Here is a 72,089-nt window from a genome sequence, read left to right as displayed (position 1 = left end):
TTTTTTTGCATTGGTGTCATTTGTGACTGTAATAACTGTTAGGGCAGTTAGGGTTAGCCCCCTTTAGCTCTAGGGTGCCCCTCTAACCCCCCCAATAAAGGTTTAACCCCGTTATCCCCCCCCCCCGTCGCCAGTGTCACTAATAAGCGATCGTTTTTCTGATCGCTGTATTAGTGTCATAGGTGACGCTAGTTAGGCAGGTAAGTATTTAGGTTCGCCGCAGCTTTTTATAGCGTCAGGGACCCCCATATACTACCGCATAGCCCCCTGATTGCCCCCAGTTAACCCTTTCACCAGTGATCACCATATAACTGTTACAGGTGACGCTGGTTGGTTAGTTATTTTTTTTTTGTTTCAGGGCACCCGCCATTTATTACCTAATAAAGGTTTAACCCCCTGATCACCCGGCGGGTGATATAAGTTTGAGGGTCAGATAAGGTCTGCGTCGCCCCAGCGTCAGGTTAGTGCCAGTACCGCTAACACCCACGCGCAAAGCATACACCTCCCTTAGTAATATAGTATCTGATCAGATCTATATTAGCGTTGCCAGCATTTTAGGTTTCCCAAAACGCATTGTTAGCGGGATCAGCCCAGATACCTGCTAGCATCTGCGTTTAGCCCCTCCGCCAAGCCCAGCCCAGCCCACCCAAGTGCAGTATCGATCGATCACTGTCACTTACAAAACACAACACACATAACTGCAGAGTTCGCAGAGTCAGGCTTGATCCCTGCGATCGCTAACAGTTTTTTTTTGTAGCGTTTTGAAACAGTCGCTGACAGGCTAGGTGCTTTTTTACCTGTGAGTCTCACTAGTGTACCCCTAAATTTAGAGCCCAAAATGGCAAAGCGAAGGTACACTAGTGAAGAGGCCTACACGTTTCTGAGCATGACAGATAGTGAAGAGGACGTCACTCATCTGTCAGATTCAGGCTCAGAATACGATCCTGTAGAGGACAGCGGCTCCATGACAGATAGCTCTGACGACGGAGATGAGGCCGCTGTTAAGAACAGGTGTGCCCAATCCCGAATGTATTCTGTTGTTCAGGTGCAGAAACCGCAGGTCACTCGTATGGAGCAGAGACGCACTAGAGCCGCTCAACCTTCTGGTGAACTGGCAAGCACCAGCGGCCTAGTACACCCTGGACCTACATCCAGCACTGCAGTAACACGTGGTGACGTGGCGAGTCCCATAAGTGCAGTTCAAGCTGGCGAGGTGGCAAGCACAAGTAGTGTCCCGCTGCCACCAAGAAGAAGACAAAGACAGGCCCGTCGTACCCATAGTGCCCTTCCTGCAGAATTCGCCAATCCTATTTGGGTGCCCACATCTTCTGCAGAACCCGTACTTCCCCCATTCACTGGCCAACCTGGCATTAACGTGGAAACAGTTGATTTTACGACACTTGACTTTTACTCACTGTTTTTCACCGAAGATCTCTTTAGATCTATTGTGGACCAAACCAATTTGTACGCTGGTCAACACATCGCCACTATTCCCCAGTCCGCCCTTGCCAAACAATGGAAACCAGTTACGGTTTCCGAATTTAAAATCTTTCTGGGCCTCTCCCTCAACATGGGCATAACCAAAAAGAGTGAGTTGCGGTCATATTGGTCCACTGACCCAATTCACCATATGCGCGTCTTCTCTGCTTCCATGTCCAGGGCACGATACGAGATGATTTTGAGGTTTATGCACTTCAGCGACAATGAACTCTGTCGTCCTCGTGGAGACCCTGAATATGATCGGCTCTACAAAATTCGGCCCCTCATAAACCACTTCAACCAACGTTTTGCAGAATTGTTTACTCCCGATCAAGTTGTCTGCGTTGATGAGTCCCTGATTAAGTTTTCTGGTCGCTTGTCATTCAAACAATACGTCCCCAACAAGCGTTCCAGATACGGGGTCAAGATGTATAAGCTCTGTGACAGGGCCACAGGCTATACACGTAGTTTCATGGTTTATGAGGGTAAAGATAGTCACGTAGAGCCGGAGAACTGCCCTGACTACATAGGAAGCGCTGGCAAGATAGTGTGGGACATGGTGTCACGCTTATTCGGAAAGGGGTACCACTTGCACGTGGACAATTATTACACAAGCGTGCCACTGTTTAGTCACTTGTTTGATCAGCAGATTGGAGCATGTGGCACCGTGCGACCTAATCGCCGGGGCTTTCCCCAGCGTCTTGTAGAGTCCCGTCTTAGGCTGGGGGAGAGAGCCTGCTTGCGCAGTAATAATTTGCTCGCTATGAAGTGGAGGGATAATAAGAATGTTTTCGTTCTTACCTCCCTTCATGCAGACACGACGGTCCAAATTCCTACGGCGACTGGTATTGTGGAGAAACCCCTCTGTGTCCACAAATATAACCTTAACATGGGAGGGGTGGACCTCAATGACCAGTTGTTGGCGCCGTATCTAGTTGCCCGTAAGGCCAGACGCTGGTACAAAAAAGTGTCTGTTTATTTATTCCAATTGGCTATACTGAATGCTTATGTACTACACAAAGCTTCAGGACGGACTGGATCCTTCCTTAAATTCCAGGAGGATATCGTCAGAGCCCTTCTGTATCCAGACGGTGCTCCACCTCACCTTCCCCTACCAGATGCAGTAAGCCGGCTGCATGAGAGGCATTATTCTTATGTCATCCCGAGTACCCCTACCCAACGAGCCCCCCAAAGAAAATGTCGTGTCTGCAGAAAGCGCGGATATAGGCGTGACACCCGTCATTATTGTCCCCGCTGTCCTGACAATCCTGGTCTTTGCATTGGTGAATGTCTTGAACGCTACCATTCACTAGTTGAGTATTAGCGTAGGGTACAGCATTGCACAGGCTAGGCACACGTTCACAGGGTCTCCCAAGATGCCATCGCATTTTGAGAGACCCAAACCGCTGGAACCGTTACAACAGAAGTGTTAAAGTTACATAAAAAAGTGTTTAAAAAAAAAAAATAGTAAAAAAAACAAAAAAACAAAAAAAAATATAAAATAAAAAAACCAAAAATAGTTGTCGTTTTATTGTTCTCTCTCTCTCTATTCTCTCTCTATTGTTCTGCTCCTTTGTACTGTATTCTATTCTGCAATGTTTTATTGTTAACCATTTTTTGTTTTCAGGTACGCCATTCAGCTGTAGCGTGGATTTATTTATCTTGACAGCAACAGCGTTTGCTCCCACGATACGTAAAGCCACGACTCCAGCACTGTCGGAGGTGATTTCACCACCACAGTTAAAAAAGAGCATATATGCCGAAGCATGGGGGCATAAGGGGTGGAGGAGCGATCTGCTCCTACCTTTTGCGGGAGGATGCCCCCATGCTTCGGCATATATATATATTAGGCACAGATTGTGTTAAATGTGTTATTTTTTGCAATTTTTTTTTTTGTATTTGCTTTGCAGGTATGGTACGTCTTACTGTTATACTGTAATGTTACTTTGTTTTATTGTTAACCATCATTTGCTTAGCAGGTACGCCATTCAGTTGCAGCGCGGATTTATTTATCTTGACAGCAACAGCGTTTGCTCCCACGATACATAAAGCCGCGACTCCAGCACTGTCGGGGGTGATTTCACCACCACAGTTAAAAAAGAGCATATATGCCGAAGCATGGGGGCATAAGGGGTGGAGGAGCGATCTGCTCCTACCTTTTGCGGGAGGATGCCCCCATGCTTCGGCATATATAAATGGTGCATGTATGCCCACCATTAAAAGTGGGTGGATGAAGGGTGGTATCTAATGGTGGGCATACCCACCGATCAATATTTTTTTTTCGTTCAGCCCACAGGCTGCATGAAAAAAAAATTACAATATATACATTATTTTTTATTTTTTTTTGCACAAAGTTGTCATTAAATGATATATTGCTCAAACATGCCATGGTTATATGTAAAATTACACCCCAAAATACATTCTGTTGCTTCTCCTGAGTACGGGGATACCACAAGTGTGGGACCTTTTGGGAGCCTAACCGCGTACGGTACCCCAAAATCCAAGCACCACCTTCAGGATTTCTAAGGGTGTAAATTTTTGATTTCATTCCTCACTGCTATCACAGTTTCGGAGGCCATGGAATGCCCAGATAGCACAAAATCCCCCCAAGTGACCCCATTTTGGAAAGGAGACACCCCAAGCTATTTGCCGAGAGGTATGGTTAGTATTTTGCAGACCTTCATTTTTGTCACAAGGTTTTGAAAATTGAAAAAAAGAAAAAAAATATACATTATTTTTTTTTTCTTCATTTTCAAAAACAAATTAAAGCTGCAAAATACTCACCATGCCTCTCGGCAAATAGCTTGGGGTGTCTACTTTCCAAAATGGGGTCATTTTGGGGGGTTTTGTGCTATTTTGGCATTTAATGGCCTTCAAAACTGTGATAGGTAGTGAGGTGTGAAATCAAAAATGTACGCCCTTAGAAAGCCTGAAGGTGGTTCTTGGCTTTCGGGGCCCCGTACGCAGCTAGGCTCCCAAAAAATCCCACACATGTGGTATCCCCGTACTCAGGAGAAGCAGCAGAATTTATTTTGGGGTGTCATTTCACATATGCCCATGGCATGCGTGAGCAATATATCATTTAGTGACAACTTTGTGAAAAAAAAAAAAAAAAAAAAAAGTTTGTAATTTTCCCGCAACTTGTGGCAAAATATAAAATATTCCATGGACTCAACATGCCTCTCAGCAAATAGCTTGGGGTGTCTACTTTCTAAAATGGGGTCATTTGTGGGGGTTTTGTGCCATCTTGGCATTTTATGGCCTTCAAAACTGTAATAGGTTTTGAGGCGTGAAATCAAAAATTTACGCCCTTAGAAAGCCTGAAGGCGGTTCTTGGCTTTCGGGGCCCCGTACGCAGCTAGGCTCCCAAAAAATCCCACACATGTGGTATCCCCGTACTCAGGAGAAGCAGCAGAATTTATTTTGGGGTGTCATTTCACATATGCCCATGGCATGCGTGAGCAATATATCATTTAGTGACAACTTTGTGAAAAAAAAAAAAAAAAACAAAGTTTGTAATTTTCACGCAACTTGTGGCAAAATATAAAATATTCCATGGACTCAACATGCCTCTCAGCAAATAGCTTGGGGTGTCTACTTTCTAAAATGGGGTCATTTGGGGGGGTTTTGTGCGGTCTTGGCATTTTATGGCCTTCAAAACTGTAATAGGTAGTCAGGCGTGAAATGAAAAATTTACGCCCTTAGAAAGCCTGAAGGCGGTGCTTGGTTTTCGGGGCCCCGTACGCGGCTAGGCTCCCAAAAAATCCCACACATGGGGTATCCCCGTACTCAGGAGAAGCAGCAAAATTTATTTTGGGGTGTCATTTCACATATGCCCATGGCATGCGTGAGCAATATATCATTTAGTGACAATTTTGTGGAAAAAAAAAGAGTTTGTAATATTCCCGCAACTTGTGGCAAAATATAAAATATTCCATGGACTCAACATGCCTCTCAGCAAATAGCTTGGGGTGTCTACTTTCTAAAATGGGGTCATTTGTGGGGGTTTTGTGCCATCTTGGCATTTTATGGCCTTCAAAACTGTGATAGGTAGTGAGGAGTAAAATGACATATGTATGCCCTTAGAAATCCTGAAGGCGGTGCTTGGCTTTCGGGGCCCCGTACGCGGCTAGGCTTCCAAAAAGTCGACCACATGTGGTATCCCCGTACTCAGGAGAAGCAGCAGAATGTATTTTGGGGTACAATTCCACATATAACCATGGCATGTGTGAGCAATATATCATTTAGTGACAACTTTGTGTAAAAAAACAAAAAAAAATTTTTTTTTGTCATTATTCAATCGCTTGCGGCAAAAAAATAAAATATTCAATGGGCTCAACATGCCTCTTATCAATTTCCTTAGGGTGTCTACTTTCCAAAATGGGGTCATTTGGGGGGGTTTTGTACTGCCCTGCCATTTTAGCACCTCAAGAAATGAGATAGGCAGTCATAAACTAAAAGCTGCGTAAATTCCAGAAAATGTACCTTAGTTTGTAGATGTGACAACTTTTGCACAAACCAATAAATATACAGTTATTGACTTTTTTTTTACCAAAGACATGTGGCTGAATACATTTTGGCCTAAATGTATGACTAAAATTGAGTTTATTGGATTTTTCTAATAACAAAAACTAGAAAATATAATTTTTTTTCAAAATTTGCGGTCTTTTTACGTTTATATCGCAAAAAATAAAAATCGCAGAGTCAGTCAAATACCTTTAAAAGAAAGCTCTATTTGTGGGAAGAAAAGGACGCAAATTTCGTTTGGGTACAACATTGCATGACTGCGCAATTACCAGTTAAAGCAGCGCAGTGCCAAATTGTAAAAAGACCTCTGGTCATTTACCAGCAAAATGGTCCGGTCTGAAAGTGGTTAAAGATCTAATGAAACAAAAGGTCAACTCAAAGTAAATCTTGTAGTCCAATCAGCTAATTAATTTTGTGTCGGAGGTTGGATTACTGGCAAAATGCATTCCTGAGAACTGAGTTAGAAGGGTGTTGTATTGTATTTGAGCCAAGGAGAAGAGACGTTGTCATTGTGTGTGTTAAAAGATTTAATAAACAAACGACTTTCCAAACTACGAATCATTATCACGAATGTCTATACATACATAAATAGCGAATTTCAACGAATACGAACGAATGAATTAGACACTTATTAACGTAACATAACGAATATAACAGAATGAAATTATGTATTTTACGAATGACAACGAACCGAAACTAAATGAAATTTTCCGCTGTGCACAAGTCTAGTAGGCAGTTACATTTAAAAAAATACAGTGTAAAATTCACAAGGGACACCAACATAGTTGTATCTTTGATCTTAAAAAGTACAGGATAATGGTGTTGTGGTAACTTGCCCCAAAAAATGTAATAAAAAAATTATATTATTCTTGATATCACTAGAAAAAAAAAGTCTTTGAAAAGGAATTTGCAAGAACTCCATCAGTATCTCCAGCAAAGCAGATTCATTATTATCCCATTAAAGAAGAAGAGAATGTGCACTGCATTTCGAGATTTCATAATTTGCCACATCGCGAATGTTAATTCTCCATTACGAACGCTGCTGAGCATGCGTGTTTGTACTTTGGACTTTTGTCCCACAGACTTGTGTACACACGCTCAGAAAATCCGACAACAGACATTTGTCCGCGGAAAACCCGACAATAATTGTCCGATGGAGCATACACATGGTTTGATTTTCAGTTTTTGATTGTTGTCACACATTTCCCGTCAGAAAATCCAATCGTGTGTACAAGACTTAAGACCCTTCATGGTATTTACAGTTTGCATAGAGGAAGTCCTCAACAGCGGGTGAGGACCAAGGGCCTAAAACAGCAGGGTGATTTGATGAATGCAGGGCAACATGCAATGGTTCAATATACTTTAAAACAAGCCCTTGTATATTGTATATTCAAGTAAACTGTAGGAGACAGCAGTGACCCAAAACAGCCTCTTATATATTTTGTGATTCTGAATCTGAATCAGAAATGGCAACGGGGCTACAGACTTGGTTTAACTCATGGGCTACTATTGGGCTTGGTGCTTAGAACCTCCAAGAACAGAATCATCCAGTGGCTGGTCACAAACAGCTAGGAAATCTTTAGACATAGAAGTCCCTGTGGATATGGGGGAAGCTTCTGCCTCGCCCAATGAAGCTAAAACAGAATCAGCAGATGAAGACCCTATAATGATGGGGGTCCCAGGTTACAGATTACAGGTAAATAGGAATACTGGGTAAAGGGGCCAAGAACTATTAATAGGTAGTAGTATAGGCTCTGGTCGCCTGCCTTCTGTGTTTGTTAAGATATATTTTACTGTGTGGTAGTTTGCAACTAGGCTCAATCTCAGGAAGGCCAAACAAACCAGACAGCTGGTACTGATGAAGGATTCATCCATTGGGATGAAAAATATCTATGATGTACTAGATATCTTGATTGATGAAAAAATGAAATTCAAAAGAATAAAGTCTAGCTGTCATTACTTTGGCTGAAGTGATGAGAGGGTTCCCCCTTGTGTCTCTCTCTGGTTTGAGCACACCCCGAGTATGGAGACAGAAGCACAGGGCACAGGTGCTGAGAATCGGGTAGCAGTAGTCTCCAGACTGTAGCCTGCAGCGGTGGAGGCACACCAAAAGAGGACAGAGGATGGCGGTCCACAAAATGACACCTATAAACTGGACCTTGGAAACTATTCAAAGTCTACGAGAGTGCTTAGTCAGAGGCAGGAGAAGGTACCCATCAAGATCAAGGATTTGGTCAGCTGGCATAGCGAGGGTCATCACAGATGGGAAGCAAGGATGTAGTCAGTAGCCAAACCAGCATCATACACAAGGAGCCAGAGTAAACCTAATCAAGCAGCAGGCCAAGGTTGATATCAAGAAGGCAACAGAGTGCAATCAGAGGCAAGCCAGGGTCAGAGTCCAGGATTCACAGAGCAAGGTTAGGAATAGGCCAGGTCAGCAATAGGTCAGACAGCAAGAGCAAAAAAGTAGGAACACAGGTCATGGGAAGCTGAAGAACACCCAGTGATTACCACACATCAGGGCCACCTTTGAATAGGCAGCTTAGCACCATCCCCAGGATTAAGAGTGCGCAGGCATTCACCATTGCACGCGAACGTGTGTCAGTCCCCACACAGATGTGTCAGTGTATGCCAGTTAACAAATAAAGAGAATATCCCTGCGCTACCTGGTTAATAATAAATAATGGAACACCACATATTGATTTTTATATATATTTAAAAAGCGCTTTATCTATCAAGTTTTTCTGGATATCTATGTGCACTGTTGTACTCTATTTCTATATTGTGGCAGCATTAGCACTTAAATCCTATTATTTTTTATGCCATTTTTTACATTTACTGTGCACTTTGAATTCTATGTGATTATGTAGCAATTAGTGTGCAGTTTTTTTTAATGAAATTTTGCACATGGGATGTACACTTTATTTAGCACTTTATTTATGGTAATGAGCCATCATTCACTAGAGCGCAACACCACATATTGATTTTTATATAGTGCATGCCAGTTACTAGCCAGAGTCTGTGTGTGGTAGTACTAGCAAGAAACCAGGACAGGTCAGTTGGATGCAGGGTTATATTGGGGCTGCTTTTTCGTTTGTAAATGTCCGAACCTCCTGAAGGCGGCAGTATAACCCAAACATTTCAGAAATCCTGAATTCCTGTGTACCTCTGTGAACTATAAAGAAATTATTTTCTATTTCTTTCTAAAATATGACATTTGCTTTTGTTTTTCAACATATGTGGAGCAAAATGTCAAACCAAAAATATGTGACACGGTTTGTTTACATGATCTCTTTAGGCTGTTCTTTTACTATTAAATATGTAAACCTGTCCAATATTTTTCTTACATTATCAACACTATTCAATATCTATATATTTAATCTAATCGAATCTAATTCATATGCGTGAAAAAAATGTCATGAAAAAAATGATTGTAACTGAAACAGAATATGATCTCCAGCAAGAGGAACATAGAGGCATATGGGGAGTTAAAGAAGAAATCAGTACTGGGAAAAGATGGTCTGTCATATACAACTGTTATCAGTAGTAGCCAGCCAGATGCATATGCTGATAAGTAATTATTAACATACCAGAGAGGTCATGAGAAACATATCACCTGTTTTCAGCAGACTTTTTTTTTTTCCTCAAGGAAAGAGTTACATCCTCCGGTGGAGAACACTGAACTATGCAAAAGGTAGACTATGTTGATGTTTGGTTGTTAGAAACCAGTTTGCAATATGCATGGATGTATATTTTAGGAAAAATATTATTGCACCATTTTAGCCAATGATAAATATGGTATTCTAAATACACTCCAGTACAAAATAGGTATATACAAAATGCATCATTGTCAAAGCAGTGCAGAGAAAAATATTTACTATAAACATTTCATAATATGTACACATGTCAATTTATAAATAAATGTTTAATACAGGGTGCACCGGTAGCACTGAGGATTTTCTAAAGAGGGAGCACAGAAGCTGTTTGCCTTCTCTCTCTGATTGAAACTGCATAAAGCCTATTCTGAAGATAGCAGTTTGGAGGGAAGGGTGGGGGATTAGTCAGCCCTCTGACTCATTCACTTGGGTGTGCAAACCCGATCTTAAAATGGTTGTAAACCCACTTTTTGGACTTCTACCTATAGGTAAGCCTAGAATAAGGCTTACCTATAGGTAGTGGAAATATCTCCTAAATGTGCACCGTTTAGGAGATATTTCACTTGTAGTCCGCTGAAAATTCCAAAGGCGCATGTGTGGGGAAGAAACAAAACCAAGTGCCGTTTCTTCCCTAGCCTGTGCCGTTAATCACCGCTCCCGTGCGCATGCGTGGAAGTGACGTCACGCGGCTCCGGTGAATCACAGAGCCAGATTCCGCGGCCCGGAAGGAAGAGGGGCCAGTAGATGGATGCTGCCTACACAGAGGACATTGCTGGATTCTTTTGCAGGTAAGTGGCACATAATGGGCTAGTATGTGATGCATACTAGCCCATTATGCTTTTCATTTGCAGGCTTTGCAGCGAGCAAAAGAGGAAGTGAAACCCATCAGGGTCTACTTCCTCTTTAACCACTTAACAACCGCCCATAGCCGATTAACGGCTTCAGGGCGGTTGTTTAACTCTGAGAGGCCGTTAATTAACGGGCGCGCACACGAGAGCATCCGTGACCGCCGGGTCCAGTGGACCCGGTGCATCACGGGTCACTGTAAATGGCCGCTCACCGCGGCCGTTTACCACGTGATCGCTCCGTCAAATGACGGAGTGATCACTTGTAAACAAACCGGCGTCATGTTATGACGCCGGTTCCTCCCTCCCCCTCTCTGTACCGATCGGTACAGCGCAGGGGAAAGAGATCGGTGTCAGCAGCGCTGTGGGCTGCATCTGCAGTGCCCACATCGCTGCTCACCGAATTTAACCCCTCCATACCCTGGCAATACTCTGTAATACCAGCTAATACTCTGCAATACCCACCAATACTCTGCAATACCCACCAATGCTCTGCAATATCCCCCAATACTCTACAATACCCCCCAATACTCTGTAATACCCCCCAATACTCTGCAATACCCCCCAATACTCTGCAATACCTGCCAATACTCTGCAGTACCCCCCAATACTCTTCAATACCCGCCAATACTCTCCAATACCCGCCAATACTCTGCAATACCCGCCAATACTCTGCAATACCCGCCAATACTCTGCAATACCCCCCATTACTCTGCAATACCCCCCAATACTCTGCAATACCCGCCAATACTCTCCAATACTCGCCAATACTCTGCAATACTAGCCAAAACTCTGCAATACCCGCCAATACTCTGCAATACCCACCAATACTCTGCAATACCTGCCAATACTCTGCAATACCCCCCAAAACTCTGCAATACCCCCCAATACTCTGCAATACCCGCCAATACTCTGCAATACCCCCCCAATACTCTGCAATACCCGCCAATACTCTGCAATACCCGCCAATACTCTTCAATACCCGCCAATACTCTGCAATACCCCGCCAATACTCTGCAATACCCTGCCAATACCCTGCCATAAATTGCCATACCCAGCCATACTTGGAGATACCCTGCAATACCCAGCCATACACGGAGATACCCAGCCATACTCGGAGATACCCTGCAATACCCAGCCATAGACGCCCCTCACCGCCCTCCGGCGCTTCTACCAACTCGCAAATACGATCAAAGCCGGAATCTTTTTATTTATTTATTTATTTTTATTTCAGGCTTCCCAGCTTAGAGGTGAGATGTGGGGTCTTATTGACCCCCAGATCTCACTGTAAAGAGGACCTGTCATCCCATATTCCTATTACAAGGGATGTTTACATTCCTTGTAATAGGAATAAAAGTGATCAAAAATTTATTTTTGGGGAAAAAAATGTCAAACTAAAATAAATAAAGTTAAATGAACAATAAAAAAATAAATGAAAATTTAAAGCGCCCCTGTCCCCATGTGCTCGCATACAGAAGCGAATGTATACGTAAGCCCGGCCCACATATGAAAACGGTGTTCAAACCACACATGTGAGGTATCGCTGTGAACATTAGAGCGAGAGCAATAATTCTAGCCCTAGACCTCCTCTGTAACTCAAAACATGTAACCAGTAACAAAAATTTAAAGCGTCGCCTATGGGGATTTTTAAGTAGCGACGTTTGGTGCCATTCCACAGGCATGTGCAATTTTGAAGAGTGACATGTTCAATATCTATTTACTCAGCATAACTTCATCTTTCACTTTATGCAAAAATTGGGATAACTTTACTGTTTTTTTTTTAGCACAAAACTGTTTTTCCCCCCAAAAAAAGGCGTTCGAAAAATTGCTGCGCAAATACCGTGTGAGATAAAAATTTGCAACGACCACCATTGTATTCTCTAGGGTCTTTGCTAAAAAAATATATATAATGTTTTGGGGTTCTATGTAATTTTCTAGCAAATAAATGATGATTTTTACATGTAGGAGAGAAATGTCAGAATTGTCCTGGGTGCTCCAGAACGCCTGATGGCGCTCCGTGCATTTTGGGCCTCTGTATGTGGCCACGCTGTGTAAAAATCTCACACATGTGGTATCGCCGTACTCGGGAGTAATAGCAGAATGTGTTTTGGGGTGTAATTTGTGGTATGCATATGCTGTGTGTGAGAAATAAACTGATAATATGACAATTTTGTGGAAAAAAAAAAGGAAAAAAAATCTTGATATTGCAAAGAATTGTGGGAAAAAATGACAAGTTCAAAAAACTCATCATGCCTCTTATTAAATACCTTGGAATGTCTTCTTTCCAAAAAGGGGTCATTTGGGGGGTATTTGTACTTTTCTGGCATGTTAGGGTCTCAAGAATTGAAATAGGCCATCAGTACTTCAGGTGTGATCAATTTTCAGATATTGGCACCATAGCTTGTGGACTCTATAACTTTCACAAAGACCAAATAATATCCACCAATTTGTACTTATTTTTACCAAAGATATGTAGTAGTATAAATTTTGGCCAAAATTTATGAAGAAAAATTACTAATCTGCTAAATTTTATAACAGAAACAAAGAAAAATTCATTTTTTTACCGAATTTTCTGTCTTTTTTCTTTTATAGCTCAAAAAATAAAAAAACGAGAGGTGATTAAATACCGCCAAAAGAAAGCTCTATTTGTGTGAAAAAAAAGGACAAAAATTTCATATGGGTACAATATTGCATGACTGAGTAATTGTCATTCAAAATGTGAGAGCACCAAAAGCTGAAAATTGGTCTGGTTATTAAGGGTGTTTAAGTGCCCAGTGGTCAAGTGGTTAAGGTACTGAGCTCCATAAACAACAGACTTTTTTTTTTCATCAGAACAGCTAAGAATAGAAAAGTAAACATGAGAAATAATAAGCCAAGAGCTTAACCACCTCCCGCCCGCTCTATAGCCGAATGACGGCCTTAGAGCAGGCGGGTTCCTTCGCCTGGCCGTCCCTGGACGGCCTTCTGTTTACTTACGCAATGCGCGCCGCCGGGGGCGCGCATTGCGGAAGTTTTGTATTCGCCGTGTCTCCCGGAGACAGGCAAATACAGATCGCCGTGAATGGCCAATCAAAGTGGCCGTTCACAGCGCGATCGCAGCTGCCAATGGGAGATGATCTCATATGTAAACATATGAGATCATCTCCCATTGCCGTGTCTCTCCCTCCTCACACAGAGACAGCGTGTGAGGAGGGAGAGCAATCTGTAAGTCAGCCCCAGTGCCATCTGTCAGCCCCAGTGCCAGTGCCATCTGTCAGCCCCAGTGCCAGTGCCATCTGTCAGCCCCAGTGCCATCTGTCAGCCCAGTGCCATCTGCCAGTAGTGCCAGTGCCGCCAGTGCCACCTGCCAGCGCCAGTGCCAGTGCCAGTGCCACCTGCCAGCGCCAGTGTCTGCCGTCAGCCCCAGTGCCGCCAGCGCCAGTGCCGCCAGCGCCAGTGCCACCTGCCAAAGCCAGTGCCACCTGCCAGCGCCAGTGCCACCTGCCAGCGAACAGTGCCATCCGTCAGCCCCAGTGCCGTCAGCCCCAGTGCCACCAGTGCCGTCAGCCCCAGTGCCGCCAGTGCCAGTGCCGCCAGTGCCAGTGCCACCTGCCAGCACCAGTGCCACCTGCCAGCGCCAGTGCCACCTGCCAGCGCCAGTGCCATCCGTCAGCCCCAGTGCCGTAAGCCCCAGTGCCGTCAGCCCCAGTGCCGTCAGTGTCGCCAGTGCCAGTGCCACCTGCCAGCGCCAGTGCCACCTGCCAGCACCAGTGCCATCCGTCAGCCCCAGTGCCGTCAACCCCAGTGCCGCCAGTGCTGCCAGTGCCAGTGCCGCCAGTGCCACCTGCCAGTGCCACCTGCCAGCGCCAGTGCCACCTGCCAGTGCCACCTGCCAGCACCAGTGCCACCTGCCAGCGCCAGTGCCATCCGTCAGCCCCAGTGCCGTCAGCCCCAGTGCCGCCAGCCCCAGTGCCACCAGTGTCACCTGCCAGTGCCACCTGCCAGTGCCACCTGCCAGTGCCACCTGCCAGCGCCAGTGCCAACTGCCAGCGCCAGTGCCACCTGCCAGCCCCAGTGCCACCAGTACCACCTGCCAGTGCCAACTGCCAGTGCCACCTGCCAGCGCCAGTGCCACCTGCCAGTGCCACCTGCCAGCGCCAGTGTCATCTGCCAGCCGCAGTGCCATCTGCCAGCCCCATTTGCCAGAGCAATTAGCCAGAGCAAATAGCCAGCACCATCTGCCAGTGCCATCTGCCAGTGCCAGCCCCAGTGCCATCTGTCAGCGACATCTGTCAGCGACATCTGTCAGCGACATCTGCCAGCGACATCTGTCAGCCCCATCTGTCAGCCCCATCTGCCTCCAGTGCCATCTGCCTCCAGTGCCATCTGCCTCCAGTGCCATCTGCCTCCAGTGCCATCTGTCAGTGCCACGTGTCGTCAGTGCCACGTGTTGTCAGTGCCACGTGGGGTCACTTTGTGGGCATTTCCATTGTCCTGGTGCTCCAGGGCCCAGTGGCGTAACTAGAACCTTCAGGGCCCCGATGCAGGAAACCATGGCGCCCCCCCCCCGACCTCCGGACAGGGCTCTTTTCTCCGAGCCCGATGGTGGAACACCAGGGCCCAGTCCCAAGTGGGTGGTTGCATATAAAGGAACCGATTTAAAAAACATCAATTACAGCCACTGTGCCCATCAAATGCCACCACTGTACCATCTAATGCCACCACTGTACCATCAAATGTCACTACTGTGCCCATCAAACTCTACCGCTGTGCCCAAATGCCACTGCTGTGCCCATCAAATGCCACCGCTGTGCCCATCAAATGCCGCCACTGTGCCCATCAAATGCTACCACTGTGCCCATCAAATGCTGCTACTGTGCCCATCAAATGCTGCTACTGTGCCCATCAAATGCTGCCACTGTGAATCCTCACTGCCCGCTCACTGTCTGCCTGCCACTTACCCTGTCTTGGTGGGGCAGCGGGTAATGGCCATGAGCGGGGTCCTCCATGCAGCTACTGCCATCCTCATCTCCCGTCCTCTCCTCCTGATGGGCGTCCAATAGCTGTGTCTATCGTTTCAGCCAATCAAGTGATGGGTAAAAGACCCGCACACCTGATTGGTGGAGAGGCGGTTCAGTGTTAGGAAAGTGAATATTAATTCACTTTTCTAACACACCTGGCTGGGTAGACTGTGAGCGTTAAGCATGGCGCTCGCAGTTCACCTATTTTAAAGCCTATTATAGCCCATGGCTCTAATCAGGCGCTACAAAAACACCCCCCGCCGCTGTAATTCAGGCACCCGGCACCCCAAAAGGAACCAGACACCTAAATATGGGGGTGGCAGCGGTGGCCATGGATAGATTCATGCTATGCTATGCATGAATCTATCCATTGGTCATAGAGGGGGTGGAACCTGTGCACCCTTTTGGATGCACCGCCACTGATGAACACATGCACACACACATGCATACATACACATACATATATGAACACACACACACATACATACATGCATGCTCTCACACACACATACAAGCATGTTCACACACACACATATAAGCATGCTCACACACACTCACAAACATACAAGCATGCTCACACGCACACACACAAGCATGCTCACACACACAAACATACATTAATGCTCACACACACACACACATACATGCTCACACACACACACACACATACATACAAGCATGCTCACGCACACAGATATAAGCATGCACGCACACAGATACAAGCATGCTCGCACACACACACATACATGCATGCTCACACACACATACATGCATGCTCACACACACACATACATGCATGCTCACACACACACACACATACATGCATGCTCACACACATACATGCATGCTCACACACACACACACACACACATACATGCTCACACACACATACAAGCATGCTCACACACACACACACACACACATACAAGCATGCTCACACACAAGCATGCTCACACACATGCACATACAAGCATGCTCACACACACATACAAGCATGCTCACACACATACATACAAGCATGCTCACACACACGCACATACGAGCATGCTCACACACACATACATAAAAGCATGTTCACACACACACACACACACACACACACACAAGCATGTTCACTCATACAAGCATGCTCACACACACACATAAAAGCATGTTCACTCATACAAGCATGCTCACACACACACAAGCATGTTCACTCATACAAGCATGCTCACACACACACATACAAGCATGTTCACTCATACAAGCATGCTCACACACACACATACAAGCATGTTCACTCATACAAGCATGCTCACACACACACATACAAGCATGTTCACTCATACAAGTATGCTCACACACACACATACAAGCATGTTCACTCATACAAGCATGCTCACACACACACATACAATCACAAATACAGTAGATAGGCTTATTAAAAAAAAAACAGCAGACATTTACCTCTTCCTGGCGGGTACTGCACTCTAGGGGGAGACAAAGAGCACACACTGCTTTCACTAAGCCTAATGTGAGGAGCTGCCGCACAGTGCCGATTTCAGTTCGGCTGATGATTGTGAGCTCCTCTCAGCCTTCCCTCCTATCGCAGAAGTACAGGGGGCCCTCGGGCCCCCTGCAGCAAGGGGCCTGGTCGCCATGGCGATCTTGGCGACCCCTATTATTCCGCCACTGCCAGGGCCTTCAAAAATGTAATAGGTGGTTGAGAAATGAAATGTGTAATTTATGCTCCTAGAACGCCTGATGGTGCTATTTCAATATTGGGCCTCTGTATGTGGCCAGGCTGTGTAAAAGTCTCACACATTTGGTATCGTAATACTCAGAAGGAGTAGCAGAACGTATTTTGGGGTGTCATTTGTGGTATACACATGCCATGTGAGAGAAATAACCTATTACATTGAAAATTTTGTTAGAAAAAAAAAAAATCTTCATTTTGCAAAGAATTGTGGGAAAAAGATGACAACATCAAAAACCTCACCATGCATCTTAGTAAATACCTTGGAATGTCTACTTTCAAAAAAGGGGTCATTTGGGGGGTATTTGTACTTTCCTGACTTGTTCGGGTCGCAAGAAATGAGATAGGCCACCAGTAAATCAGGTGTGATCAGTTTTGTGCGATTCGCACCACAGCTTGTAGACTCTCTAACTTTCACAAAGACCAAATAATATCCACTAATTTGGGTTATTTTTACCAAAGATATGTAGCAGTATAAATTGTGGCCAAAATTTATGAAAAAAAAAATTATAATTTGCAAAATTTTATCACAGAAACAAAGAAATATGCGTTTTTTTTTTCAAAATTTTCGTTCTTTTTTCATTTATAGCGTAAAAAATAAAAACCCCAGAGGTGATCAAATACCACCAAAAGAAAGTTCTATTTGTGGGAAAAAAAGGACACAAAATTCATTTGGGTACAGTGTTGCATGACTGAGTAATTGTCATTCAAAGTGTGAGAGCACCAAAAGCTGAAAATTGGTCTGGTCAGGAAGGGTGTTTAAGTGCCCAGTAAGCAAGTGGTTAAAGATGCATTCAATATAATACTAAATGGATATTCCTTTAGAAAAGAATAGTTAACAGCAATTATATGTATGATACCTAAGCCTCACTCTGACAACACCTCATGCACAAATTATCGCCCCATTTCCCTTCTAAACCAAGATATTCAAATTCTAGCCAAAATTTTAGCAACTCGCCTTAATAAAATCATGGGTAGCCTGATAAATCGAGACCAGGTAGGCTTTATGCCTACATGTTAAGCCAGTGATAACATGCGCCGGGCAGTTCTTTTGGCACATATAGCCAAAAACCTTTTAATAGAACCACTTGCTCAGTTTATTAGACTGGATCCAACAATAACCGGGATAGAACTCGGAGGATATCAACATAAACTCTGCTTATTCACAGATGATATTTTACTATTCCTATCATCCCCTCAAGTTTCAGGCTCCAATATCTTCCCCATCCTCAATAAGTTTGCCAATATCTCTGGACCAATAATTAACCCCAAAAAATGTTTAGCATTAATTATATCCCTCTGTAATATAGAACTTAACTCAGCAAAAGTGGAACTCCCCTTCATTTGGGCTGAAAAATCAACCCCATATCTAGGGATTCACCTTACCGCCTCTATTTCAGATCTTTTTTCGGCCAATTACCCTCCAACCCTGAAATACATCACAAATTTACTGAAACAATGGACGCACCTCCCATTATCATGGTTAGGTAAAAAAAATGTCATAAAAATGTTGATCCTACCAAAGCTATTATATTTGTTCAGAGTTTTACTGATCCCAGTCCCATCCTACTATACACAAGTTATACAAAAAAGGCAACAACATTCGTATGGGACTCCTCCAAATCACAGATACCTATGCAAACACTTTATCTCCCTAAAAATTCAAGAGGCCTTGGCCTGCCAAATTTCACTGCTTACTACAAAGCAGCACACATTGCTAGCCTATCCAAATATCATGCCACACACAAAACTCCTCTTTGGGTAATGATAGAAGCATCAGAATGTGATCCTTTATCGGTTTCCAACTTACTATGGCTTCATCCCAAAAACCGCCCTGACTTACACAACCCTATATCCAAAAGCTTTATATCCCTTTGGAATAGGCTTAAATTTAAACATCAATTACAATCCCCACACAACCCTCTTCTCTCCTTCCTTAAAAATCCTGCTTTCTACACAGCTTGGATCTACCGATTGTCATTCAAAGCATGGTCATCCTTAGATATACTGAGATTACACAAATTCATCACCCCCTCATCCTTTATCCCCTTTCCGACTCTCTGCAAGACTCTAGGATTACCTATATCAGAATTGTTCCGTTATCTCCAAATTAAAAATGTCTTCATGCCCAATATAAACACAGACGTACCCCTTAACCAATTTACTAGTTTTGAATCCATATGCAAAAATGACCCACAGGCTAAAAGTCTAATTTCTTCCCTCTATTCCCAAATTTTAGTAAATTCAATCACAGATAAACCAACTTACACTCAGAAATGGGAGGAGGACCTGGGGCATACGCTTGATATTACAGACTGGTCAGAAATCTGTCTGACAATGAAATCATTCTCTCCTAGCACTATAGCTGTAGAGACCAATTATAAAGTGTTGACCAAGGTGTAGTAATATGACTGAACAGAAGTGACTGCATTTTGTGCGGCCATAGAACCATATAAATTCATATATCTTAACATGTATATTCAGACTCAAGTTAAGATCACTAGTTCTGTTTTTCAACATTTGTAGCAGGTTTTTCTATAAAGCACACATATAAGAAAATATATCTTACAGCAGCATCTTTGCTCTGTACCTTTCTATATAACGCTTTTGTGGTGAAGAGCTGTCTTGGACATTTTCTTGTGTAAAGGGGAACACCAAAGGCATGACTATGAGTCATGGAAGCAGATGGCATGGTTACTATAGTTGCTATGACAGCCATGTTTAAGGGCTTGGGTATTATTAATATGTAGTGATATGAAATGTACACCCCTGTATTGACCACCCCCTTGTTCCCTTTTATGATTGGCTAATAATAACGTATATAAGTTGTATACCCACCCAGAATTAAATCAGATAGCTTTGAACATAGACTCTCTCTCTCATCTCTTTTGTATGCACCAATAAACTCCACAGTACTGAAAGTGTCTTGTGAGTGTGGTAATTGCTGTGATTATACCTAGTTGGTTTTGTCAAGTATATGGAAGTACCCTTTTATCCACTTCAGATGGAGGCACCGCTTGAGATTTTTTAATTTAGGACTTGAGATAAGGCTCACCTGTGGTAAGATTTTTCTTGCCTCAGCTCTCATAAAACCTTAGTTTCTTAAAAAAAAAAAAAAAAAAAAAAGAAACGGGAGATGGACCATGCCTGTTAAGAAGTGGCTTTTGGGAAGCCTCGCTTTAGGTAAGCCTGTAAGACGTTTAAAATGTAGTGTGGCTTTTGGTAAGCCTGACTTTAGGTAAGCCTGTAAGAAGTTTAAAAACATAATATTACACTCCTTTTGGGAAGGAGAATAAGAAATAAGGGTAATAAGGCAATTACTACCAGGACCCACAAACTTTTGCTCTATCTGGCTTTTCTTGTCTATTGCATTTGCATAAAAGTAATAAGATATCTGTTGCCTGGGATACGGGGCTGCATGGTGTAAGGCAGCCCTGTAGCCCTGTTTTCACTGTGTTATATGATATCCCAAGAGGGACAAATTAATTTAGAGTGTTAGCCTAACATCAATAGTAGGTAAAACTATTAGAGGGGATGATAAGGGACTATATCCAATTTGCTGAAAAAAACTGTATCATTAGTAGTAATCAGCATGGGTTTACAAAGGGTCGTTCCTGCCAGACCAGTCTATTAACATTTTAGGAATTCTAGATAGGGGGAGACCTGAGGATGTGGTGTATCTGGATTTTTCAAAAGCATTCGATAAAGTTCCCTACAAATGCTTAATCTACAAGCTGAGATCTGTAGACATGGACCATAAGGTCTGTTCTTGGATAGAAAACTACACTGAGTAAAATTATAAATGCAACACTTTTGTGTAATGGTCACTTGAGTGAAACATGAAGAATGGAATCCTTAAATGTGAAGGGAGATGGAGCTTGAAAGTGACAGGATTAACTTGGCAGAGCATAGTAAAGGGACTAATGAAATTACATGCACATTTCTTTGAGGGTATGCGGAGACTAATATTCTTAGTAGTGACCAAACCTTGTTGTCAGGAAGAAGTTTGGGACTCACACAGCAATGACGATCTTCAGTTAATTTGTACCTGGAAGCTGCTAAATATAAGTTCTTGGAAACATCTGCCCAGATGGAATTGAAGGACCACTAAATCTCTGCAGCCCCTGGCACTACAGGAAACATGAGAATGGGAAATTATACCAAAGAAAGATGGCTATAAACCGTGAAAAAGGAAGACTCCCCAGTGCTGGAATTAGCATGGTTATTCAACCTGATACTTGGTGTCAGCAACTTCAACTGATCTCAAAAACGCATCAACATGGCCATTTTTGGAACCAGGCCGAAAGGTAATGTCAAAGTTAACCTTCAAGCATTGGGTGGATTGCATGAACTGGAAATCTGTATAAATTAGTATAGGGTGTGGAGATCCCTCCAGCAGATTCCACCATTCTTGCAGCACCAGCTTAATAGCCAGAAGTTCCCAATCCCTGATGGTGTAATTTCTTTTGGCATCCAAAGAAGAAGGCACAAGAGCAGGGCTTGTTTTTATGCACTTGGCGAAGAACGGTCCCCACACCCAAGGATGAAGCATCTACCTCCAAGAAGAAAGGCTAGAGAATGTTAGGATGTATAAGAACAGACCAAGAAAAGGCACCTAGGTTTGCTCGTAAAGGCATGTCTCCAGCTTTGTCTATAGATAATGATCCTTAAGAGGCTTAAGAACCATACATATGTGCTGGCAATGAGTGTTCAGATCTGGAGAGAAAATAATTATGTCATCCAGATACACAATGACACAAACGTATAAAAGATCACAGAAAATCTTAATAAAAATGTTCTGAAAAATGGCTGGGGCATTACACAAGCCAAAAGTTATCACAATATACTCATAATGCTCATCTCTGGTGTTGAAAGCTGTCATCCACTCATCACCCTCTCAGATCCTAAAGAAATTGTATGCACCACAAGGGTCTAACTTTATGAATACTGAAGCATCCCGAAGCCTACTAAAAAGTTCAGAAATCAAGGGTAGTGGAAACCAATTCCTAATGGTGATGGCATTGAAGCCTCTATAGTCAATGCAGGGTGAGAGCGTACCTTCCTTTTTCTCTACAAACAAGAAGCCAGCCACAGCAGGAGAAATGGACTTGTGGATGAATCCTTTTTTGTAGACTTTCCCAGACATACTCAGACATGGCTTGAGTCTTTAGAATGGAGAGAGTATAGACTCTGCCCAGATGCAGAACAGACCCAGGTTGAAGATAAATGGGGCAGTCATAGGGACAAAGAGGGGGCAGACAGTCAGCAGCTTTTTTAGAAAAGCATCTTGAAAGGCCTGATAATTTTGAGGGAGCATTGGAGAGGTGGTGACCTCAGCCACAGGTACAGAAAGAGTTGGTAGCTTCTTGGAGGGACAAGTCTAATGGCATTTTGATTCACATGACAACACCTGACCGTAGCTTCAATCTAGATCGGTTGAATGTGTTTGCAACCACAGAAGACCAAGAATGATGGTGTCACATACCCTGTAGCAGAGCCTGACATGTAAAGGGAGGCCTCTCATACAGCCTCATCTCTGAGACCACTGATGTTATGACAGAGGCCACAAAAGCAAGGTATGAGTGCCTGTGAGATGTCTGTCAGCCGTGGCAGTGGGTAGTAGGTGCGTCGCCAAAGTTGGGTCAGATCGCTGGAACAGCAGGTGGCCGCAGAGACAGCAGACCCTGGATTGGGCAGACAGGAGGCGGCAGGTGCTTGACAGGCAGCCGGCAGGTGTCAGGTGCATGACCAGCAGGGACCAGATAGCATGCAGAGCAGGATGGGTGGATAACTCGATTTATGGTCAGACGAACCAGATCAACAACAGATGGTCAGAGACAGGCATATAAGACATGCAGAGATGAGTCAGGATATACGCAGAAGTCAGCAATGTAGAATCAAGCAGATAAGCAGAAGGGAGAGCAAATCCAGAGACAGGCCAAGGTCAAAGCAAATAGCATTCAAGCAAGGTCCGAACAAGCCAGATCAATAACAGAAGTCAGCATAGGAACAGCTATAGGAGCATGGATAATAGCTGTAGATCAGACAGCACTAGCTAATAGCACTTTTTCAGTTTAAATATTCCCATTAGCGCCAACATTAGTGACGGGCATGCGCATATGCATTTGCAAACGGTTAGTCACAGGCAAATGCTCAACTGCCCATTTGCTCCTGCACAAATGTGTATGTCTTAAAGCTTCATCTGTACTATGACTAGTCTCTTCCTCACAGATGGGACTGGAAGACTTGGGAAGGATCAGAAGGAAGATCTACTCATGATGTAGCACACCAAATTGCATAACTACATAGGTGTTTCAGAACCGCAAGGGTCCTAAGGCCAAGGTGGAGCCATTGATTGAAGATACAAACAGGGACATCGCCAAGGGAACAAGAGGAATGCCCAATTCAGCAGCCAGGGGACTGCTCAATGAAATTCCTGGCTGCTCCAGAGTCCACTTATGCAGATATTTGATATGAATTCAGGGCCCAATGAATAGAGGCAGGTATGATGAATCGAGGGAAGGTGGTGAAATTTAAGTTCAAGTTCACCTCCCTCTGAATGACCTAGACCGGAAATGTTTTCTGGGCAAACAGGGCAGGACTTTACTTTGTGACTGTTCACCCCACAGTAAAGGTCTAGGCTTAGTTTCAGGCAACAATATCGCGCTTGTGGTGTAAGGCGTGTTTTTCCTAATTGCATGGGTTCTTCTGATGCCAGGATAGTTGCAGATGGGGGTTGTTCAAGAGCTTTCAGGAACACAGGTGCTAAACAACATACTGGGGGGGGGACATGGATGAGTCTTTTCCAGCTCTCGCTCCTGGAAGCGGACATCATCCAGGGTAGAGGGTATTTTAGTATTTAATATTCTAAAGGAACTATATAGCGCCAACAGTTTACACAGCGCTTTGAAATGTTAGGGCAGACAGTACAGTTACAATACAATTCAATACAGGAGGAATCAGAGGGCCCTGTTCATTACAGCTTACAATCGAAGAGGGAGGGTCAAGTGATACAAAAAGGTAATAACTGTGGGGGTGAGCTGATGAAGAAAATGAAAGTACAGTTGTTAGGTGGAAGCAGGTTAGGCTTCTTTGAAGGTAAACGTTTTCATGGATCGCCGAAAAGTGAGTAGAGTTGGAGATAGTCGGACAGATTGGGGGGAGGGAATTCCAAAGAATGGGAGAGACTTGGGAGAAGTCCTGGAGGCAAGTATGGGAGGAGGTGATGAGGGAGCTAGAGAGCAGGAGGGCTTGGGAGGAACAAAGAGGGCGATTTGGTTGGTATTTTCAGACTAGGTTAATGATGTAGCTGGGGGCAGAATTGTGGATGGCTTTGTAAGTTATTGTTAGTATTCTGAATTTAGTTTGCTGAGTGTGTGGCAGTCAATGAAGTGATTGGCAGATAGGGGTAGCAGACGAGGATTGGTAGAGAGGGGTATGGTTCTGCCAGCTAGTTCATTCTTTATACAATCTGCTAAGCCTTGCCAAAATGTTGCAATAAAGGCCTCATTATTCCATGTTAGTTCTGAGGCCAAGGTGTAAAACTGAACCGTGTCTTAACCAACAGTCCTGCTTGCTTGACAAAGCCAAATAAGTGCTCCAGCAGCAGATTAGGCCCTGCCTGGCACATCAAAGGTCTTACAGAAACCTCACAATAAGACTGATAAGACTGGAAATGATAGGATCTTGACACTCCCACAGTGGCGAGGCCCAGGCCAGAACATCACTGACAAAAAGTGATATGATATATGCCACCTTGGAGCAGTCAGTGGGGAAATGGTGGGCTGTTAATTCAAAATGAATTGAACACTGATTGATAAAGCCCCAGTAAGCATTTGGATCACCAGAAAAGCGAGGCGTGGAGGCAGCTGAAAGTCAGATGGACAGTCTGACATAGGAAGAACCACGGAAGCCAGGAGCAGAAAGAATCTGAGCAGGAATAGGAACAGAAGAGAAGGAGTGGTCTCAACTTGCAGCAGGTCCAAATGGGAGGAATATTCCTGTAAACATTGTATGATCTGCTCTTGACTGGCCTGCTGGACATCAACTCTGTACCAAATGCTGAGATTGTTCATGTAGAACAGGGTGTCAAACTCAATTTCACGGCAAGCTGCATCAGCAGTATTGTTCCCACCAAAGGGCCAGTGGTATCTGGGGTGTGCTACGTACAGAGTGCAAGGTTCAGGAGTGCGTTATGTACACAGTGCAGTTCCAGGGGTGCCCTATGTACAGAGTTCAGAATTCAGGGATGCGCTATGTACAGAGTGTAGGGTTCAGGAGTCCTTCCTCTTATTGCTCTCTCTCCTACCTGGCCTGGCTCTAGTACCTCTCTGAGTAGGCGGTTCAGCCTCTGGCTTCAAAACTGGGTGTGAGGACCACATGAAAATGCCCGGTGGGCCAGATACCGCCCCCGGACCTTGTGTTTGACATATGTGATGTAGAAGCTGCAGTGTCTCCAAAGAGCTCATCGCCTGAGTAAACTGTCAGGTTTCAGTAGCAGTGAGCCCTTCTAGAGCTAACTAAGGATTCTCCAGGGCACAGAGTCTAAGCCCCAGCCTGCTTTTTCACCAGGGTGCCTGATGGTGGAGATGGATTTGCAACAAGCTGGTACCCGATCACGGCACCCAGATATGCCCAGCTGAGGATGCAGAGCCTGCTTACGCATGCAGAGTACAAAAGTAGGAGACAGAAGAAGATCCAGGAAATTAGCTGAGGTCAGAAATGATAGATCTAGCAGAACCACGAGCAGAGGTAATAATTTCACAAACAGAAAGCTGCAGGCTAGACCGTGACAGAGAGAGCTTGCCAGAGACTATCAGACCACTATTTTTTCTTTGCTCCTTAGTCAGGATCCCATTAGTGTAGGGATTAGGGGTAAAGTCGCTGGTCTGCTTGCTATTTACTGAGTAGGATGTTATTTTATAATTGTTTCTGTGTACTTGGTAAACTGTTTATTACTGCTTTTCCATCCTTTGGTTATTGTTTTACTGTGCGTTGTCCAAATAAAGGACATTGCCATCTGGAGTCAGGGGACCCAAACGTCATTGTCTCTTTTGGGGGTAAGCGCTACATATATATTTTGCATATGCCTGAATGCCATACTCCATTTACATCTGGCTGCCCATTAAACTATCATGGATCTCCTGTTGAAAAGAGCAGGGCGGTTTCCTCTGAAAAAGCCCTAACAGCTATAACACACACACTGACAACGGCACCCTTTTTTTATAGGGGCTAGGTTATCTATTCTTTCAAATTATTGACTCTTGTAACTCAACTGATCATAGAAAAGGCTATACACTACATTATAGGTTGTTGCATATCTCTGGCAGTCGACCTGCAAAACTTTCTGCTGAAATTCCATGATTTGCAAATCCAGGGGATTTGAATCCAAATCTCATGCCTCTCCAGAACACTTGAACACTCATCACTTACACAAATTCACAGCGCAAATGAGGATTGTTGCCTAAATTGTCCATATGTATCATCATTCAACCCATGCACCCAGTACAGAAAGTCTTATAGGTGGTTGAGGGACAATGTGGATTTCTGTGTCGGGATTGCAAAGTGTTTGGAGTACAATATCGCCATCTCCTGGTATGTGTAAATACCAAGAAAACTTTTCTATGCAATATATACAGTATATACAACTCAAACAAGTTTTCTATTGATTTATATTTTCTTCTTTCTAATATGCAGAAGAACATTCTTGAAAATGTGCAATAACTTTATCTCCGGACAAATAGCCCTGTTTAATTTAACCAGTATATATTAGTGATGAAATTAATGTGAATGATAAGTACAGACAATGAGCAGTAATTTCAAAATATCTTTATGAAAAATTACACATGTTGGATACACATGCACCCAAAATAGAAAAACGTCAAGCCCCAGAGCAAAACAGTCCCGGGCTCAAAGCCAAAACTTTTTTTTTTTTAGTTTTGAAAATATTTGAATGCCTGTCACAGATTATTGCTGTTGGAGGTTTAGCTAGAGAGATTCATTCACTTTCTTTCTGGTAAGAAAATTGTCCCCAGGACAGGAAATAAGAGGAAATCTCTCTAACAGCAACACAGAAAGAAGTATAAGTGAAGTATGTGGAAGCTAAAACCCCTGCCAACTTGTTTTTGTTGTCTGGTTCCCTATTGAAGATTTTTCCTCCTTTCCTATCTGATAAAATGATTTTCCAGTACAGCAAGTGAGTTGAGTATAAATCTCTCTAACTGAACTTTGTATAGCAGTAAATCTTGACAGGAGATAAAAAGTTGAGAGTCGCACTCCATTTTAAAGTCTCTGTAATGTTTTATTCCATTAAAACCGAATTGAATGCATACGTTCTGTCACCACCTAATGTACCACCCTCTCTGACGCGTTTCACCCCTAAGGGCTTGCTCACAGGGATTAGAGTAGGCTCAAGGAGTGCTAGGAGGTAAAGGATTTAAATATCCCTTCACTGGGATGGCTGTGATTTCCAAGCATCAGCAACAGCTGAGCCGGCACTCATATACTGTATATACTCAATCTGGATCATTAATGGGCTATAAAAAAACAGAAATTAAACTAAGAATATGTAAACTGTAACAAAAAAAAAAGCAGCAAATAAAACATGCCAGCTTCACAAGCAGAGCACAATTCAAAATATATAATAAAGCTGTCAAAGCAATATACTAACATCTCTCAGCATGGCTCCCCAAAGGTAATCCAAAAAAGGATTTTCCTGATAGCAAAACTCCATGTAAAAAAGAGTGCTCCAGCTAAGACACAACAGCACACATTATACGATCATTCCTCAGGTGCCAATCTCAGTTAGGGTGCTCTCGCTGTAATACATCAGCTCCAAACAAAAGCCATTAATATGTATTATATATGTATACATATACTCAGTTATATTACAAAACAACAACAATAAAAAAAAGACACAGATAAAACACTGGTTACAAGTAAAACTGACACTAAATTGTTGAGTTACTAAAAACTGGAGAGTACAAGATCTGATGCAGCTCTGCATAGAAACCAATCAGCTTCCTTTTTTTTTTTTTTTTTCTTTGCCAAAGCTTAATAGAACAAGCTGAAGTTAGAAGCTGATTGGGTACCATGCACAGTAGCACCAGATTTTGCACTCTCCAGTTTTAGTAAAGCAACCTCTAAGGCTCTGTTCACATTATTGTAATTTCTGGATGTGACTTCAGTCGCACAAAGTCGCATTACAATGAAAATCACATTATTTTCAATGGTACCTGTACACATCACTGCAACACAACTGTGATGCAATTTTTAAAAGGTCCCTGCACTATTTTGGTGGGACTGCAACATGGTTTTGGCCCTATAGATTTCAGTGGAGTAGCACCGAAACGCATGTACTTGTGAGTTTTTGCCTGATAGTTGTATATGTTGTTAAGAGCTATCATTCACCCACATCCTGACAACCAGTGATTCAGCCCTGCTGGATGAGTCATTAGTTGCTAAGGAGATGGAACCCGCAGTTGTCCTAAGAACCAGTGAGTCATGCCTGCTTACAGTAGCAGGAATTAGTACTTTTTTATTTTTTTAACTTGCGAGGTAAAGGCATAATGTGTTAGAATGCATCACAGGGGAAGGGGAAGGTGAGGAATGGGGGTGCTTACCTGGGGGGAGAAGGAAGGGGAGGAGAAAGGTAAGGGGTGTTCCCATGTGACCCAACCACAGAAGTATATCAATGATAAACTGTAGGGCTTTTCATATCAAAAGTAGGGTGAAATCTATATTAAGTGGATCATTGTAAGTTATCCAAGGGTCTCAAACCTTCAATAAATATATGGGAGTATCATCAAGTATATAAGTGAGTTTCTCATGCACCCTAGATCCCATGAGCCCTTGTTTAACCTCCTCAAAATTGAGGAAAGGCTGTCACCAGGCTCTGGCTAATGTCTGCAGGGCAGCCAGGACCCTAAATCCCACAAGGCTCCTCTGGTTGTGGGTGAGGGTTGAGATTGGCGTCTGTAGTAAGATTTCCCAAGGGTTATGGACAAGGGAGATGTTTAGGACTTCCCTAATCATAATATATACCTGTATCCAGAATCCGGTTGCTTTAGGGCAGGACTACCTAATGTGAAAAAGGTTGTCCACCTCCCTGAAGCCCTGAATACACATCAGTGATGCAGTGTGGGCAAACTTAGATACAGTAATAAGTCAGGGGCTCATGTACCATCATGAGATCAGTTTGTAGGCATTTTCAAGTTCCATAGCATTTGGAGGAAGCGAGCCAAATCTTATTACATGTGACTTGATCTGGGGTTGTGGCAAGATCCATTTCCTATTTTGCCTCTGTAGGGAAGTTTGCAGGAGCTCATTGAGTCAAGGAGGGGGTTGTAGAGGTCAAGAACTAGCTTTAAGTGGGGGTCTTTCCCACATCGGGCTCTCATACCAAGTTAGGCATTTGAGTAACCCTGTGTGGCGTCTGAGTAGGCTGTGAATGTGGTGGTTTATTTTAACGTACTGAAAGACCTCTTCAGGCGGCATTTGCCAATGCTCCTGTAGCTATCCAAAGGATTCGAGTTTGTAGATGTATTTGATCATTTGCCTGTGCCACCAATGAAAAGGTCTAGGGGTAGTCATAGGCTGCAAAAATTGGGGGGTGTCCATGATACCTGAAAGAGGCAAAATGGCGAACTGTAGGTTGCTGTAGTATTTAGCTGAGTATTGACATAGGGATTGCAGTAGGGAAGGGTCTAAGAATCTAAGCCTGTGGCACAGAGGATCCATATAAGGTTATAGATGGGAAGGGGGGGCCTTCAGCAATTGCCTGGTGGACCCAAATGGGCATTTCAGAGTTTGCACGGAGGGAGTCGAGAGGAGCAATTTGTGCAGCGGTATAATAATGTATGAGGTTTGGTGCTGCCAAGCCTTCTGCCAGCCTCCAATGGTATTGAAAAGGAGCAGGCAGTGTTGTGTTGGCCTGTGACTGTGCCAAGTGAAGCAGAGCAGCTTGCGTTGTTTAATTTTTAGTATATGTTTTGGTATGGAAATTGGTAGGACTCTGAATTAGTAAAGTTTTGTCAGGTAAGTCAAATGGAGTTCATAAATGCTGCCAAACTGGGAGATCTCTAGGGGTGTCCAAGAGGCAAAATCAAGACAAGTTTGGATTGCCAAAACTGATATAAACTATTTGTTCTAGGCCAGCAATTCAGAAATTGCAGAAACCATTAGATTTCCATAAAATTCATCTTGCTAGCATTCCAGAAGAAATCTCCTAGAAGATTTCTTTGACTTAATACCTTTGCGTTGATAAGGACCAAAGGTTTTCAATTATGTGAAAACTTATGTGGATAGCAAGAGTGGATTAGCACCGCTGGAATCTTTTTTTTATTTTTTTATTTTTAATAAAGGAATTTTTCAAAAGTGTGTTTGTCTTATTTAACCATTTTGACACTTTCTTTGTGAAATGGTAGGGGTACTTTTGTACCCCCTTACCATTTCAAACAGGGGGGGGGGGGCCGGGATCTGGGGGTCCCCTTGTTAAAGGGGGCTTCCAGATTCTGATAAGCCCCCCGCCCGCAGACCCTCACAACCACCGGCCAGGGTTGTGAGGATGAGGCCCTTGTCCTCATCAACATGGGGACAAGGTGCTTTGAGGGGTCACAGACCCCCAAAGCATCCTCCCAATGTTGAGGGTATGTGGCCTGGTACGGTTCAGGAGGGAGGGGGAGCCGCTCTCTCGTCCCCCCCTCTTTTCCTGCGGCCTGCCAGGTTGCGTGCTCGGATAAAGGGTCTGGTATGGATTTTTAGGGGGACTCCCACGTCAATTTTTTTTAAATTTGATGCGGGGTTCCCCTTAATATCCATATCAGACCTGAAGGGCCTGGTAATTGAATTTAGGGGAACCCCCACGCTTTTTTTTTTTTTTATCAATGAATGAATGAATTGTCGGCTAATACAGAGAACACTCATTGAATGTTCTCTGTATTACGGGGAGCCGACAATTTAGCCGCAAGTGATTTTAAAAGACTTTTTTTCCTGCACAAATGACACTTTGTGCAGGGACAGTTCTAAGCACCAGAAACATGCGCCCCTTCACAGGCATACTATAGATACCCCCCAGCTACGAAGTTTAAAGGAATATTACACTTTTATTATTTCACTTTAATCATTATTAAAATCACTGCTCCTGAAAAAACGGCCGTTTTTAAAACTTTTTTTTGCATTGATCCATGTCCCCTGGGGCAGGACCCGGGTCCCCAAACACTTTTTAGGACAGTAACCTGCATATTACCCTTTAAAATGAGCACTTTAGATTTCTCCCATAGACTTGTATAGGGTGTTCCGGCTTTTCGAATTTGCTGCGAACAGCCCAAATTGTTCACTGTTCGCTGAACAGGCGAACAGGCAATGTTCGAGTCGAACATGAGTTCGACTCGAACTCGAAGCTCATCCCTAACCAGGAAGAAAAGCATACAAGGAATTGTAGTTCGATGACTCAAGCTTTGCATTGGGATTTCACTGTTTATGGACTACAACTTCCAGACTGCAGAGGAGAGAAAAACAGACTGCTGGGGGAGACTTTAAGAGGGATGGATTGAGGCTTAGATCTCTCTCTTGGTCTGTGTGACAGTGAGCTGCTGTTAAGTTGAGGCCTACACCACCCCAGTCTCACCATCTGATTTAGTGGGGGTAGCAAAAGATGGAATCCCTGTCGAGGAGTTCTATCCGAAGAATACTCCTCTCTCACCTGCGGGGAAGGAAAGGGCCAAGACTCAGCTCCTAAGATGGCAGGCTGCATTCTCCAAGAGCGAGTTTGATGTGGGATGTGCAAAAAAGGGCCCAACACTGGATCCGCCTTCAATAGGATAAGCCATTCAGAGAAAGAGTCAGACGGATTCCTTTAGGGGACTTGGAAGACCTGCGTGAAAAGCTGGCAGAGTTGAATGAAGAAAACAGGTGTCATCCGAGAGTCTTGGGGTCCATACGCTTCCCCGATAGTGGTGGTATGGAAAAAGAATGGGTCGCTGAGGTAGTGTATCGACTAAAGGACGCTAAACCCAAGGACCATTCTGACCAATATACCACCCCAAGGATAGAAGATGCCTTACAAAGCCTGTCAGGGGCAAAATGCTTTAGCGTGCTGGATTTGAAATGTGGGAACAGCCAAATCCCCATGCACTCTGAGGATCGGGATAAGACCACTTTCATTACCCGGTGGGGTTCTTTGAATTTGATTGCATGCCTCAAGGCCTATCTGGCACCCTCGGCCACCTTCCAAAGGCTGATGGAGAAGACTGTGGGTGACATGAGCCTGCTCGAGGTGTTGGTGTACTTACATGACATAATAGTGTTTGGTAGAACTCTGGAGGAGCATTAAGAGCATCTGGAGAAGGTCCTGAAGAGACTCTATGACGAAGGCTTGAAACTCTCTCTGGAGAAGTGCCAGTTTTATCAACCTTTGGTCAACTACCTTGGCCACATCGTGTCTATCGATGGAGTGGCCACAGACCCCCAGAAGCTGGAAGCCGTCACCTCCTGGCCGAGACCCACTAATGTCACCGAGCTTAGGTCGGTTATGGGATTCTGCTCATATTACCGGAGATTCATCAAGGGTTGTGCTAAATTGCAATGAGTTTTTGCTCAATGAGCTACTAAAAAGTAAAGAGGAAGACAATACAGATTCAGTTAAGCCTGTCAGACCAGCTGAAGGGCCCAGGAAGCCCAAAGAGTCCATTCAGGAACAGTGGACCACCCAGTGTGAAGAGGCTTTTAGGCAGCCGAAGTGGGGCCTCACAACTGCTCCAGTCCTGGTTTACGCAGATCCAGCTAAGCCATACGAACTACATGTGGATTCCAGCCAAGAAGGGTTAGGCGGGTTGCTGTATCAAGAGCATGACAGTCGCCTACGACCTGTTGCCTATGTGAATCGAAGTCAAGCACACGCCGAGAAGAACTGCCCCATGCACAAACTCAAATTTCTGGCCTTAAAGTGGACAGTAGTGGATAAGTGGAGGGATTATCTGTATGGAGCAGAATTTGTGATTAAAACTGACAATTATCCCCTCACATACCTACTCACTACTGCCATGTTTGACGCCATGGGTCACAGATGGTTGGCTGCCCTATAAGGGTTTACCTTAAGTCTGAAGTACCAGTAACAAGGATGCAGATGTTTTGTCAAGAAGGCCCCACTGTCCCTGAGACTCACCAGACGAATGAACCCAGCTGACCCCTGAAGGGGTGAAGGCCCTATGTGAAGAACAGCAAGCTGGAGGTGGAGCCAGGGCTGAGGACATTGGAGTGTCAGCCTCTGGGGTCCCCAGGTGTTATTGCAACATCACCCAAGAAAAACTTTGTGAAGAGACCAGTTGGGGGACCCTCTCTGTAGCTTGGCATTGAAGGCCTTGGAGAGCCAGCACCCTGACTTTACTCCTCACTGGCTCCCTGAAGGAAGCCCGCTTGCTGCACAGGGAATGGGATTGGTTGCAGTGGCAACAGGAGGTGGTCTACCAAAGGGGCCCCTCTGATGATCCTGAAGAAAAATGGCAGTTATTCCTAACGGAAAAGCATAGGGAGACAGTGTTAACTGCTTTACATGACCATCATGGCCATTTAGGGTCAGAGGACTTTCCAACTGGTGAGGGACCAATTCTATTGGCCCTGCATGCAGGCTTAAGTAGAGGGCTATTCCCACTCCTGCCTTAGATGTATTCAAAGGAAGACTTTGCCTCACTGAGCTGCCCCAATGGGCTATCTTCAGAGCCAGGGACCACTGGAGCTGGTGTGCATTGACTTTCTGTGCTTGGAGCCTGATCTGAGTGGACAGGGATATAACCTGGTAATAACTGACCACTTCACTTGCTATGTCCAGGCATTTACCACAAAGGATCAACAGGCATCCACGGTGGCCAAGATCTTAGTAGAGAAGTTTTTTGTGCACCATGGTCTGCCTCAACATATTCACTCCGATCAAGGAAGAGACTTTGACAGCAGTCTTATTAAGAGACTTTTAGAACTGCTGGGCATTAAGAAGTCTAGAACCACCCTGTATCATTATCAAGGAGATCCTCAGCCAGAGAGATTCAACCAAACTCTCCTGAATATGCTCGGGACTCTAACATCAGAGTAAAAGCAACACTGAAGCAAGCACATAGCGGCCATTGTGCATGCCACAGGGTACTCTCCTTATCGTTTGTTTGGGTGGGAGGCCGGGCTACCAGTAGATTTGGCTTTCCACACATCTCTGGATCATACCTCAGCAACATCCCACAGAGGTTATGTGGACCACCTACGGAGAAGCCTGAAGACTGCCTATGATAAGGCTCAAGCTGCCTTAGATGCCCAAGGACAGAGCAAAAAGAGAAACTTCAACCTCAAGGTACGAGTGCAGGACTTGCAACCAGGCGACAGAGTGCTGCTGAGGAATCTAGGTGTCCCTGGGAAGCATAAATTGGCTGATCGCTGGAAGTCACAGCCCTATGTCATATGCAAGCCACTCCTAGGACTCCCAGTGTACCATATCCGGCCAGAGGGAAGCACAGGCCCGCTAAAGACTTGGCATCACAATCATCGGAGGCAGTTTGACCGCAGCCAGGTTCATAGCCCCCATCCATGGCCTCTATGAGATCCCGACCAGTGACTAGATCTCAGTCTGTACCTCTTGCTGTAGACGATGAGGACAGCAAATATTAAGAGATGGGAATAGACTGGTTGTGGCTATCTTACATGCCAGAGACTGTTTCCTTCCAAGGTGACTGACATTGGGATTCTCAGACCAGAGGCTCCTGCATTTGTGACTCAGAATAAACCTCTGGAAGACCCCCAATCTTCCTTACTGGCAGCAGATTCTGAGGACTTTTCTTCTTTCATTGAAGCAGATGTGCAGGAGGAAGAAGTGGCCGTGGATGAAGATGATACCAATGTGCCTGTAGCACCAAAACCTAAAGAACAGAGAGAGTGGAGGGTTATTCACCCACCCAAGAGACTAACCTGTGACGCTCTGGGTAAAAGCTCTGAGGAGGTCGTTTTCACTTCAAAAAGGACTCTTGAAGTGCCTGGTCCTTCCACCACTGATTTGGTGGAGGACAACCCCAACTCACCCCCTGGCACATCTATACAGGACACTCCAGTGTCAGTGGCATGTGGATAGAACAGCCTCCCTTCCTATGACAATTGGTGGGAGGTTCCGCTGTCTACTCTGTGTCATGATATGAGTTGTTTGAGTTTGGGCTCTTTTTATGAAAATGCTAATTGTTTGTTGTCATGTGTGCATTAACCTATTTCCTCCCTACTGTTGACAAAAGCATGTAACAGGTCAAGGACTGTTTTTTTTCTTTTGGCGGACCAAAGGTTCTTTAGTGAGGGGAGGATGTAGCAGGAAGCTGGATATAGATATATCCCTGCAATAAGAAGACACTCTGTAATATTGCTACGATGAAATTGTTTCCTCTAGTGGTAGCAAAGACTGTGTCATCACATCCTGCAAGCAGACTGAATACCAAGAAGCAAAACTGTAGTTCCAGGACTCAAGTTTTACATTGGGATTTCACTGTTTATGGACCGCAACTTCCAGACTGCAGAGGAGAGAAGAACACACTGCTGGGGGTGACTATAAGAAAATACGGTAGGCGGTGGCATTTAAACAATGCTCAGTTGGTACTAAGGGGCCCAAAATGTGCCAAGAAAATATCCCCCACACCATTATACCACCACCACCAGCCTAAACTGTTGATACAAGGCAGGGTGGATCAATGCTTTCATTTTGTTTACGCCAAATTCTGACCCTACTATCTGAATGTATCAGCTGAAATCGAGGCTCATCAGACCAGGCAACATTTTTGCAATTTTCAATTGCCTGATTTTGGTGAGCCTGTGTGAATTATAGCCTCACATTCCTGTTCTTAGCTGACAGGAATGGCTTCCAGCGTGGTCTTTTGCTTCAAGGTTCAGTGTGTTGTGCATTCAGAGATGGTATTCTGCATACTTTGGTTGTAACGAGTAGTTATTTGAGTTACTGTTGCCTTTCTATCATCTCAAACCAGTCTGCTCATTCGCCTCTGACATCAACAAGATATTTTTTTATCTACACAACTGGCTGCTTACTGGATATTTTCTCTTTTTTAGACCATTCTCTGTAAACTCTAGAGATGGTTGTGTGTGAAAATCCCAGAAGATCAGCAGTTTTTGAAATACCAGCCCGTCTTTCTTCCCCATTCTGATGATTGGTTTGAACTTCAGCAAGTTTTCTTCACCATGTCTAGATGCCTAAATGCATTGAGTTACTGCCATGGGATTGGCTGATTAGCAATTTGTGTTACCAAGCAATTGTTGAACAGGTAATAAAGTGGGCAGTGAGTGTGTATATATACTGTATGTAATATATGTGTGTGTGTGTGTGTGTGTGTGTGTGTATGTGTATATATATATATATATATATATATATATATATATATATATATGTAGCACTGACCCCCGAAGGAGCTGCTGGTTTGATTGGGCTTACCGTTAACCTTCTTCTCCTCGATTTGTGTCTAGGGGGTTCCTGTGATAGATGGCCCAGTAACGTTAGAGACCGACGACTGATCCACATAAAGGGATTTTTATTGCAAAAACGTAGACAACGAACAGTCTCTTAAAACAGGATCAGAGGGTTAGGAAGGAAGTTCAAGTACTCTTAGTGTCAAAGTCAATAATGAAGGACTTCCTTACTTTGACTAAATCCAGAGAATAGCCATTCACAACTGGATGTTCACTCAAGTTGGATAGTCCCTCTCTCACAAGGCCAAGCAGCCAACAAGGTGCTTCACTCAGGAATAAGGATGGCCGAACTGTTCGCCCAGCAGTGGTTTCGCGGCGAATTTTGCGTGTTTGCAATTCGCCCGATCGGCGGACTATCGCCACTGTTCGCCCGGCGGACATATGTGTTTACAGTGTGAAACAACTTTGACCCATGATGACACATCCATCATGGGGTACAGGACAGCCAATTGAGACATTTCAGCACATGGACAATTGGACATTCCTCCTACCTTTTAAATAGACCTGATCTGGTGGCCTTTTTACATTCTGTCTTATTTCAGTGTAGGGACAGGACGCTGTGTGGAGCAGGGAGAGACTGTAGTCACACAAATCGCTAGCTATTAGGTCCACAAAAGTCCTTTTAAGGACAGGTATGGTATAGGTGTAGTACAGTATATAGGGTTGAGTGCACTGCTGTGCTGGTGATTGCAGCAGCCTGTCTTTTGTCAGTGCAGGGAGGGACAGGACGCTGTGTGCAGCAGGGACAGTCAGTTTAATCACTAGCTATTACTATTAGATCCACTAGATCCACAAAGGTCCTTTTAAGGACTGGTATAGGTGTACAGTATATAGGGTTCAGTGCACTGCTGTGCTTGTGATTGCAGCAGCCTGTCTTTTGTCAGTGCAGGGAGGGAAAGGACGCTGTGTGCAGCAGGGACAGTCAGTTTAATCACTAGCTATTACTACTAGGTCCACAAAGGTCCTTTTAAGGACTGGAATAGGTGTACAGTATATAGGGTTGTACACGTATAATATACTTTCTTCCAAATATAGAAAGAATATTATACTTGACTGCTGCCCTATTCTGCAGCAGTCCTTTATCAGTGTAGGGACTGAGGTACAGTCTGCAAATCACTAGCTACTTGGTCCACAAAGGTCCTTGTAAGGACTGGTATAGGCGTACAATATATAGGTTGCTGGTGCACTGCTGCAGGTTACTGCCCGATTCTGCAGTAGTCCTTTATCAGTGTAGGGACTGAGGTGCAGTCTGCAAATCACTAGCTACTAGGTCCACAAAGGTCCTTGTAAGGACTGGTATAGGTGTACAATATATAGGGTGCTGGTGCACTGCTGCTGACTGCTGCCCTATTCTGCAGCAGTCCTTTATCAGTGTAGGGACTGAGGTACAGTCTACAAATAACTAGCTACTAGGTCCACAAAGTTCCTTGTAAGGACTGGTATAGGTGTACTATTTGGTGTGCAGTATATAGGTGTGTAATACACGTACAAAATACTTGCACATATAGAAAGCATAGTATAGTGCATTTCCACTGTGCAGCATTGTGACTGCTGAGCGGTTCTGCAGCGATACTACAAAGAGTGACAAACGCAATAAAAAAAAAGTATTATAACTGGTGTGATAGACCAGTGGCCCCCAAAAACAACAGATTGAAGCGGGGTGTCATATACCTTCTTCCACATACATACTGCACTTCTCTAGAGACTTTTGTCACAGGGTCATTGAAAATATGACAGGCAGAGGAAGAGGCAGGCCCTTCCGCAGGGGTGGTAGGGGTAGGGCAGCAGCAACAGACTTGAGCCAAAGTGGCAAATTGCAGAAGGTGCGTGCTATTACGTCAAAGGACGCACCAGACTTGGTTGAGTGGCTCACTCAGCCTTACTCTTCTGCACCTTTCTCATCCTCTCGATCTGCACCCTCTTCTTCACTCTCTGCTATGTGCACCCCCAAAGACACTACCACCAACACCACCACCACCATATACCCTCCGCTTGAGTCACAGGAATTATTTTCTGATCCATATCAAGACATTTCCGATGCGCAGCCACTCTTGGCATTGGATCAGGAAAAGGAGGTAGCAACAACCGCCGCTCAGCAGTCTGACAGCAGTACCCAGATCAGCCCAAGGAGGAGGTTTGTCCCCGCTGTTGCTGCCTACTCCGAGATCTCTAATTATAGCGGTGGGGAAGGTGACGTAGATGATGACGTGTCTAGTGATGCCACGTGGGTGCCCACAAGAGAGGAAGAGGAGGGGAGTTTGTGGACCAGCAGATAGAGAAGAGAAGCAGGAAGAACTTAGATTGCACAGGAGGGACAAAGCAGAATGCGAATGTATCAGGAGCAAGGCATCAACCATGTATGGTCACATCTGGTGCTCCCAGGACCCCAACACATGGCTCTGCAGTGTGGGCTTTTTTTAACGTGTCCGCTAATGACAATAGTGTTGCCATCTGCAATCTTTGCAGTCTATGCATAAGTCGCGGTAAGCCCAACACTCACCTAGGGACGACCGCCTTAAGAAGGCACATGAGCTGCCATCACCGAGCCCAGTGGGAGCAATGGAACACACAAAGCCACACTCCAGGCTCTCACCGTCCAGCTTTGTCTTCTACTTCTCCTTCTCCTCTCTCCTCACAATTGTCCTCCACTCCACCTTTCATCATGCCCTCACGTTTTTCTGCAAAAAGGCAGGCTTCCGTGGGCCAAATGTTCGAGCGTAAAAAAATGATGACACCGGATAACCCTCTTGCCCAACGGTTGACGGCTGGCTTGTCAGCACTCTTAGCCCACCAACTACTGCCATATAAACTGGTGGACTTGGAGGTCTTTCGAAAATTTGTGGCCATTGGAACACCACAATGGAAGGTCCCAGGAAGGAAGTATTTCTCACAGAAGGACATCCCAGAGCTATATGGCCATGTTCAGCAGCAAGTGAATGTATCTCTGGCACACGGTGTCGGTGCCAAGATACATCTGACCACAGACAAGTGGTCTAGTAAACACGGGCAGGGAAGGTATATCACTTTTACTGCCCACTGGGTGAACCTTCTGATGGCCGTCAAGCATGTAACCCGTGGCACCCGTGTAGATTTGGTTTTACCACCACGGATTGCATGCAGGCCTGGCTCTTCTTCTCCTTCCCCTCCTACTCCATCCTCCTCCCTCTCCTCCTCAGCTGACTCCTCCTTTTCCGCTGCTAGCATCTCTTCCGCTGTGCCGCCCAAGCTCCCCAGAACCTATTCAACATGCCAGGTGAGACGTTGCCATGCTGTGCTTCGTCTGTTGTGCCTGGAAGCCAAGAGCCACACTGGCCCGGCACTCCTTTCAGCTTTGTGTTCACAGGCAGATCAGTGGCTAACACCGCTCAATTTGACAGTTGGTAAAGTGGTGTGTGACAACGGTGCCAATCTGCTTAGCGCATTGAAACAGGGCAAAATTACGCACGTGCCATGCATGGCACACGTCTTAAACTTGGTCATGCAACGATTCGTTGTCAAATACCCTGGGGTCCAGGACATCTTGCAGCAGGCAAGGAAAATCTCGGCCCATTTCAGAAGATCTTACATGGCTATGGCTCGCCTTGCTGACATTCAGCGGCAACACAATCTGTCGGTCAGACATCTTATTTGCGATTGCCCGACGCAATGGAACCTTTTATATGCTGTTGCATGCAGTTCAGTTATCATCTACCTGTATGAACTCTGCGGCAGAACAGGTACTGGGGAGCTGGGTTTTTTTCACTGCGCCAGTGGCTGCTCACGCGCGACGCATGCAGACTTCTGCGGCCATTTGATGAGATCACAAAACTGGTCAGTCGCAGCCATGGCGCCATCAGTGACATGGTACTTTATGCCTTCTTTATGGAGCGTGCATTGCATCGTGTCATTGATCTAGCCGTGGAGGAGCAGGAGCGGGAAGATGAGGAAGTCGCAATGCTGGATGAATTCCCAGGGGGGCTACTCTATCTGAGACAAGTCAACAACAGGAGTCTGAAGAGGAGTCAGAGGAGGATGGTGCCGGGGCGGATGAGGAGGAGCAAGAAGAGCATGCTTTAAACCTTTCTGGGATCCCTGTTGTTGTGCGTGGATGGGGAGAGGAGAACGGGGAGGACGACATTATCCTGGATGATGAGCAGGAGCCTGGCCACCACACCGCTTCCAGTTTAGTGCAAATGGGGGCCTTTATGCTCCAGTGTTTTAACAGGGACCCCCATATAAAAAGCATAAGGGTCAAGGACCAGTACTGGGTTGGCAACGTACTTAGACCCCTGGTACAAACACAAAATGGCGGAAATGTTACCACCGTCACAGAGGACTGTCAGAATGGAGCACCTCCAGGCCTTGCTTCGAGAAATGCTGCATTCTGCTTTTGTGTGCGCTGGCAGAGGAGCAATTCCCACTCCCAGAGAAAGAGTTGTGGGTACCAATCCAACAGCGCCTGTAAGAAGAGGGCGGTTTCAAGATGTGTTGGTGACTTCTGATATGAGGTCATTCTTTCAGCCGACCCATCTACAGGTGTCATCCGGATCCAGCATCAGGGAACGCCTAGACCGACAGGTGTCCGACTACATCGGGTTAGCGGCCGATGTGGACGCTCTGAGGAGTGATGAACCCCTAGACTACTGGGTGGGCAGGCTTGACCTCTGGCCAGAGCTTGCCCAATTTGCAATGGAACTGTTGGCTTGCCCCTCGTCCAGTGTCCTGTCCGAAAGGACGTTCAGCGCAGCAGGGGGGATCGTGACCAATAAGCACACTCGCCTAGCTCACGACAGTGTTGACTACCTCACATTTCTAAAAATGAATGAGACATGGATCTCAGAGGAATTCAACACATGTGACCAGTAGACCATGTATAGCTCTATATAGATTTATTTAATTGAGCACACAGACCTTTTTTCTACATTTGGCTCACTTCCTTGTACAAAAAAAGCACACTGTACTATATGCCCATACCCTCCTGTTTGAAGAGGTTGAGCGGTGTCATATTTTTGGGGTCCAGCAGCGAGTTGCTGGTATCAGTGCTGCTGTCAGTGCTCTATATCACGGTGCTGGTGTCAGTGCACTCTATCACGGTGCTGGTGTCAGTGCTCTATATCACGGTGCTGGTGATCATCTCCTGCACCCTCTTCATAGCCTACCCTGACCTTTCCTCTCCTCCATTGCCTCCATGCGCTCCTGAGTCCTGAATTGTCAAAATTTCACATACAAAAAAAGAATGCTTGTAGTTGTCGATCCCAGATTCACTTCATACATGTGTTATGTCAGTGGCTATGTGGTGGGACTATGTGTGCACAGCTAGTAATTATTTTGTGGCTGGAAATATGACCTGTAGGTTTATAAAGTTCGCCTGCCATTGAAGTCAATGGGGCCCGCCTCGAACTTTGTGGTCCGCGAACTTTCAGCCGCGTTCGCAAAATGTCCCATTGGAAGTTCATCCATCTCTACTTAGGAACAAGTCTCTGCCACAGACGTTGTTGTAGAACTTACAGGAATACGTCTCTGCCACAGACGGTGTTGTAGAACATTCAGGAAACGAAGACTTGTGGAACACCTGTGTGATACCTGGATCTTTCAGCCAGCTTGGGATACCCACAAGACAGGATTCACTTAGGTACTTCAGCCCCACCAGGCTCTTGCTAAGAAGCCAACCTGTGCGTGGCCTTCTTCTGAAGAGTCCTCCCCTGGATAGATACGAAGTTACTGGGCCTCTTCAACTACCGGAGAATACTTCTTTAGTCTCCTTGCCTCGGGCAAGCCAGCCCCGAGACAATAAGTCGGGTGGATCCGCACCCCAGGCCATAGCCTTCCTGGGAGCTGGTCAGGAGGTCCAGGACCATGGAGTCAGAACATACTTCTGGTCCAGAACCCTGAACCGCGTGACATCCGCATCTTAAGTACCCTCTCCCAGAAAGCACAGCAAGAGTGAGACTCCCACTGGGCTGGCTCCGAGAGAGAGTAAACTTAAAGCACCCAACTAGACTGTGGTTCCATGCCTGCTGGAAGAAACAGTGCCCCTTGTGGCCAGGCTGAACATCCTAAAGTCCAGTCAGACTGATGCTGAGGTCCAAATTTAGAACAATTGTACCCAAACCAAACTGCAGTTCAGGTGTAACCTTAACTTTCAAAAACTGCGCGTGCTCTTCAGGAGCCGGCACTACATAGATATGTGTGTGTGTACATATATATATATATATATATATATATATACATGTGTGTGTGTGTGTGTATGTGCGTATGCATGTATGTGTATGTGTATATATATATATATATATATATATATATGTATATATGTAGCACTAACCCCCTCGAAGGAGCTGCTGGTTAGATTTGGGCTTACCGTTACCTTCTGTCTTCCTCCTTGCACGTCTAGGGGTGTCCCGTGGTAATGGCCCAGTAACTTGAGAGACCGACAACAGATCCACTTGAATGAATTTTATTTGCAAACGTAGACAATGAACAGTCTCTTAAATTGGGATCAGAGGGTTGGAAAGGGAATTCAGGTACTCTTAGTGTCAAAGTCAAAATGTCGAAGAACTTGCTTACTTTGACTGCATCCAGAGAATAGCCATTCGCAACTGGATGATCACTCAGGTTGGACAGTCCCTCTCTCACAAGGCCTAGCAGCCAACAAGGTGCTTACTCAGGAACAAGTCTCTGCCACAGACGTTGTTGTAGAATGTACAAGATAATGTCTCTGCCAAAGACGTTGTTGTAGAACACGTAAGGAAACTTAAACTTGAAAACACTTGTAGGATACCTGGATCTTTCAGCCAGCTTGGCGATATCCACAAGACTGGATTCTCTCGGGTATTTCAGCCCTTCCAGGCTCTTACTAAGAAACCAACCCATACATGGTCTTCTTCTGAAGAGTCCTCCCCTGGAATGCTTGAAGTCACTGGGTCTCTCCCAAACCGGAGATGGCAATCAACCACCTTAGAATCCTTCTTTAGTTTCCTTGCCTCGGGCTAGCCAGCCCCCGAGACATCAAAATCGGGGGGATCCGCACCCCAGGCCATAGCCTTCCTTGGGGCTGGTCAGGAGGACCAGGACCATGAAGTCAGTACATCATTCTGGACCGGAACCACGTGACGTCCGCATCTTAAATACCCTCTTTTCCAGAAAGCACAGCGAGAGCGCTACTCCCACTGGGTGGGCTCCGAGAGAGAGTAACTTAAAGTGGTGTTGCCACAAAAAAATAAAAAATTGTTTGAAATTCTTTAACCACTTCAGCCCCGGACCAATAAACACCTTAACCACTTCAGGACCGCCGTATTGCCAATGTACGTCAGCACAATGGCACAGGCAGGCACAATCACGTAGATGTACGTGATTGCCTTCCAGCGGGTGGGGGGTCCAATCGGACCCCCTCCCGTTGGATACGACGGTCCGGTTCCCTCCAGGAGCGCTCCGTGATGAGGGGATGGCCGTTCGTTTTCGGCCACCCCCTCTGGATCGCTCCTGGCCAATGAGAAGCTTCCTCCCACTGTGTATTGTTTACACAGGAAGGAGGAAGTGATGTCATTCTCCTCGGGGCGGTCTTTTTGACCGGACTACGAGGAGAAGACTAATAGTAAGTGTGCACCAACACTACACTGACATGTAGGTACACACAGGCACACAAACCCCCCCCGATCCCCCCCCCGATCGCCCCCCGATCCCCCCCCCCCCCAGTCACAGTGTCACTGATTGCATTGATCATTTCTTTACTGATCAATGCATTCAGTGTCAGTTGTGACAGTAAAAACTGTCAGGACAGTTAGTGTTAGGTCCAGGGTAGCCCCCTATCACCCCCCAATAAAGATTTAACCCCCTGATTGCCCCTAGAGTTAACCCTTTCACCCCCTTTTGCCAGTGTCACTAAGCGATCATTTTTCTGAACGCTGCATGTGTCGCTAGGTAGCTAGTTATTTTTTTAGGTTCACCGCCAGGTTTTTATATCGCTAGGTACCCCGATATACTACCCAATAATGTTTTTAACCCCCTGATTGCCGCTAGTTAACCCTTTCACCCCCTTTTGCCAGTGTCACTAAGCGATCATTTTTCTGATCGCTGCATCAGTGTCGCTAGTGTCGCTAGGTAGCTAGTTATTTTTTTAGGTTCACCGCCAGGTTTTTATAGCGCTAGGTACCCCGATATACTACCCAATAATGGTTTTAACCCCCTGATTGCTGCTAGTTAACCCTTTCACCCCCTTTCACCAGCGATCACAGTATAAGTGTCACTGGTGACGCTGGTTAGCCAGTTAGTTATTTAGGTTCCCCGTCAGGTTTTTATATAGCGCCAGGGACCCCCATATACTACCTAATAAAAATTTGAACCCCCTGATTGCCCCTAGTTAACCCTTTCACCACTGATCACCGTATAAGTGTTACGGGTGACTCTGGTTAGTTTGTTTTTTATAGCATCAGGGCACCCACCATTTACCCAATAAAGGTTTAACCCCCTGATCACCCGGCGGGTGATATCAATTAGGTTTTAGGGTCAGGGTCTGCGTCGCCCCAGGCAGCGCTAGGTTAGTGCCAGTACCGCTAACACCCACACGCAAAGCATACACCTCCCGTAGTGCTATAGAATCTGAACAGATCAATATCTGATCTGATCAGATCTATACTAGCGTCCCCAGCAGTTTAGGGTTCCAAAAAAACGCATTGTTAGCGGGATCAGCCCAGATACCTGCTAGCACCTGCGTTTTGCCCCTCTGCCCAGCCCACCCAAGTGCAGTATCGATCGATCACTGTCACTTACAAAACACTAAACACATAACTGCAGCGATCGCAGAGTCAGGCCTGATCCCTGCCATCGCTAACAGGTTTTTTGGTAGCATTTTATATTTAAATCCGGAAGGCAGTGCTTGGTTTTCGGGGTCCCGTACGTGGCTAGGCTCCCAAAAAGTCCCCCACATGTGGTATCCCCATACTCGGGAGAAGCAGCAGAATTTATTTTGGGGTGTAATTTGACTTCTGCCCATAGCATGTGTGAGCAATATATCATTTAGTGACAACTTTTTGTAAAAAAAATTTTTTTTTTTTTTTTTGTCATTATTCAATCCCTTAGGACAGGGGTGTCCAAACTTTTTTCAAAGAGGGCCAGATTCGATGAAGTGAACATGTGTGAGGGCCGACCATTTTGCCTGACATTCTTTGAACCATTAAAATTCGGTCATTCGAGCACTCATACCTGGCCCAACAAAAATTCTCGTGCCTTTGTTGCGCTCGTTTGCCCGACACACAGACGAATGCTCTGTTCTTTAGGGGTACCGTTAAGTCTTAATGGTACCCCACACATTGGAAACATGGGGTGCTTTTGGTGCAGCGCAATAAAAAAAAAAAAAAAAGCTCTGGGACTTCTTTCCCTGCATTTTTGTGGGTATGGAAGCCCATTGAAATGCATGGGCTGCCCTACACACAGCATGCAGCCATGCAGATGTGAACCAAGGGCTTATTGGAGGGGCAGTAAAACTACATGGTTAAGCTGTTTTTACCACCCCCAACTTCTCCCCCTCTAGCTGCAGAGGGAGCAGCTGGGGGTGTACACATGCTGTGGCTGCAGCTGGAGGTATGCTCAGGGTGAATGGGCCTGCACTGCAACTACCCCGCAACTGTGTAGACTGCACAGTTGCGGTATAGTGATGCTACATTTACGGGCTTAAAACAGGTGGTGAGGAGGCAACATAATGCCTCTTTACCACCTTTCAAATGCCTCTGAAAAGCGATCTGTATATGGATTGCTTTTCAGAGGAGCAGCAATCCTGGCTGCTATCACACACACAAGCACCACAAAAGCAGTTCTGATGGTACAAGAATGGGGGGGGGAGGTCTGGATTAAAAGTAACACACATGCATACACATACACACAGACATACACACATACAGACACATGCATACACATACAGACACATGCATATACTTACATACATACAGACACATGCACACACACACACATACAGACACAGACACATGCACACACACACATACATACATACATACATACAGGCACATACATACATACATACACGCACATACATACACGCACATACAGACATACATACACACACACACACACACATACATGCACACAGATACATATAGACACACATGCTGCACACACATACAGACACACATACATGCACACACATACAGACAGACATACACACACATACATACAGACACACATGCACATACGCATACATACAGACATACATGGACACACACACACATGCAATCATACATGCACAGACACACACACACATGCACACACACACACACAGACACACATGCACATACAGACACACATACACACACACACACATACATACAGACAGACATGCACACACACACACATATAGACACACATGCACACACATACATACAGACATGCACACACATGCACAGACACACACACATACACACATGCACACATACATACATACAGACACACATGCACACACATGCATACAGACAGACATGCACACACATACATACATACAGACATGCACACACACACATACAGACAGACATGCACACACACACACACACACACATACAGACACACATGCACACACACACATACAGACACACATGCACACATACACATACAGACACACATGCACATACATACAGACACACATGCACATACATACAGACAGACATGCACACATATACATACAGACACACATGCACATACATACAGACAGACATGCACACATATACATACAGACACACATGCACACATACAGACACACATGCACACACATACATACATACATACAGACACACATGCACACACACACACATACACATAAATAAAGCCTTTTTAAAACGAATCTAGCTTGTAGTACAGTACCTTTCCATTCCATTTCCTTATTCAGCCGGGTACTGCACTGTAGGGGGAAGCAGAGAGCACAGCACACTCCTCTGCACTTTACTTTCACTTTTGAAGCCGACGGAGCTTCTCACAGTGACGGGGATCGGCTCATTTGACAGCCCTGATCCCGCAGCACACCAGGCGGGCTGTTCAAAACCGGACCGCGGGCCGCGATTGGCCCGCGGGCCGGACTTTGGACATGCCTGCCTTAGGACAAAAAAAAAAAATATTCAATGGGCTCAACATACCCATCAGCAATTTCCTTGGGGTGTCTACTTTCCAAAATGGGGTCATTTGGGGGGGATTTGTACTGCCCTGCCATTTTAGCACCTCAAGAAATGAGATAGGCAGTCATAAATTAAAAGCTGTGTAAATTCCAGAAAATGTACTCTAGTTTGTAGACGCTATAACTTTTGCGCAAACCAAAAAATATACGCTTATTGACATTTTTTTTACTAAAGACATGTGGCTGAATAAATTTTGCCCTCAATGTATGACTAAAATTTAGTTTATTCGATTTTTCTTATAACAAAAAGAAGAAAATATCTTTTTTTTTTCAAAATTTTCGCTCTTTTTCCATTTATATCGCAAAAAATAAAAATCGCAGAGGCAATCAAATACCATCAAAAGAAAGCTCTATTTGTGGGAAGAAAAGGACGCAAATTTCGTTTGGGTGCAATATTGCATGACCGCGCAATTACCAGTTAAAGCAGCGCAGTGCGAAATTGGAAAAAGACCTCTGGTCCTTAAGGTGTTTATTGGTCCGGGGCTGAAGTGGTTAAGGACCAGAGGTCTTTTTCCAATTTCGCACTGCGCTGCTTTAACTGGTAATTGCACGGTCATGCAATATTGCACCCAAACGAAATTTGCGTCCTTTTCTTCCCACAAATAGAGCTTTCTTTTGATGGTATTTGATTGCCTCTGCGATTTTTATTTTTTGCGATATAAATGGAAAAAGAGCGAAAATTTTGAAAAAAAAAAGATATTTTCTTCTTTTTGTTATAAGAAAAATCTAATAAACTAAATTTTAGTCATACATTGAGGGCAAAATTTATTCAGCCACATGTCTTTAGTAAAAAAAATGTCAATAAGCGTATATTTTTTGGTTTGCGCAAAAGTTATAGCGTCTACAAACTAGAGTACATTTTCTGGAATTTACACAGCTTTTAATTTATGACTGCCTATCTCATTTCTTGAGGTGCTAAAATGGCAGGGCAGTACAAACCCCCCCCCCCCAAATGACCCCATTGTGGAAAGTAGACACCCCAAGGAAATTGCTGATGGGTATGTTGAGCCCATTGAATATTTATTTTTTTTGTCCTAAGGGATTGAATAATGACAAAAAAAAATAAAAAATTTACAAAAAGTTGTCACTAAATGATATATTGCTCACACATGCCATGGGCATATGTGAAATGACACCCCGTACGGGACCCCGAAATCCAAGCACCGCCTTCAGGATTTTTAAGGGCATAAATTTTTTTATTTTACTCCTCACTACCTATCACAGTTTTGAAGGCCATAAAATGCCAAGATGGCACAAAACCCCCCCAAATGACCCCATTTTGGAAAGTAGACACCCCAAGCTATTTGCTGAGGGCCATGTTGAGACCATTGAATTTTTTTTTTTGTCATAAGGGATTGAATAATGACAAAAAATAAAAAAAAATTTTTTTTTACAAAAAGTTGTCACTAAATGATATATTGCTCACACATGCCATGGTTATATGTGGAATTGCACCCCAAAATATATTCCGCTACTTCTCCCGAGTATGGGGATACCACATGTGTGGGACTTTTTGGGAGTCTAGTCGCGCACGGCACCCCGAAAACCAATCACCACCTTCAGGATTTCTAAGGGTGTAAATTTTTGATTTTACTCCTCACTACCTATCACAGTTTCGAAGGCCATAAAATGCCAAAATAGCACAAAGCCCCCCAAAATGACCCCATTTTGGAAAGTAGACACCCCAAGCTATTTACTGAGAGGCATGTTGAGTCCATGGAATATTTTATATTTTGCCACAAGTTGCGGGAATATTACAAACTTTTTTTTTTTTTGCACAAAGTTGTCACTAAATGATATATTGCTCACACATGCTATGGGCATAAGTCAAATTACACCCCAAAATAAATTCTGCTGCTTCTCCCGAGTACGGGGATACCACATGTGGGGGACTTTTTTGGAGCCTAGCCACGTACGGGCCCCCGAAAACCAAGCACTGCCTTCCGGATTTAAATATAAAATGCTACCAAAAAAACTGTTAGCGATCGCAGGGATCAGGCCTGACTCTGCGATCGCTGCAGTTATGTGTTTAGTGTTTTGTAAGTGACAGTGATCGATCGATACTGCACTTGGGTGGGCTGGGCAGAGAGGCAAAACGCAGGTGCTAGCAGGTATCTGGGCTGATCCCGCTAACAATGCGTTTTTTTGGAACCCTAAACTGCTGGGGACGCTAGTATAGATCTGATCAGATCAGATATTGATCTGTTCAGATTCTATACCACTACGGGAGGTTTATGCTTTGCGCGTGGGTGTTAGCGGTACTGGCACTAACCTAGCGCTGCCTGGGGCGACGCAGACCCTGACCCTAAAACCTAATTGATATCACCCGCCGGGTGATCAGGGGGTTAAACCTTTATTGGGTAATAAATGGTGGGTGCCCTGATGCTATAAAAAACAAACTAACCAGAGTCACCCGTAACACTTATACGGTGATCAGTGGTGAAAGGGTTAACTAGGGGCAATCAGGGGGTTCAAATTTTTATTAGGTAGTATATGGGGGTCCCTGGCGCTATATAAAAACCTGACGGGGAACCTAAATAACTAACTGGCTAACCAGCGTCACCAGTGACACTTATACTGTGATCGCTGGTGAAAGGGTTAACTAGGGGCAATTGGGTAGTATATGGGGGTACCTAGCACTATAAAAACCTGGCGGTGAACCTAAAAAAATAACTAGCTACCTAGCGACAGTAGCGACACTAATGCAGCGATCAGAAAAATGATCGCTTAGTGACACTGGCAAAAGGGGGTGAAAGGGTTAACTAGCGGCAATCAGGGGGTTAAAACCATAATTGGGTAGCATATCGGGGTACCTAGCGCTATAAAAACCTGGCGGTGAACCTAAAAAAATAACTAGCTACCTAGCGACACTAGCGACACTAATGCAGCGATCAGAAAAATGATCGCTTAGTGACACTGGCAAAAGGGGGTGAAAGGGTTAACTAGCAGCAATCAGGGGGTTAAAACCATTATTGGGTAGTATATCGGGGTACCTAGCGCTATAAAAACCTGGCGGTGAACCTAAAAAAATAACTAGCTACCTAGCGACACTAGCGACACTGATGCAGCGATCAGAAAAATGATCGCTTAGTGACACTGGCAAAAGGAGGTGAAAGGGTTAACTAGCGGCAATCAGGGGGTTAAAACCATAATTGGGTAGTATATCGGGGTACCTAGCGCTATAAAAACCTGGCGGTGAACCTAAAAAAATAACTAGCTACCTAGCGACACTAGCGACACTAATGCAGCGATCAGAAAAATGATCGCTTAGTGACACTGGCAAAAGGGGGTGAAAGGGTTAACTAGCAGCAATCAGGGGGTTAAAACCATTATTGGGTAGTATATCGGGGTACCAAGTGCTATAAAAACCTGGCGGTGAACCTAAAAAAATAACTAGCTACCTAGCGACACTAGCGACACTGATGCAGCGATCAGAAAAATGATTGCTTAGTGACACTGGCAAAAGGGGGTGAAAGGGTTAACTAGCGGCAATCAGGGGGTTAAAACCATTATTGGGTAGTATATCGGGGTACCTAGCGCTATAAAAACCTGGCGGTGAACCTAAAAAAATAACTAGCTACCTAGCGACAGTAGCGACACTAATGCAGCGATCAGAAAAACGATCGCTTAGTGACACTGGCAAAAGGGGGTGAAAGGGTTAACTAGCGGCAATCGGGGGTTAAAACCATTATTGGGTAGTATATCGGGGTACCTAGCGATATAAAAACCTGGCGGTGAACCTAAAAAAATAACTAGCTACCTAGCAACACATGCAGCGATCAGAAAAATGATCGCTTAGTGACACTGGCAAAAGGGGGTGAAAGGGTTAACTCTAGGGGCAATCAGGGGGTTAAATCTTTATTGGGGGGTGATAGGGGGCTACCCTGGACCTAACACTAACTGTCCTGACAGTTTTTACTGTCACAACGGACACTGAATGCAGTGATCAGTAAAGAAATGATCACTGCAATCAGTGACACTGTGACTGGGGGGGGGGGGGATCGGGGGGGGTTTGTGTGCCTGTGTGTACCTACATGTCAGTGTAGTGTTGGTGCACACTTACTTTGTGTCTTCTCCTCGTAGTCCGGTCAAAAAGACCGCCCCGAGGAGAATTACATCACTTCCTCCTTCCTGTGTAAACAATACACAGTGGGAGGAAGCTTCTCATTGGCCAGGAGCGATCCAGATGGGGTGGCCGAAAACCAACGGCCATCCCCTCATCACGGAACGCTCCCGGAGGGAAACGGACCGCCGTACCCAGTGGGAGGGGGTCCGATCGGACCCCCCACCCGCTGTAAGGCAGGCACGTACATGTACGTGCTTGTGCCTGCCTGTGCCATTGTGTTGACGTACATTGGCAATACGGTGGTCCTTAAAGCGGAGGTCCACCCTAAAATGGACCTCCACTCATCGGAATCCCCCCCCCCTCCGGCGCCACAATCGGCACCTTTCAGGGGGGAGGGGGGTGCAGTTACCTGGATAATCCAGGTAACTGCACCCACTTCCGGGCTAGCTCTCTGCGGAACGAGCGTAGGTTACGCCCCGTTCCGCAAGCGCCCGCCCCCTTCAGCAAGTGCCCCGCTGCCTGCTGGGAAACACACAGCTCCCCGAGGCAGCGGGGACCGTCCGGATTGCGCCGCGCGGCTCGCGCATGCGCAGTAGGGAACCGGGAAATGAAGCCGAAAGGCTCCATTTCCTGATTCCCATACCCAAGATGGCGGCGGGACCCGGCAGCCGAGCGAGCGATCGGCTTCGGGTGCCGACATCGCGGGCGCGCTGGACAGGTAAGTGTCACTATTTAAAAGTCAGCAGCTGCAGTATTTGTAGCTGCTGGCTTTTAAAAAAAAAAAAAAAAAACGCGGAGTCCCGGTGGACTCCCGCTTTAAGTGGTTAAAAAAATAAAAATAAAAATAATTGGAAAAAAATTTTTTTAACTCACCTCTACATGCCTGTTGCTAGGGGGTCCCTCGTAGTCTGCCTTCTTCATTGCCCGGGCTGATGACATCACTTCCCCTTCGCGCCGCACAGTCATCTGGGACCTGTCACGTGTCCCAGATGACTGTGCGGTGTATCACGATGCCCTGCCCCGCTTGCGCATGCACATTGGGTGCCCGGCTGTAAAGCCACAGCCAGGTGCCCACAGTAAGAATGATGGCGCCGTGAGCGGAGCGGGGAACGAGGGGGGGCTTCGTTCCTCGGCATCGCTGGACCCTGGGACAGGTAATTGTCCGATTATTAAAAGTCAGCAGCTGCAGTATTTGTAGCTGCTTACTTTTCATTTTTTTTTTTTTTTTAGGGGGCACCCTACTTTAAGCACCTAACCAGACCATAGTTCCATGCCTGCCAGAAGAGAAAGTGCCCCCTGTGGCCAGGCTGAACATTTCACAGTCCAGTCAGACTGATGCTGAAGTCTAAAGCCTCCTTACACACTATCGGAATTCCGGCCAGAAAAAGACAGATGAGAGTTTTTCATCGGAAAATGCGACCGTGTGTATGCTCCATCGGAATTTAGGTGTCCGAATTTCCGCCAGCAAAAAATTTATAGCATGTTCTCAATTTTCCCAACGGAAAAACTTTCTATCGGTAATGCCGATAGTGTGTATGCAATTCCGACAAGCCAAAAATCACGCATGCTCAGATTCAACCACGAGACAGAAGCTATTGGCTACTGAACTTCCTTTTTCTAGTCACGTCGTATGTATTGTATGTCACCGCGTTATAAACGATCGGAATTTGATGTGACCGTGTCCGTGTGTAGGCAAGACAGCTTGAGCTGAATTCCGTTGGAATTCCATTGGGAAAACCATCAGAGCTTTTTCCGACGAGAATTCTGATCGTGTGTACGCGGCATTAGTTAGATAATTGTACCCAAACCAATCTGCAGTTTAACCACTTCCCGACCGCCGCACGACGATGTACGTCGACAGAATGGCACGGGCAGGCATAAGGGCTTACATGTACGTCCTTGCCTTCCCGCGGGTCGGGGGCCCGATCGGGCCCCCGCCCGGTGCCTGCGGCGGTCGGTATTCGTTCGGGAGCGATCCGGGATGAGGGGGCGGCCATTCATTCATGGCCACCCCCTCGCGATCGCTCCCGACGAATAGAAATCCTTCGTCACATCACTTCCTCTCCTGTAATGTAAACACAGGAGAGGAAGTGATGTAATCTTTCCTCCGTGTCGGTATTTTTCGTTCCGACACCGAGGAGAGAGGATCGGTGAGTTGCACCAACACGACACTACACAGTAGAACATGCCAGGCACACTCACACCCCCCCGATCACCCCCCCAATTACCCCTGCCCCCCAGTCACAGTGACACCAATGTCATTTTTTTTTTTTTTTTGCATTGGTGTCATTTGTGACTGTAATAACTGTTAGGGCAGTTAGGGTTAGCCCCCTTTAGTTCTAATGTACCCCCCTAACCCCCCCAATAAAGGTTTAACCCCGTGACCACCCCCCGTCGCCAGTGTCACTAAGGCTGGGTTCACATTGCAGCGGTTTATGAGAACGAATGTGATTCGCACCACACTGCAGTGCAAATCACATCCGATATATATATATTACTTCACATTCTTCTCAGTCCGGTGAGCTGCGGTTATTAAGACTTTGGATATTTATATTCTATTAGTGTATGTTCGTTATGCACTTACAGTTTGTTTTATTGTTGACTGAGTGAGTGAGTAGCTCACTTAAACTCCCAGAGAACATACGCAGCCCTGCCAACACTGCAGCCAATCACGACTCTCACGCCACAAAAATCTCCTTTCCTACTGGCAGAAATCACACCGCTCGGTGAATGGCTGCTGAGCCGCCGCTGGGCGGGGATAGACGCGGAAGGGAAATGATGTGGGGAGGTTAACCAATTCATGGTCTCACTTCCGGGTTATTGTTCCGTCCCTCGTATTGACAGCGGGTAGTGCCGTTTCGCACGGTACTGTGGAGAGGTATGTTATGGTGTGTGTCCTTTGTGTCTGACCGGGGATTATTACCGCTGAGGGTTTTCATAGGGGTAAAAACCGTTCCCGTGCGTTGTGCCGTGTGTACGTCATTCTTTCAGTATGAGGCTCCGTCCTGTCTCCTGCCACAAATGGCGCTCACATAAGCAGTGGTGGCAGGTGTGCCTGTCATTACACAATGGATCTGTATTTGTCTGGCAGGCTTGATGTAGAACTCCGAGCAGATAATATACAGAGCGCCATGTATGTCAGAGGTGTCATCGGCCAAAGTACGTGCAATCCTGTTCAGCTGTACAGAATGGATGAGGACCTCACTAACTGCAGATCACCACTGACATCAGCTTTGTGTTCTTACCTCCTGAAAACAGTGTGCACAGTACAGCTCAGGCTGCCTAAGGCTACCTTCATATCAAAGAAAAAGAACCGCTGCTCCAGGTGTATAAAGATAAGGCTGATTGGAGTGGTATTCGCTGCTCGCGGGGTGGTTTTACCCTCCCTGCTAGCAGCCGAGAAAGGGTTAAAACCAACACAAAGCGCTGCTGAAGCAGTGCTTTGCCGGCAGTATAGCAGTGCTGCCCCATTGATTTCAATGTGAAGGAGCGGTGTATACGCCGCTGCTTCACCACTCCAAAGATGCTGCTAACAGGACTTTTTTTTACCGTCCTGCCAGCGCACCATTCCAGTGTGAAAGACACAGCAGTGGCTCTTTCAGCGCGCTTTTCAGACGCTATTTTTATCGCTGTAGCACCTGCAAAGCTCCCCAGTGTGAAAGGGGTCTAAGGCTACCTTCACACTAGTGATATAAGCTTGTGCAAATTGTAGCAGCAGAAATTGGGAGTCCTGGTGCAGTTGCTGGCAACGTTCACCGCGATGACAGGTCATCGGCTGGCTGCCGGCAACGTTCGCCACGATGACACAGGTCGCCACATTTTGTGTACTGCATCTAGCCTCTCAGAGCTGCAGCAGGCATCGCTGCTACAATTTGCACTGCCTAGATCACCAGTGTAAATGTAGCTTCAGTTTTATTCTTCTTGAGAGCCGGATCACACCACACAGTGCAGGAAAGGTGTGTTTTTGTGTGTGTTAACTGCACCAAGTTATTAATAGCACCCCAAATGCAGTGTGCTTGTGGTCACCAAATCACATGATACTGTAATACCATGCGATTTGATGCATTGCATTTTTAAAAGCAGCGCAAGCACTATTTACATGGCCCAGCTCAGTTTTCAGCCCATTCAGGCTAGCTTCACACTAGAATGCAGTGCGGAAAACCTGTGATCCGTGCACGTTTCCTCACACCACATTCAAAACGCACTGCAGTTGTGATCTACAGCAGGTGTCAGTGTTAAAGTAGTTCTAAAGTCTTAAAGTGTTACTAAACCCACAACAGTAAAATCAGTGTGTGTGTGTGTGTGTATATATATATATATATATATATATATATATATACTCACCGTGAACTTAAGGGGTTAATCCTATGGTGTGAAAAGACTGTTTTATCCTGTATGCACAGATCCTTCCCTCCTGCACTGTCTATCTGGGTAAGGCCAGCTAACACAGGCAGGGTAGCCAACCTGCACATGCTCAGTTGTGTATTTTATGCTGGAGAGAACAGTTACTTGTTCTCAGAGCTAGCCAGGTCACATGATATTGACATCACACATGTGTGGGCGTGTACACAGGCTATCATGTAACCGTGGTATACAGCGGTGGTCATCACCCTGTCCTCAGGGCCCACTAACAGGCCATGTTTGCAAGATAACTGAAATACATCACAGGTGATATCATTTGCTGCTCAGTGATTGCAGTATTCTATCTAGTCTGCATCTCCCCAAGGTAATACAGAAAACCTGGCCTGTTAGTGGGCCCCGAGGACAGGGTTGATGACCACTGGTGTACAGATCATCCAAAAAAGGTATAGTGGCAACATTTTAATGTAAAAAGAAGATCTATAAGTTGTGGGCACTGTGGGGCGGATGAACTATTTTTATATCACTGGGTTTGGTAACACTTTAATTTAATTAAGGGGGAAAAAACACCTGTGCTGCAGCCCCCCCCCCCCCCCCTTTTCTTTCCTGAGTCCGATCCAGTGCATGAGAGCAGTGGCTCCATCCGCTGTCTCCCTCCTTAATGGGCAGATTGATAGCAGTGGGAGCCATTGGTTCCGCTGCTGTCAATCAAATGCCGTGACATGGGAGCAGGGGGTGTGGTTGAGTCCCACTTTCTGTGTGAATGGATGCAGCAGCACTTAGAAGCGAGCATGAACGGGTGCCCCATGCAAAGCTGCTTTCCATGGGGGCACACGCCAAAGTGGAGAGGCCCAGAGCACCAGCGGGATACCCCAGAAGAAGAGGATTGGGGCTGCTCTGTGCAAAACCATTGCACAGAACAGGTGTGTATACCATGTTTGTTATGCCTGCAGTAGATCACATGGTACAACTGTACTGTGTGATCTGGTTGCAGTGCATTTCAAAAAGTAGTGTATGCACTGCTTTTGGTGTGATGCAGTGCAGTTTGAGCCCATTCAAAATGGATGGGCTCAAATCACACTGCACTGAATCACATTTGATTCCAAGCCTCAAATAAATGGGCTGTCAAAACGTACTCCACGGCAATGCACAGGTTCAAGCCTACACGTCCTGGTGTGAACCAGCCCTGAACACGGAGCTTACCCGACCTATCTTAGGTCTATGTGCAGGTGGATGAAAGTGGACATGCGTCTATTTATGTTCTCTGCACACCGATCTCTCACAAACACGTCTGCTTACATCAACCTTTCCAAAGAATAACACTGAGCATCCATTCAGATCCACTTGAAAAAACGACAGGCGGATGTGGTTTGACTTATGTCAAACTTATGTTAAAGGGCCTTAAGTGCTCTCCCACCAGGCCACACTATAAAACGTGTGCTGGTTTATGATGTGTGGGGGCAGTGCAAAGTGTTGTTCTAAGGCATAGCACTGTTTATTTACCTTTACCTTATTGGAGTTTCTTTAATTGACACTTCAGTCAAGTCTATGTGTTGTATTGCGCTAATGCAAACGCATCACGTTTTATTGATATTGCACCTCAACCCAGCGCCATGGCGTGAAAAGGGCACATAGAACACAATTGCATTGAGCCTTTGTTCATTTATGCAGATCAGTGCGGCTCAGTCAAGTGTGAATGAGCTCTAACGTTCCATGCTGTGATTTGTGATATTAGGACAATTATTTGAAGAAAGATTTCAGGCAGTGTTTTTAAAAATATTTTTAAAGGTAATGTAACTGTATTAAGGATTTACCTTTAACCACTTCAGCCCCAGAAGGTTTTACATCCTTCCTGACCAGGCCTTCCTGATACGGCACTGCGTTGCTTTAACTGAGAATTACGCAGTCGTGCGATGCTGTACCCAAATAAAATTTATGTCCTATTTTACTCTATTAGAGCTGTCTTTTGCTGGTATGTGATCACCTCTGTGGTTTTTATTTTTTGCACTATAAACAAAAAAGACAGACAATTTTGAAAAAAAAAATATATTCTTTACTTTCTGCTATAAAATATATCTAATAAAAATTCTTCATAAATTTAGGCCAGTATATTTTGCGCTACTTAGTTTGGTTAAAAAAAAAATCCCAATAAGCATATATTAATTGGTTTGCACAAAAGTTATAGCTCCTACAAACTTTTTGATATATAGTGGATAATTAAATTTATTTTGTATACTAGTAATGGCAGTGATCAGTGACTTACAGCAGGACTGCAATATTGTGGAGGACAGTCTGACACTAACTGACACTTTGTGGCAACCAGTGACGCTAATACAGTGATCAATGCTAAAAATATGCACTCACTGTACTAATACCACTGGCTGGGAAGGGTTTAACATCTGGAGTGATCAAAGGGTTAACTGTGTGCCTAGCCAGTGTTTTTGTGTTTACTTTCAGGTGCTTTTACTAAGAGATGTGCTGGATTAATCCAGCACATCCCCACTGACAGTACAGCGCTGTGCATTGCTTGCCTATGTAGAACTCCAGCCAGATTGTCTCATTGCCAATCAGCCAGTGCCAGCAGACATCCATTGGCTGGCATCCACTGATCGGCATCTGCTGTGACTAATCACAGCAGAAGCGGCATGCTTGCGTGCGTCCCCACCCTGAGTGCAGAATCGCATATATATATGTATATATGTGTGTGTGTGTGTATGTATGTGTGTGTGTGTGTGTGTGTAATATATATGTGTGTGTATATGTGTGTATATGTGTGTGATTCTGCACAGAACGGTCAGCAAGCACTTATAGTGTATCTCTTTTTATCTGTGTTTTACGTCAGAAAAACAACTAATCAATTAGTTGTCGATTAATCTATTATGAAGATAGTTGTCAACTATTTTCATAATCGATTAATCGGCCTGCATACAGAATGCATTATTTGTTTATGTATCAGGTATTACAGTGCAGCACACATACAGCTCAGTACACTGTCCATGCACGTCAGAAGACAGTGCAGTACACAGTCCATGCATATCAGTAAGTGTCTGAGAACTTGTGAATGTGTGAGGAGCAATGCCTCATGGGACGTAGTCCTCGGCAAGAAGTGAGTGGTTCTAAAGTCAGAAGTGTTTTTTTTTTTTTTTTTTTTTACCTTGCTATAGGGGCACTCTATACTATACTTTACAGATTGCCATTGGGGCACTCTGAAGGAAGTAGCCTTGGTGGGGGATCCCAGAAGAGGAGAATCAGGGCTACTCTGTGCAAAACCATTACACAGAGCAGGTAAGTATAACATGTTTGTTGTTTAAAAATAAAATTACTTTGAAGGCTGTGCAGGGAAGATCAGCATCTGAACCCAGAGAAGGTGGAAGATGATAGACTGGAGGTGATATAAGGCATTACAATTATGTTTAGGTTACATTCACATCTGAGCGTTTTCAGCTCATAAAATGCCTGAAAAAACACCGGAAAAACGCCCAACAAGCAAAATCCTATTCCTTTCAATGGCACCTGTTCACATCTGAGAGTTTTGTCACCTAAAGCAAAACGCCTGAAAAACACCTTGAAGTGGTGTTACACAGAAAAAAATAAAAATGCATCAAAATTCCTAAAAAAAATTTTTTTTTAAAAATGTAGAATTTTTTTTTTAACTCGCCTCTATATGCCTGTTGCTGGGGGGGTCCCTCGTAGTCTGCCTCCTTCAGTGCCTGGGCTCCTGATGTCACTTCCCCTCGGTGCAGGAAGGGCTCAGCTCTGCCACCTCCTTCCTGTCAGTCATCTGGGACAAGTGACTGCGTGGCCAAGCACGGCGCGCGGCGACGCTCGTGCATGCTCAGTGGGTGCCCACAGTGCCGGCACCACCGAGCAGAGGGGGGAACGAGCGGGGCTTCATTCCCCTGCATTGCTGGACCCTGGGACAGGTAAGTGTCCGATTATTAAAAGTCAGCAGCTGCAGTATTTGTAGCTGCTTTTAAAGGGGAACTCCTCTTTAAGCTCAAAAGAGAACATGAGCTTCTTTGGGGCACATTACATGTGTTTTTCAGTTTTTTACATTGGTGACCTGTACAAAATCGTGGTTAAAACGTGTGACTTTGAAATGCTCAGGTGTGAACGCAGCCTTAAAGTAAACTTTTATCAGTATTGTGCATTATATTTAAAATGATTATATCCATAAAAAAAAATATTAAAAAAATAAGTCTCCGTTTTTAGTACTACTTTAACCACTTCGCGCCCAGGCCATTTCTGACATTTCTCTCCTACATGAAAAATTCCTAATTTTTTTTTGCTAGAAAATTACATAGAACCCCAAAACATTATATATGTTTTTTTTAGCAAAGACCCTAGAGAATACAATGGCGGTCGTTGCAACTTTTTATCTCGCACGGTATTTGCGTAGCAATTTTTCGAACACGGTTTTTCAGAAAAAAAACAGTTTCATGCTAAAAAAAAAACAGTAAAGTTAGCCCGATTTTTTTTTTTTTTTTTTTTTTGCATAATGTGAAAGAGGAGGATACGCCGAGTAAATAGATACCCAACATGTCACGCTTCAAAATTGCACGCGCTCGTGGAATGGCGCCAAACTTTGATATTTAAAAATCCCCATAGGCGACGTTTTACATTTTTTTACTGGTTACATGTTTTGGGGTACAGAGGAGGTCTAGAGCTAGAATTATTGCTCTCGCTCTAACGTTCGCGGCAATACCTCACGTGTGGTTTGAACACCGTTTTCATATGTGGGTGGGACTTACGTATGCGTTCGCTTCTGTGTGCGAGCTCACGGGGACAGGGGCGCTTTACTTTTTTATTTATTTTTTAGTTTGACACTTAAAAAAAAAAAATTGATGACTTTTATTCCTATTACAAGGAATGTAAACATCCCTTGTAATAGGAATATGGCACCATCGGACATATTTACAGTGAGATATCGGGTCAAAAATCGGCGCCGTTATTTTGAATACTGAGGCCGGGCGTGACATCGTTACATCGCGCCCGGCCTCCGAATGATCATAGAGACTCCGGGGACAATCTGGTCCGTCGGAAATCTCTATGGTAACTGGCGGGGACCGGCGGATCCTGTCACCGACTCATCGATGGAAGCGGTGAGTCAGTACAAGCACCGGAGGGCGGTGGGAGGGGGGCGTCCCATCCCGCCGCCCGTAAGAACGATCAAGTGGCGGAACAGCCGCTATGATCGTTCTTAAGCCTCATACACACGATAGGACTTTGTACAAACTTTCCCTTGGATTTTTGTACAAAGGGCGTCGGCCCTGAACTTGTATTGCATACACACAGCAGGACTTTTTCAGCCAACTTTCACAAAATCACGTGGTTTTTCTGCTCTTTACCGCCACCTTTGGTCAACTTCTGTAATGTTGTCTGATCTTTTGCATTGGTTCTGAGCATGCCTGTTTGTACTTTGTACAAAAGTCCTATGGTTTTCTGTACACACGATCAGACTTTGCTCCATCGGACTTTTGTTGCCAAAAAGTTTGTCCGTTCGCACAGCCAACAAAAGTCAGATGAAAACCAAAAAAGTTTGTCTGATGGAGCGTACACACGGTCGGACGTTGCTCCAAAACAGCTAATTTGCATGTTTGTTGTCAAAAAGTCTGATCGTGTGTATGGGCCTTTATGGTGCAGGGAATCGCCGGCTGAAAACGCCGGTATCTGAATGATGTCTGTGGCCTCAGGCATCATTCAGATATAACCACCGAAAGCCCATGACGTCAATAGACGTAGTATGGGCGCCAAGTGGTTAATATAAAAGATTTACATCTCCCTTCCACCCTTCATATAACTGTCTGACTCCTAGTTAAAATGCCCATATATCCTGCTTTTGGGTGTATTTATTATTACACATGATTACTTTCACTGTTTCTCAGTATAAATTAACCCCTTTTAGTAGCGCTTATCTGCTCTTTTTGTACTATAAAGGGCTAATTTTAGTTTTTTTAACCCCATGATGACAGGTGATGCATTAAAAAGCATGCTGCTGCTACTAAACTTCTTAGGCCTGGTTCACACCTATGCGTTTTTTTTGCAGAAACGCACTACAGTTCATTTAACATGGTTTCCTATGGGACACATTCACATGTATATATTTGGAAAATCGCTCATGCAAAATGCAGTGTAGAAACGGATCAAAAGCAAACTGCATAGGTGTAAACCAGCCACATGTATCGATTTTCAGATGGGAATATTCATACGAAAAATCTTTGTACATTCACTGAATGAAAGAATGTCGTTTCCTGCCGGGAGGGCGTCCCTGGACATCCTCCTATTTACTTCCCCTCTGCGTGGTCCTGAGAGCGCACATCGGGGAAGTTCTGTGCTGCCCGTGTCCCTCGGACACAGCCAGTCACAGATCGCTTTAAACGGCCAATCACATTGGCCGTTTACAGCACAATCGGCGTGTCCAATGAGAGAGGATCTCATATGAGATCCTCTCTCAGCGCCGTTCTCCCTCCTCACAGAGACAGCGTGTGAGGAGGGAGAGATGAATGGTTGCAGCGGCCGTAAGTAAAAAAAAAAAAAAGTAAAATAAAGTGCCATCTGTCATCAGTGTCATCTGTGTCCCGTATCAGTGCCATCTGTCATCAGTGCCACGTGTCATTGTCCTGGTGCTCCAGGGCCTTCAAAAGTGTAATAGGTAGTCAACAATTTAGATGTGTAATTTATGCTCCTAGAACACGGGATGGCGCTCCCTGCATGTCGGGCCTCTCTAAATGGCCAGGCTGTGGAAAAGTCCCACACATGTGGTATCTTAATACTCAGGAGTAGCAGAATTTATTTTGGGGTGTCATTTGTGGTATACACATACCATGTGAGAGAACCTATTATAATGACAATTTTGTGGAAAAAAAATAAAAAAAATCTTAATTTTCCAAAGAATTGTGGGGAAAAAATGACATCAAAAACCTCACCATGACTCTTACTAAATACCTTGGAATGTCTACTTTCAAAAAAGGGGTCATTTGGAGGGTATTTGTACTTTCCTGACTTGTTCGGGTCGCAAGAAGTGAGATAGGCCACCAGTACATCAGATATGATACATTTTGTATGATTCGCACCACAGCTTGTAGACTCTCTAACTTTCACAAAGACCAAATAATATCCACTAATTTGGGTTATTTTTACCAAAGATATGTAGCAGTATAAATTGTGGCCAAAATTTATGAATTTTTTTTTATAATTTGCATAATTTTATCACAGAAACAAAGAAAAATGCGTTTTTTTTTTTTTCAACATTTTCGGTCTTTTTTCATTTATAGTGCAAAAAATTAAAAACCCCAGAGGTGATCAAATACTGGTGATATTTACCATATTCAACCTTCTAATAGTATATCCAGTATATCTCTTCTGTCTGTCTGTTATTCTCATCGTGGATTAGAGTTTTGCTCTCTAAACATATAGTTTGTTATTATGGTTAGAGCCCTGACTTAAACCCAATTGAGCGTTTCCGGAGAGACCTAAAAATGGCTGTCCACCAAAGTTTACCATCCAACCTGACAACTGGAGAGGATCTGCAAGGAGGAATGGCAGAGGATCCCCAAATCCAGGTGTGAAAAACTTGTTGCATCTTTCCCAAAAAGACTCATGGCTGTATTGGATCAAAAGTGTGCTTCTACTAAATACTGAGCAAAGGGTCTGAATACTTAGGACCATGTGATTTTTTTCATTTTTTTTTTTTTTTTTTTTTTATAAATAAGCAAAAAATTTCAACAATTCTGTGTTTTTCTGTCAATATAACAGAGTGAAAAATTTAAGGGGGTCTGAATACTTTCCGTCCCCACTGTATATCACTGCATATAGATATTTAAGAATAAATTGCTTTTTTTTTTTTTTTTTACTTTACATATTAACTGAATTATACGCCACACTTTTTAATGTTATTATTCGATTAATTGAAACAATCGGCAAATTAATAGATAATGAAAATAATCATTAGATGCAGCCCTACTTTGTTTACATTCATTCAAAAAAAGTAGAACTGTTTCTTTTTTTTTTTTTTTTTTTTATTAGTAGGGGGATAGTCTTTTCTACCAAAAACTCCTTCCTTTTTATTCTGTGTATGCTGCCGGCGGCACAGTCGCTGTACAGTGTACACAAACCTGGCATCTGGAAGATGCAGAAAATTAGAGCCAGGTTCCAGGACATTGTAAGGACATGTGTGCTGAAGAGATGTCAGACTCAGAAGAAGCTGGAGTGATAAGGACAGTGACGTCACATCGATGGAGGAGGGCACATTGAAAGGTAAGTCTGCCCTAATGTTCACATATGTTGTCAATAACTTGCACAGTGTGGCAAGAGCTAGTCTATCCCACTAGCAGCAAATTTTGCCTTAAATTGCAGGCACCAGATGTTTGCACACAACATATGATTAGATTATGGCACCATGGGCCACTGAGCCCCAGTACACAGTAAACAACCAGCTTCTGGTTCAGTTGCTCTGATGCTACCCCCTCCCACCCCAAGTTCTTTGATGGCAAAACCTTGTAAAAGGCAGATCTGTTATACAGAAATATGATACATTGGACAAGAAAGACACGAAGGCTGATTTACTAATGACGTTGGGAATGTTCAGACAATTGCGCAAATATTCAGTTTAGTTAGCCAATCACGTGCACATGAAATGAGTAAACTGAAATTTGCTTTAAAGTGGAGGTTCACACAAAAATGGAACCTCCACTTTTCGGAACCCTCCCCCCCCTCCGGTGTCACATTTGACACCTTTCGGGGGAGGGGGGTGTAGATACCTGTCTAAGACAGGCATTTGTACCCACTTCCGGGCATAGACTCCCGTGGGAGTCTATGCCTCTTCCTGTCCTGCCATGCTTTCTGCTGCAACACACACGGGTCCGAGAGACGGCGCGGACCATTCTCATTGCGCTGCGCGACTCGCACATGCGCAGTAGGGAAACCTGGAAGTGAAGCCGCAATGCTTCACTTCCTGATTCCCTTACCGAGAATGGCGCCGGCAGCAGCCGAGAGCCGAACGTTCGCTCGGCTTCGGCTGCCGACATCGCACAACTCCAGGACAGGTAAGTGTCCATTTATTAAATGTCAGCAGCTGCAGTATTTGTAGTTGCTGGCTTTTAATGTATATATTTTTTAGGTGGTGTAAAAAAGTGGTTGTAAAGACTGAAGGTTGTAATAGCCGCTCCCCCCCACAGCTCCTCCTAGTACTCGCCTGAGTCCGCTCTCGATTCAGCAGTGGGCACGAGAGCTTCGTCTCGCTCGCTTGCTCTCTCATTGGCTCCAACTTCTGTCAATCACAGACAATAAGGAGAGCACAGGGTTGGGGCCCAGCCATGGCTCTGTGTCTTATGAACGCATATAATGGGGCTCAGAAGCAAGCACACACCAGTGCCCCCATAGCAATTGGCTTGCTATTGGAGGGACCGGTCAAGGGGAGGGGGGGAACCAGGAGCGCAGGCGGGGGACCCAAGAGGAAGAGGATTGGGCTGCTCTGTGCAAAAGCACTATGAAAACCACTATAAAATAACCACTCTGACTTAAAGTGGTTCTAAAGGCTCAAGGTTTTTTATCTTAATGCATTCTATGCATGCAAGTAAAAAACCTTCTCTGTTTAGCAGCAGCCCCCCAATATTTACCTGAGCTCCCACTAGATGCAGTGAGCCTCGGCTCTCTTGGGTCTTTCCCTCATTGGCTGAGAGAGCAGCAGCTGCTGCTGTCAGTCAGCTAGTGAGCCAATGAGGAGAGGGAGGGGGTGGGGCTCTGTGTGTGAATGGACACACGGAGCCTCGGCTCGTAACCTAACCTGCTCAGGTGTCCTCATAGCATGCTGCTAGCTCTAAGGGCAGGAGGGAGGGGCAAGAAGCGCCGGCGAGGGACAAATGGATCTGGGCTGCTCTGTGCAAAACCATTACATAGAGCAGGTAAGTATATGTTGTGTTTTTTTTTGTTTGTTTTTTTATTCTGCCTTTTAATATCGCTTTAGTAATAATAGAGGAACTTGGACTAACATGCTATACATACATTTTAGGAATAAAGTGATATTGGGAAATGAAGCTATATATCTTTTTTTTTTTTTTTTATGAATGACTTCATATTCAAGCTTTTTTTTAGCCTGAGATCGCTTTTAGCTCCAAAGAGATAGCCTCTCAATTATAGACTATGGCAAAAAGCCATGCGTGCATTGCAACCTGACCATCCAGCTCACATAGTAACCTGACACGCCAACCTGCCCAGAGTCTGATGTGAATTTGGAAAAAGGTGATGTGCTGATTCAAAGTGGCATATGTGGTTGATGGAGAGGATGAGGCGTACCATACCAGTTGCAGGTCTGTGATTCAAATTTTGTAGACAGAAGGTTTGTAAAATTGCCAGATAACAAGTAATTTCATAGAGGAAATTTGATTTAAACACTATAGTAATATTTTGAAGTATGTGCTTGCTAAAAAGGTTACTGTCAGGGGACTTCTGGAATGATCTATTTATATTATTCTGATATATCAGGCAAATTTTTCATGTTTGCAATACAGTAAACAACCGATTTATGTAGTAAACTGCTCTATAATTTTAGATGCAATGATTTACCTTCCTAATATAACATTGTTGACATATTATCTTTTTAAATCTTTAACAGGATGGCTGGTTGTGGTGAAGTTAGCCACACTGCAAATATGTTGCCCACAAATAAGAAGCTAGGAGAAGCTTGTTCCAATGGTGCCCCAAGCCTTGCAGTTCCAGAATGTGCTATCTGCCTCCAAACCTGCGTTCACCCAGTCAGTCTTCCCTGCAAGCACATATTTTGCTATCTGTGTGTGAAAGGTGCCTCATGGCTTGGAAGACGATGTGCACTGTGCAGGCAAGAGATCCCAGAGGACTTCCTGGATAAGCCAACGTTGCTTTCTCCCGAAGAGCTAAAGTCTGCCAGCCGAGGGAATGGGGAGTATGCTTGGTACTATGAGGGAAGAAATGGTTGGTGGCAATATGATGAGAGGACGAGCAGAGAGCTGGAAGATGCCTTCACAAAAGGCAAAAAGAACACTGAGATGCTGATAGCTGGTTTTCTTTATGTAGCCGATTTTGAGAACATGGTACAATACCGGCGAAATGAGCATGGACGCCGTAGAAAGATGAAACGGGATATTGTGGACATACCAAAAAAAGGTGTTGCTGGGCTACGACTAGACTGTGATGCAGCAAATGTAAATCCTGCAAGAGAAAGCTCAGCTGATGGTGCCGATAACATTGCAACATCAGGCCAGCCTACTGCTCTTTTACCTGCTAGACCTCATACAGCCCTTGGCAGTCAGACTGCAAATCCAACCCTTGCAAACTCGCAAACTGACGGCAGTTCACTTGACAGTGCATTCTCCCAACTTCAGATCGGAGATCACGATGTGGGGAGAAATAACATAGGGGAAGGTGAAGAAGGACTTCCACAGCTTGGAGGCAGAGTATCACCTCCTGATACCACTGTAGATGAACCTGAATCGGATGACAGCAGCGATCAAGGGATTCTCTCACTTCAGCAGAACCCATTTGTTGTTCAGCAGAGACACGTCATTATAGGCGCTACACAGCAAGCACCAGATCATGCAGCAGCTAATGGTGCACAGAGTGCCAGTGTGAGGTCTAGGAGACCTGATGGACAGTGCACAGTTACTGAGGTTTAAGTAAGTGAGGTTTCTGTGCTTTTAACAAGCCATGCAAGATGTTACTGATTTTAGAATTGAGCTCAGACCTAGACAGCTGGTTATTTGAATAAAATGTACTGACCCCCTAACATGAAGTATATCTTGAGTTGTTTTATTTTTAAGCTGGAAGGTCTATTTATTAGTAGATGAGTGAAGAGACTGAGTTGGCATAATTGAAGTGCTGAACTGGCCTATACCTATGTTTTTATATGTTTATAGTGCTGCTAATCCAGAAGGTATTGTTGATCGTCAAATTACTGTCTGATGGTTACAGCACTTTAAATTGGTCTTTTAAAAGTAGAATAAACAACAAAAGTGTAATTTGCTTATAGTACTGTTTTGCACCACTGTCATAATTAAACTAATCTAAGAAAGATAGAGCTGGACCAGTCAAACTTCGATAACCAGTATTCTTACAAAAATGCAGCTCCCCCTTCAAAGTGGGTTAATGGAACAAAGGGGCTGTGATACTCTCATCAAGAGTGCCTAACTTTGCCCACCCTTTTTCACCCAGTTCCACCACTCATAGAAGACATACTACAGCTTCCATGAATTAAATGTGATCTGTGAACAGAGAAGAGGCATATGATTGAAAGGTCTGTCCCCTCCATTTATGGATCCTGTTTCACCCAAAGCTGTAGCACCCAAAGTTGTAGTACAGTTTCTATGAGGAGGAGCTGGACAGAAAGGACATGGATTGTCAGGCAATCTTGACAGCCTGGGACATACCCCTCCCACTACACTAGAATATTTCAGGGGTGGGGGTTGTGGTAATGGACAGAGAAGGACTTCACCTAACAAAAGAGGGATCAGCACAAGGGACACTGTAAGTTAAGTCCCATGCACTTTTTTTTTTTTTTTTTGGAAGCACTTAAGAATTTAATACTTTGTCACAGACCTCGAGAGAAAACAAACTCCACTTGTTTCGTTTAGGTCAGTAACTTAAAGTGTTAAAGTCAGAGACAGACAGCTGCCATTTACACAGGGAGCTCAGCAGTGGCTCTTGAGTTATATCAAAAGTTTCCTCCAACTATTGGCATACATTCAAATACAGATTATCTGTCCTTAAGATTTAAATTTAAGCTAATTTGGAAGACCTATTACATGAAATTTAATTCTCTTGCACTTTTCTCAGTAAATGGAATGGGTTTAATGTCTTGCAGAGATTATGAATTTGAAGGGACTGTGTCCCAAAGCAACACACCTTGTGATGAGCCTTTGTCAGAAGGAAGCATTTAAAAATGTATGTATCCTTTACTGACACTAAACCTGTTTACTAAATCACTGTCCTGCAACAAGTGCTCTTGTGTCCAACCTGTGGCCTGAGAAATCCATCCAGTGGGAGTGATTTGTAAAGCTATAGCAGGGATCTCTACTAGCCTCATGTAACATGTCTCCAGTCTCTTGCTGTTTTCTTCAGCATATCTCTTAATTAAAGAGGAAGTCCATGCAAAAACTAAAATCCCTGCATATATAGACACCAAGGATCTAACCCTAACCTCTCTATCCCAGTAAAAAAAAAAAAAAAAATTATACAAACCTTTTTGGAAGTTGTTCTGACCGGATACCACGCTGAGCTGTCAACCGTGGCTTCACTGTAGAGGCAGGTGCAGAGGAGACAGACAACAACGGAAGCCCCATAGTAACTCTATGGGTGACGTCACTTCCCATTCATTTCACAGCTGTTGAGGGCCGTGTCCTCTTTAGAGCTTCTGCTGCCGGAGATCGGGTCAAAGCAGGTGATATCGGCTTTCAAAAAGGTATGTATACAAATTTTTTCTGTTACAGGGTTAGAAAGAGGTTAGTGTTAGATCTGTGGTGGCAATAGATGTAGGGCATTTATGTCCCCCCCCCCCCCCCATCTCTGACCATCATTTACTCTAGGGTGGCCGCAGTCTAACAGTCTTTTGTAGCATTTAATTAATGAAACATAAAGTGTGGCCCTCGGGTCATGTCAAGCGCCACTGTTGAGGCCCCCTGTACCTTGTAAGATGACCACCACTACTAGGGTGTGGCATGGGAGTTTGTAAATTGCTGTTTCCATCAGAACGCAAGTGTTTTGCTTTGCTTTGAGAGAGAGTCCTTTTAAGCATTCTACTCAGTACTGAAGACGCAGAATAAAACTGCATCATGGGGAATATATATGTACAATCATTATTAACTTGAAGAGATAGGGACACCTTTTTATGTATATCATGGCTGCAATGGAAAAGGACTTTGCTATAATCACAATTTCAACACGCTTCTGGAGAAGCACAGGAAAGCAGACATTTTGAAGTGTGTACCACACCTAATACATACCTGTGTGTCAATAGAGGGCTGTCTGTTCTGAAAGCATGGATTATAAGATCCAAAGCATTCATAAATCTGCAGAATGGGTGTTTTTTCTTTACATGATTTCACCAGCCGTTGACTATAAAATGCATCCTGAGTCCAGATTTCGTCATTAATTTTAGAATTGCAGTGCCTGGGTATTTACTACACCGTACTGCAGTAATCAAAGTATGGTCATTAAAGAACGAAAAGGTAGCAAGCACTAGATCACTCCAGTGAGTTTTGAATGCAGTAAAATGCCAAGTCTCCCACAGACTCTGTTGGGCTGTCGTCTCGTGTTTTTTTTTATGTTTCACGACAATTGGCAAGATCATCACACATCATCCCTAGCTATTTTTTTTGCCTTTGAAAAAATGCCACCCAAAACTATGTTCAAGATGCATTCTAATTTTCTTTTTTTTTTTTTTTTATTCATCCATATATTTTGGGCTATTATGACATCCCATTGATGTAAGTGGTCATTTCAGTTGGGTGACATTAACCACCACAGGGCCTGTTCAGCACCTCATGCTTTTTTTAGTCTCCTCTTACACTGTCTTTACTTGTCTTTTGTGTGTATGTGTGCGTGTGTGTGTTTTAGCTTTGTAATTTGCTTCTCCTGGTTCTTTCTGAAGAACGATTACGTTCTTCACGCAAATTCCTCTCACTCAGTTCAAGCCATCAATTGGATGTAACAGGCTGTCATTCCATTTAAATATGCTACAAATAAATGCTAAATTCATATGAATTAAATAAAAGTTGTCTACAACTATTGTTGTAGGTGTTCACTTTGGCACTGTGTAGCTTGGCATGTTTTCCAATTCGTTGTGACGCTGTATCTAAACTAAAATCTTCATTGATGAGAGATCCACCAGCTAAAAGCTCTTCTTTGAAGTCCAGACCTTCATCCTTTAACTCTGCATGAGTTTGACTGCAAGAAAGACAAACCATATTTCAAAGCCCAGGAGCTGAGTAAGTGTTATTTAATGACATGTATTTGTAAGTTTGAAGTAATGTGGTCTAATACGCAAATGGCTTCCATTTTAGATCAACCTTCCAGCAGCATATGTATAAAAAGCTAATATTGTTTTGTTGACAATTTTTACACCCTTTCTTCTTCTTAGACTTTTGCTGTCTAGTCTGTATTTAGAATATTTTCCTTCAAGTCATCTTGTTTTTTTGTTACAAGATTTGTAATTTAATAAAGATTACATTTTATCAGCATGTTTTTGACTTCTGCAATCCAGTTACTGTGGTGTGTGTGTGTGTGTTGTTTTTTTAATTTGGCATTTTAAGCTGGCCACACTGTTAGGTTTGAGGAAAAGATGATCCGTACTCCGATGATTTCTCTTAAAAAATGTAGTATTTATTAACAAGCCACAGTGACCAAACGCAAACAAGAAAGGTTGACGTATTTCAGCCTATAAGGCCGTAGCCATAACCCACACTGTTAGGAAAAAAAACAAAAACAAAAAACTCTGCGGCTCACTGGCTGAACAAAAAAAAAAATCTAACCATTTTCTCTAAAGCAGGGGTCTCCAAACTTTTTACACAAAGGGCCAGTTTATTGTCCTTCAGAGTTTAGGATGGCTGGACTGTGGCCAGCGAGAGTGGAAATTGTCCTGGCATTAGTGAAAGTAGACATTGACACATTTTGGTACAGGGGGGAGGAATCGTGTCCCATTATTGGTGTCTGAAAGGAATAGTGCCCCATTGGTGTCAGCGGGAGAAATGGTGCCCCACTGTTGTCCATTGGCATAATAGTGCAGCATATCAGTGGGAGGAATATACCCCAAGAGC

General features: G+C 44.5%; 1 protein-coding gene across 3 annotated transcripts; it reads left to right on the top strand.

Moving 5' to 3' along the window:
• Positions 1-54,718: 54,718 nt before the first annotated feature.
• RNF146 (ring finger protein 146) lies at positions 54,719-71,513 on the top strand. 3 transcript variants are annotated; one of them, XM_077486935.1, is made up of 2 exons: positions 54,719-54,826; positions 66,920-71,513. In XM_077486935.1, the coding sequence occupies exon 2, from the start codon at positions 66,921-66,923 to the stop codon at positions 67,953-67,955; it is 1,035 nt and encodes a 344-aa protein (XP_077343061.1). In that variant the 5' UTR covers positions 54,719-54,826; position 66,920; the 3' UTR covers positions 67,956-71,513. The 3 variants fall into 3 exon arrangements, with proteins under 3 accessions (XP_077343061.1, XP_077343060.1, XP_077343062.1); XM_077486934.1 differs by having other exon boundaries at positions 54,738-54,836; XM_077486936.1 differs by lacking the exon at positions 54,719-54,826 and adding an exon at positions 63,849-63,869.
• The last annotated feature ends 576 nt before the right edge of the window (positions 71,514-72,089 follow it).

The sequence above is a fragment of the Lithobates pipiens genome, unplaced genomic scaffold (assembly GCF_037356315.1).
Source record: "Lithobates pipiens isolate NorthernLeopardFrog02 unplaced genomic scaffold, aLitPip1_a1.2 Scaffold_18, whole genome shotgun sequence".
In the NCBI taxonomy this organism is placed as follows: domain Eukaryota; kingdom Metazoa; phylum Chordata; class Amphibia; order Anura; family Ranidae; genus Lithobates; species Lithobates pipiens.
The sequence above is the reverse complement of the archived record's forward strand: the minus strand, read 5'-3'. Positions and strand labels throughout refer to the sequence as shown.